The 72,089-nt window shown below is 23.6% G+C and overlaps 6 protein-coding genes across 6 annotated transcripts in view; 3 read left to right on the top strand and 3 right to left on the bottom strand.

Moving 5' to 3' along the window:
* The first annotated feature begins 16,945 nt into the window (after window positions 1–16,945).
* On the top strand, window positions 16,946–26,255 carry LOC128965501 (rho GTPase-activating protein 45-like). Its single transcript, XM_054312211.1, has 5 exons — window positions 16,946–17,099; window positions 20,369–20,733; window positions 24,186–24,503; window positions 25,171–25,428; window positions 26,124–26,255. The coding sequence occupies exons 1-5, from the start codon at window positions 16,946–16,948 to the stop codon at window positions 26,253–26,255; spliced, it is 1,227 nt and encodes a 408-aa protein (XP_054168186.1).
* A 2,211-nt stretch (window positions 26,256–28,466) lies between these two features.
* LOC128963572 (serine palmitoyltransferase 2-like) lies at window positions 28,467–31,836 on the bottom strand. Its single transcript, XM_054310460.1, has 4 exons — window positions 30,553–31,836; window positions 30,040–30,492; window positions 29,212–29,347; window positions 28,467–28,828 (listed from the first exon to the last, which is right to left on the bottom strand). Exons 1-4 carry the CDS (start codon window positions 31,472–31,474, stop codon window positions 28,612–28,614), a joined length of 1,728 nt encoding a protein of 575 aa, XP_054166435.1. The 5' UTR covers window positions 31,475–31,836; the 3' UTR covers window positions 28,467–28,611.
* A 31,055-nt stretch (window positions 31,837–62,891) lies between these two features.
* Window positions 62,892–64,677, bottom strand: LOC128965512 (uncharacterized). Its single transcript, XM_054312222.1, has 8 exons — window positions 64,563–64,677; window positions 64,318–64,487; window positions 64,053–64,205; window positions 63,812–63,942; window positions 63,600–63,702; window positions 63,363–63,497; window positions 63,177–63,262; window positions 62,892–63,081 (listed from the first exon to the last, which is right to left on the bottom strand). Exons 1-8 carry the CDS (start codon window positions 64,675–64,677, stop codon window positions 62,892–62,894), a joined length of 1,083 nt encoding a protein of 360 aa, XP_054168197.1.
* Window positions 64,678–65,607: 930 nt separating this feature from the next.
* Window positions 65,608–69,268, bottom strand: LOC128965523 (tubulin-specific chaperone D-like). Its single transcript, XM_054312233.1, has 3 exons — window positions 69,060–69,268; window positions 67,674–68,984; window positions 65,608–67,601 (listed from the first exon to the last, which is right to left on the bottom strand). Exons 1-3 carry the CDS (start codon window positions 69,139–69,141, stop codon window positions 65,608–65,610), a joined length of 3,387 nt encoding a protein of 1,128 aa, XP_054168208.1. The 5' UTR covers window positions 69,142–69,268.
* A 292-nt stretch (window positions 69,269–69,560) lies between these two features.
* On the top strand, window positions 69,561–70,659 carry LOC128951177 (dolichol-phosphate mannosyltransferase subunit 1-like). Its single transcript, XM_054296783.1, has 3 exons — window positions 69,561–69,787; window positions 69,891–70,101; window positions 70,195–70,659. Exons 1-3 carry the CDS (start codon window positions 69,687–69,689, stop codon window positions 70,603–70,605), a joined length of 723 nt encoding a protein of 240 aa, XP_054152758.1. The 5' UTR covers window positions 69,561–69,686; the 3' UTR covers window positions 70,606–70,659.
* A 234-nt stretch (window positions 70,660–70,893) lies between these two features.
* LOC128965534 (uncharacterized) overlaps window positions 70,894–72,089 on the top strand; it is a 1,531-nt gene continuing 335 nt past the window's right edge. The window contains exons 1-3 of the mRNA XM_054312243.1: window positions 70,894–70,945; window positions 71,016–71,773; window positions 71,978–72,089. The exon at window positions 71,978–72,089 is cut by the window's right edge and continues 63 nt beyond it. Coding sequence (XP_054168218.1) covers window positions 70,926–70,945; window positions 71,016–71,773; window positions 71,978–72,089 — 890 coding nt within the window. The 5' untranslated portion in view covers window positions 70,894–70,925. The remainder of the gene's footprint in view (window positions 70,946–71,015; window positions 71,774–71,977) is intronic.

Consider the following 72,089-nt stretch of genomic DNA (forward strand, 5'->3'; position numbering starts at 1 on the left):
TATATACCGTATATTATAATATGTATGCCATAAATATCAACACTTTTATTTAGTCAAGTGTTTGAAGTTTTGGTGTTAAAAATGTATTTTAGTTTTTTTTGCTGTCGATTGAAAAAAATAATAATTTATAATAAAAGAGTAAACTTGTATGGATTTCTTATTAAATTTAGATTTTTTTTCTTATTATTATTAAAAACAACAAMAAAAATATTTATAAAATAAAAACATCAAAGTTTTCAACGCAAATTTATTGGCACTCATATAAATCTATGCCAAACCATGGCATCGATGATTAATTTATCAGCTATTAGTCAAATAGAAAACATGACTTATAGTAATTAAATTTAGCTATTTTTTTAAGTATAATAAATCTATAGCCAATCAATGTTTATAAATAAATATGTATAAAAAAATATGATATATACTGTACATCAATATACTGTACATCAATATACTGTATATATATAATATTTATGAAATTTTTTGGTAAATTAAGTAAAAATACCATATCTTCACAGTGAAAATATTAATATATATTTATTAAAAACCCCATAATTTGTGTCAAAATAACGTCAGTTTTTTCCTCAATAATTATTAAGACAGCAGTAAGTAATGTAATAAATGAATGTTTTTTTTCTTATGGATAATAAAGTTATCAATGATTTTGTTGTATATGTTTTTTTTTAAAAGAGTCAGTGATTTATGAATTTTCAAATCCGACACTCAAACTGTCATAACTAGAGTAATATAATATATATCATAATTATTAATTATTTAGAAATAATAATAATAATAATAGTTATATTTAATTGTTAAATAACATATGACAATGAATTTAACAAAAGTTTAATAGTTTAAATGATTATACAGTATTTATAACAATAAGTAAGATATATTATTAAAATATATATAGAATATTATATATATATATATATGATTTAATAATAAACTTATTATATTTATATGAAAAGTAAGCATGATTTTTGTAACTAAATGTTTTACTACTATTATAATTTGCATATTAATCAATTTCAATTGTATAGTCAAAAAAAATTAATGTTGTTTTTTTATATGAATGTAATGTCAAAATATTGTATGTTGAAGTGACTATAAATTTTAATTTTTTCACAAAACATTTTATCGCATCAAAAAATAGTCATTTAATCATTTTCCGCTTTTTTGATATAAATTTATCAAAAAAAAAAATAAAAAAAATAAAACTACTATTTTTATGAATTCAAATGAATTCGTTGAGAATTTTTTTATTTGAAAAACAGAAATAATAAAAACACCAAAAATATTATATATACTGTATATATAGATTTGTGTGCCTTTCGTTTCACAAAAACAATTATTACTGTCAGATGTCATGCATTTGATATATGGCTTCACTGAGAAAATTGTTGTCTTCACTCAAAAACACTAGAGTTGGCGTAGACTTACCATTAACTCCCTGTTCTCACACATGTATCCCGTTTTTTTGTTGTTGTTGGTTACGTAAATGTCTTGCATATAGCCTTATAAACAGCAATACTAGAATTAGAAATCAAATTATATATATAGAAAAACACATAAATAATAATTAATTGATTTTTTATATGTAAAGATAAATTATATATAATTTGTATATAAAAAACTATTGACTATTTGTGAAAATTTTTTAAATTGGGATTTAAATCGGTTAACAAACATACCAACAACAAAAAATAACACAAGTCTAGTAATACAAGCCATTGAATACTACAGTATATATATATTCAATATATGTTTTCAAACAAAATTCATAATACAGTAAAATAATAATAAAAAAAAGTTTTGATATAAATGTATGAAAAATATTTTGAATAAATTTGCATATCTTTCAAATCAAACACTTATGTGTGTACTGTATATAAATATATAGACAAAAAAATAAAAATAAGAAAAATATTTCTCCATTTTCTAAAATTTATGACAATAATAATAATATTATAATTTGTATTATCAAAAAAATATTTAAGATTACTGTATCTAATATTTTAGTATTAATAAAAACGAGACAAAATGTATAAATTTTTACTTAAAAATGTCTGTATGTTTTTTTTGATAATATATAATTGTATATTATATTTAAATAAATTATAATAGTTTGAAAATTTATGAAAATATATTAAAAAATACCATTATATATAATTTAAATTTTCATAATTAAGTTATTATTTTTTAAGAGATACACATATTTTATAAATATTAAATATAAATTTTTATTTTTTATTTTTAGAATTGATTTCTACGATAATTTAATTTTAAGTTTGATATTATAATTTAAAATTTCTAAACAAATAACGATTTTTTTGTTTGTATATAAAATTTTCAATCATTATTCATATTTATCATCGCATTGTATTTTATAGCTATTAAACTAACAACTATTATATTATGTGTTATATTATACGGTATACTGTAATGTCAAGTGTAATGTTTGCTCAAAGAAAATCAAATTAACAAAAGAATTTGTCTTATGTTTAACACAAAAAAAATATTATTATTGTTATTTCATTATTAGCTTAAACTAAATTTACAACAATACAAGTATAAAAAGCATTGAATATATTATATATTAAAATTCAATTACAAATTCTTAGTTAAACACAACAAATATCAAGAGATTGAAAGAGAGAGAGAAAGAGAGAGAGAGAGAGAGAGATAGAGAGAGAGAGAGAGAGAGAGAGAGAGAGAGAGAGAGAGAGAGAGAGAGAGATGTATCTCTATTTTATATCAATAATATATATATATGTATGTATAACACATCAATGCTTTTTATGTGTCAAAAATCGATATTTAACTCAACAATACAATAATAAAAAAACAAACTTTGCGTTTTGATTTTTGTTGTATAAATTTATTAAACAAAATATTATACAGTATTGTCGTCGAGTTGATTCAAATTATTTTTTGAAATTTTTATTTTGATAAAATATTTATTTTTTGGGAGCAACTATTTGCTTCTATTTATAGTTTTTTTAGTTTTTTTTTTAAAATAAAAAGTTAAAGCAATGCATATACAACACTAAACAATATTTATAAAGAAAATATTGTATCAAATCGTTAAGTTAAATGATGTTTTTATTGATCGTTTCGGATCGCATATCAGTTTAGCAAATCGATGAGAAAATATTTTTTCATATATATATATATATATATATATATCTATATCTATAATATATAGATACTGTATATAATTTTTAATATAACGTATTTATTATATCATTTTATAGATATATACAACATATAGTATATAGATGTATACTATCTATACAATATAAAAACATGTACAGTATATACTGTATATATATGATATCTATAAATTTTTAGGAATAGATTGCTTTTTAACGTGAATACTTTATCTATTAGACCCTATGATATCATATTTATTATTATTATTATATGTGTACTTACATATAGTGGACACACACAGAATTTATATTAGTCTGAAAAATGTATATAAATTGTGTTTACTATGTGTATGTTAGATATGAAAACCAAAAATTTCAAAAAATATATAATTTTTCTGTGGATGATAGTACTGTACATTTTTTTGGTAAAAAAATATCTTTATTTTTTTTATTAAATTGAAATATATGAACGCAATTAGCCATCAAATAGATAGTAACTAAATGGGACAACTTTACTGTACTGTATGTAATGTGATATACACTGTATATCATTTTGTTTATGTCTTATCCATAGGTGATATTATTATTATTATTATTATTAGTTTTATGAAAATAAAAATTGACTTGTACAATTAATTAAATTTTTTATATTATATATATATATAGATTTTTATTAGCTTATTTAAAAGTAACTAAATTATTTTTTTTTGTTATGTGTATAACACTGATAGGCTATAAAAACGACTGCACTAATTATAGCTATAAATATAATAAACTATAATAATAAACGATAATAATAATAATGACAGACACATACCATAACCCGGGGGTAATAATTGACAGCTCATGTCATTAGTAAAACTATATAACTAACTATATTGTAATGCATTGTATGTGTGTGTGTTTGTCGGCAGTTAAAACTTATTAGCTATCAGATCATGAAGTGGCAGTCAATTCCCATAATATCATAATATTAATATTATAATCATAATATAAGACACATATGATATAGCATACTCATAATGATAATAATAATTTTCAAACTTATACATTTTTTATTTTGTTAGTAAAACTTATTTTGAAATTCAATACACAACAAAATATCGTTTGAAAAGTTTTTTAGACTACAGTATAATGCATTTAATGATAATAATCATTAGAAACAAATGTTATATTTCTTAAAGTTAATGATTATTAGTTAGTAAATGAATGAGTGAGCCGTTGAGTGAGTATGGGTGAGAAAGAGAGAAAGAGAGAGAGAGAGAGAGAGAGAGAGAGAGAGTCAGTGAAGTGCCAAAAAATATTATAGTAAAAATATAATGTGTATTGTTATACATGTGATAAAACAGCAAAAGTTTTTTATTGATAACACGATGCCATCAAAAGTCATTAATACATCATTTAAGTAGCGATAGGAGTGCATAGTGTTATCCATTATATTATATAAAAAAATAAGATATTGTCTATTGTGTTGTTATTTGGTTATAATTTATGGTAAATATATTGCTATATCGACAACACTGTATTAAATCTCTGTAATCATTATATATATAACTCATGGATAGTGACCGACATTATCATCAGAAAACATCGCTTAAAATAAATTGCCAAACATTTACATCACATGCAAATTAATTTTATACACATTTATAAATATATATATATATTTGTAACAAGACTTTTATATATATACATAAAAACATAATAATCATAAAAAATCGACAAATTATTTATATGTATTAAAGAGTTCATATACTGTATATACATTATGAGAGAGAGAGAGAGAGAGAGAGAGAGAGAGAGAGAGAGAGAGAGAGAGAGAGAGAGACCACCCAATGAATGGTGTGAACCGAGAGTTAGTAAAAAACAATTTTCAAATAAACTTTTTTTGTATACAATATATTTTTATTGCTGTTTTTTATTTTTGCTATTTAATGTGTTGAATATGCATTTTTTGTTATATTTATATATATATAGTATTTTCTAAAATGTAGTTATTTTTTCACTCAAAAGATATAAACGTGAGATTAATAGAAATATTTATTGTGTTTTTTTTGTTGTTGCTATTTATCTATTTGCGATACGCTTTAATCGTGAAAATCTATGGCATTAATTAAATTGTTTGCCAGACATTTTTTTTGGCCATAATTTAAAACTTATTTTTATTATTTTTTGATGATAATATATATATATATTGTACTGTATATTAATGTGTGTGTGTTTGGGATGATGTAAAAGTTTTTTTTAATACAGCATATATAACCATTTATATATTTTTATTACTCATTTTAAATATGCATAATAATAAATATTGTATAAATGTAGTTATAATATGATATGATATGATATAGTACAATAAAAAAATCATAATGATGTTAATAATCATAAGTTATCGGTAAATTAGAAAATATTATATTACATACATATATTTGTTAGTATTATTATTATTATTATTTAATAAAAATTTATAAATTTTAATATTTTTTTAATGTAACATATAATAAAACGTGTTTATAAATACATGTATTTTTATTTGTATTAATCAATTTGAAAATTAACTATTTGGGAAAAAATTCAATTACTAGATAATATTATTAAAGTATATAGTAATGGATATTTCATTTTCCATATAAAATTTTTGTTGATACACTATGATTATTTTTAAAAATTTATTAATTAGTTGAAATATATCAATGTCAATTTTTAGTTGGATAGCATTATATTTATACTTTATATATTTAAAAGCCAATAATGAACCGGGACATATGTTTGATACACGTGTGTGTGTGTGTGTGTGTGTGTGTGTGTGTGTGTGTGTGTGTGTGTGTAGATATAGTTTTTTGATAAATGTTATGTTATTGCCATATCGGCGCCAAACTAGTTGTTTGTTATTTAATTGGTAGACTAAAACCCAATTTGGTTGTACTGTATATAATATATAATAATAAGATCTACTCAATTGAGACCAAAAAATACCTTTAACTATTGGACTGACAATTGAATGGATCTAATAATTAGTTAAATATACAGTATATATTGTTTATGTGTATTATTTAAATATAAAATCTTGAGTAATTATGTATTTGCAATTTATAAAACATTACACGGTTGAATAAATTATTAAATTGTTTTTAAAAATGATAATTTTTTTGTATAAATATATACTGTATATAATTTATGCAGTCATTATTTTGTCAAAAAAATATTTTTGTTAATATACAGTAAAAATTTATTTATTATTTATTATTATTTTTTTAATTTAGAAATGTTACTGCAATAGCTATTAGTATGCAATGAATATAATTTTAATAGTTCAGATAAATATTAAATATTTTTTTATTATTATTAATTAATTCAATGTTAAAAGTGGTAAACATTTGCAGACAAATACCGTATCTTTTTTTTATTATATTAAGAAAATATTAGCTTAAATTCTCGAAATTTTTTAGGACAAAAAAAATATATAAAAAAATATAATATAAATGGTTTGAAACCTACATAACAATAACTAATAATAATAACTACAACAATAATAAGATATGAAAAAACTATTATTTCCCACATATGATATTTATTACTGTAAATTGCAGAGAAAATATAATAAATATTGATATAAATCTATAGTTGTATTTTTTTGTTGCTAAAGATAAAATAGATTGAAGTTTATATAATAATAATAATAATAATAATACTAAAAAATATTGTTTTAAAATACTATTCCAATATCTCTTTGGTTTATACTTATCCATTGTAACAAAGATTTTATATTATAGTTATATCCTATTGTATTGTATAATATTATTATTACATGTATGACCAATAGTTGTGTAATATTATGAAACTCTAGTATAAAAATACATTTTAGGATTTATGTTATTATTATTATTATTTTGCGAGTCAACACACACACACTCACTCACTACTAGTGAAAAGATAGCCTTTAATTTAAAAGAAAAGCCAAAAATCTTATTTTCAAAAACACTTTACTTTTAGTTGATTTCTGAAAAGTATCTGATAAAAGATATATATATGATATATAATAATGAAAAATAATAAAAATTATTTTTATTTTGTTTTTTCTCATAAACCTTATCTCCAGATTTTTTTTTTTTATATATATATATATTCTTTCACAACATTCATATTCAACGTGTCATTGATATCACTCACTCAGTTGTGGGGGAAAAAAGTATTTCAAATATTTTAAGCACAAATATACAGTATTTATAGAATTATATATAAGTATTATATATACTATTATATGATAAGTTTTATATAGTGATAAAAATTGCTAATTAATTCGCTTTTTATTACATGTGTTTTATATATATATATATATTTGGTAATGTGAAAAACTTTAAAAATAGATAATTATATTATTTTTACTGTTTTTATATGTTATATATAACTAGTAATACCTAACATAAAATTAGCAATAATAATAAATAACAAATAAATTATAGTTTTATGTACTTTAATTGATAATTGATAATGTGCACAGTTGGATATTATGATATTAACTTTATGAACTTTTTAAAATGTTAAGTTAGAAAATTAAATATATATAGACCTCCCAATCTAGCTTGATGATTGCAATAATTAATAAAATAAACTAGATTATTCAATTGATAAGTTTATATATTTGCTCAATTTATTATAGTATTAATGTTTTTTAAGCGGTAATATTATTTCCCAATTAAATATTGCATTACTATTAAATGATAAACAAAAATTTTATCACATAATACTATATAAGACAAATTAAACATTGACATGTTAATATAATAAAATTATATAAAATTATATATATATATATATATATATTTATATTATATAATTTCATCAACATAAAATAATCAAAAATATCAGGTATTTAAGTTGGTAGTGGCTAAATATAATTTTAACAGTATTATTTTCAAAAAATACAATTTTGTTAGTTTTACTATTTTGAATTTATTTGAGAAAAACAATTAATTAATAAAATGTCTACATTTGGTAATTACGGATCAAATCTTGGTGGCAAGTCAGTGACGTCCACACAAATAGGATCGGGTGCTCCACTGTATGGGTCGACCATAGGCCGGGTAGACTCGTTTGGCAATGTAGTGTCCACTCAAATCGGTCCAAACGCTCCACTATATGGCACAACCATTGGACGCGTGGATTCATTGGGCAATGTTGTCTCAACACAGATCGGATCCAATGCACCCATGTTTGGTACGAGCATTGGTAGGGTTAACCCGTTTTGAACATATTTAAAGTATTACAGTGTTTTAAATCAGTATTTGTTTATAAACTTTATTTACTAAAAAAAATCTATTAAAATTTTAAAAATTTAAAATAAAAATACTGTATGATTATTATTATTTAAATTTAATATTCACAATAATTCAAAAACTAAATTAAAATATATTTAATTATTTTTTATAAAAATAAATTTGGTTTATATATTTAATTATGTGCTTTATTTAACATGTTTGATAGTATTTTATTTTTGTAAAAAATGTATAAGAATATAAAATATTAGTTATTATTTTATTTGAAATATAGTTTTTTATATATGTGTTGAAGTAAAAAATACATTTAATAAAATTAAAATATTTATTAAAACAAGTGATAATTTTGTAGAATAATATCACTAAAAAAATAAAATAGTTAAAAAAAAGTTCATATATTTTGTAAATACAAATAATTATTATTTTAGATGAAAGTATTAATATTAAATTAGTTATTAGTTAAATACTTAAATTTAATGCAAATAATATTAAAACAAAAAATTAATTTATAAAAAAATTTAATAGTTGATTTTAAAGTAGAAAATGTTTTTAAATATACATTGCATTATCAAAATTTTATTAAAATAAATATTTATTTAAATATTATCCTGTTTACATTAAATATATTTTAGTTATCTATTAATGACATTAATTTTTTATAAATACTTGTAAATTATTTTTAATTAATATACGAATAATATTAAAATTTAATTTGTAAGTATTTATTAAAAAAACAAATGTGTCATTAATATTATAGATAACAAAAATATATTTAATATAAAAATGATAACATTTAATACAATTAATTATTTTTTTTAGATATAACAATTAATATTAAATTAGTAATTAAATTAATTTCTTATAAATTTTAATGTAACTAATATTAAAACAAAAATTAAGTTTTATTTAAAATTTCTAGTTATTTTTTTAAATGGTTTAAAAATGCATTGCATTCTCAAATATTTTTAGTAAAATAAATATTTAATTAAATATTATCATGTTTATATTAAATATATTTTTGTTATCTATTATATTAATAACTCATTTGATATTTTTTTGCTGATAAATACTTATAAATTTAACACTTTTTATTTAAAAAAAAATTAGATAAATAATTTGCACACAAAAATTTTGTTGTACATTAAATTTAATATTTATTATTGCATCACTATTATATATAATGAATAATTTCATTATTATTTAATAAAAAAAATTAATATATAATATTTCATCAACATTAAATATATTAAACATGTGACGTTACAACAACAAAAATTATCATCAATTTCATAGAGTATATAAAGACTGACTGACTGACTGTGTATATCGACTAAATAATATACTAGTTTATATATATATATATACTGTATATATCATATATAATATCATTTAAATATATTTGTGCTAAATATGCGATCATATATTAGGGAAGGTGGTTGTACAGATTATCCACCTATCAAAAAACCATCAATTGAAATTAAGATAGTTATTAGGATCCCATTTAATTAATATATAATATCTTTAATAAAAAACACAATTTCATATATGTAATATTATTTCGTTTATAATTAATTGCTAATATATTTAACTTAATGGCTCACATATTGTTTCAATGGTTACCCAATGATGTCCAACAACAAAGAGATCATCGGATCAGTCATTGGACGGATGGACTCATCGGACACTGTTGTGTCTTTCAACGGGCAGAACATTTCGGATAATCCGCTTCTATGGGTCAACTATTAGTAGGAATTAACTTCCAGTAATTAATTATATAATTAAATATATATATTATGAATATAATGTCTTAAGATATTAATCTGTAAAAAAAATTTTATTAAAATTATTTTTGAAAAATTATTAGTTGATAAATTAATTTTAAAAATAATTTAAAATGTATATTTTCTCTTATTAACAAAAAAATAAATTTCTTTTAATTTAATATTATGATTTTTAATATACATATACTTATTGTTTATTATTATAAATGTTTTCTACTAACTTGTAAGTATTATCTTTATTTATGATTTACATTATTATTATTATTGAATATTATACTGTTAAACATAAATACCATAAAAATATAAATTACAGTATAATATTAATAATTGTAAACAACATATGGTTGGCAACATATTGTAATTTAACTTTTATAAATAATATATACACTCTAATAATTATAGTATAACTATTATTATTAAAATTTACTAAAGAAAAGTCAATAGACATATAATTATTGTAAGACTTGATGCCATTCTCTCTTTCTTTCTCTTACTCTCTCTCTCTCCCCATCACTGGCCGACCCCCACCCGCACCACTACTTTCCCCGACAGTGACTCAATCCACCCCAACAATATTACATATACCGTATATATATATATATATACTGTATTTTGATCAAGGCTAATTTATTATTAATAGCAATATAATTGAATTTTGATCGCTTTAAGAGTTGGTCACGCAATTAATGTGAAATTATAGTCATATATTATTATAAATTGTTTTATATGTAGTAATGGCTTATATATAATATATTTTATGTCTGTGTCGACTATATATATATATATATATATATATATATATATATATATATATATTGTACAGTACTATACAGATAATGTATACGTGAAATGTTTATGATGTTACTCATGAAAAGTGAAAGCCTAACCAATTGGCTATTATCTTACTATCCACGAGTCAGTACAACATACAGTACTACTACTACTACTATTGATATTTATACTGATGTATAAATATAAGCGCACTGTGAGTATGTATGCCATCCCTTACCAGATGCACAGGTCAGCACTGGGGTCTCACATATTAATCTTTTAGTAACAAACAATATATCAAATATTATTTGGTTTTTTCTTTCTTTTATTATTTTTATATAACTGCTCTCTTATTCTCTCTCTCTCTCTCTCTCTCTCTCTCTCTCTCTCTCTCTCTCTCTCTCTCTCTCTCTCTCTCTGATATGGCAACTGACCTCTATATACTGTGCTATACTATTACCTACAAAAAAGCATATATGAAGACAAATGTATATAACTATTTGGCATTACTTTACATCAAAAATAATAATAATGTCAGATTGAATAAGTAAGTGAGAGTGAGTGAGTGAGTGAGTGAGTGAGTGAGTGAGTGAGTGAGTGAGAGAGAAAGAGAGAGAGAGAGAGAGAGAGAGAGAGAGAGAGAAAGTCAATATGAAAAATAGCTTATTATTAGATGCAATTCAAGACACAATATCTCCATTTTCAATGTTGTATAGTATGGCTAATATTGACTACCATTGCTCTCAACACTTACCCAATAATACTGTGCATAATATACAATATTATCAGTTCACTACACTATACTATACTATTTGGTACTCAATAGTTCAATAACTAATACTTATTACCAAACTATTGATAGATGAGAGAGGAAATAGAGAAATAAGTTATATATATATATATATTGTAAGTCCAGGTGAACGACTGTCTGAGTGGTGTTGGCGTGTGGCTTATGGAGAGGGGCACCGACAGCTGTGTGTGTTTTTTTGTGGATACAAAACTACACACAAAGTACACCACACGACCAGCTCGTGGCCCAACAATAATACTAATAATAATAATATATAACATTTGATTCATAATTTCATGAAAAGCAATGAATTTATATATATATTATTAATTTGATTCAAATCCCCCAAAAAGTTCATGTCCTTTTGCAACAACAAAAAAAATACTTTAATACATATAAATATTTTAAACACTTTGTTTGAATAGTACTGTACTGTACAGTGTATAGCAATGTCTGGTGTGTCCCTCACGACTCTTGCTTTACATTATATTTCATTGTATTTTCTAGGGTTTAGACAACAATCATCATCTGCCCGTCCATGTGTTTGGTTGGCACCACTCTCTCTCTCTCTCTCTCTCTCTCTCTCTCTCTCTCTCTCACACACACACACACACACACACACCACATGTCTATAGTGCTGGTGTTAATGGTTAGTACCACTAATTTCCAAAAATAAAAAATACCTGTGCTATCCAACAACTACAACAAAAATGTTGTGTTTGTTTGTTAGTTTCACATTTGATGTACCGTTAATATCAGGGTGTGATTAACAGCAATAATAATAATATTACTAATACAGGTACTAATAATAATAATAATAATAAGTTGTGGGTTAAGGGTGTATAAGTTTCAACAACAAAAATACAAAATTTTAGATTTTTTTTAAAAATTTTTGTTTGGTATTTATTTACTAATTTTATTTCAACCTGTAATTGTAGATCACGTGTAAAAACTTTTTTGTCGATCAAACCTTAAACGTGATCATAATTTTTATTTTTTATTTTTTTTAAAATCATGAAAAATATTTTAAAATAATCATGGTTATTATATATATATAGTATAAAAAAATAAAAATAATTTTTGCTAATATTACTTGTTTTAAATCTATGAATATAAATACATTTATTATTAACCTTTTATATACATATACTGTGCATTAATTTATCTGATAATATTACAAATCAACTCTTAAAAAGCTATTAATGTTCAGTACATTTACAACAACAACAATAAAAACAATACGCAAAAAAAAGATATTTAAAAATACCATCAATTGCTGCACCCACCTAATTGTTTGACATCCACCCACACCTCCTCCACATAATTATATTTATTATGCAATATTTTTGTGGCTACTCCTTGTCATAGACTACTAATGAAACAATGAATTAGATTTGTTTTATTTATAGATACAGTGTATATATACAACAATGAAAAAAATACATTTTTAGTAATTTACAAATTGCTAAATGTATTTTATTTTAATTTTATTTTTTTCAGTTTATCAAATAGTAAAAAATAGTCATTGGCTTAATTAATCATATAATTCAATAATAATTGTTTTTAATTACAAAAATATTTAATAATAAAATAATTTACAATACAAATAGCTTGTGATTTAATAGATTTCTTATTCTAGTTTTTTAATTATATTATTAAAATACACGAAATTATAAATAACAAAAAAGTAAATTTATTTGTTAGTGATTAACAATTGAAATAATTAAATAGATATTTATAGTTTAATATTTAAGTTTTATTATTTCTAGTTATATAATAGCCAAGTACCGTTAATTAATTATATGTAATATTTAAAAAATTTCTAAAAAATTACACATAAGATATTTTTATTTATATATAACTTTTGATTTATTTATTATAAAACTGATAATTAATTTTTGATAATTTTGTTTAATCTCTAATTATAACTCCTCGAGTAATACTATACCGATAATCCTTAATCATAAATATTTTTATTTTAATAATACTTTATTAATTTTTATGTATCTAAAAAAACATAAATATTAGTTAACTTAAAATAAATGTTGCAATTTAGTAAATTTTATATTTAAATATGATTTTTATTTTTATTTTAAATCCCCAATTATTTTTATAATCCACGTATGAAAACATTTCAATTTCAATGAGTTTAGTTTATAATAGTAGAAAAATATATTAATATTATGTATAATATGCTATCTTTTTGTGTGTGTGTGTTTTGTTTTGATAAATCAAGTATTTATTGTCAATCAGTTTTTTATTTATTTTTATATGTCATGTATTTTTTCTTATGATCGAAACATAAATAACTTACAATAGTATTATCTATTATTATCTAATGTCAATTTAAAATATATATTAAAATATATTTTTCTCTTTATTTATATAAAAAATATCCATTGATTTATTTATTCAAATAATAAAGAGAGAGAGAGAGAGAGAGAGAGAGAGAGAGAAATCGGCTCTTATTTATTAAGTTTACATTTATGTAATATAATCTTAATGTATGAAAAAATATTTAACAAAAAAAACCAGTGAAACACCCACACAATATCTCCAATCGATTCAAAAAAATTTTTTATTAATTCTATCTACTATTTAATGAATTAAACTACAGTAGAGCTAAACTATTACAACAAAAGTACTGTTTTTCATTACATTAGTGGCGGAACCTACCTTTAAGGTATATATTGTATATAAAGTACAATATAATACTATTGGTTTGGTTAGATTGAATTGGATTTTTACATCAAAAATTGATATCTATTTTTAGCAGCAATTTTAACAAAACTCGTGTCTATCACTATCTCTCTCTCTTTCTCTCTCTCTCTCTCTCTCTCTCTCTCTCTCTCTCAAACACAAACACATACTCACTAAATATTTTTCAGTGAATTTTAATATTATTTTTCATTTTTCCATATATATCCACAGGTTATGTAATTTATTAAAAGTTAAGTATTTATCAAATATATATAATTTATATATTAAGCAAATTTAAAAAATCAACATTAATAATTATACAAAATTTATAATTACATATTATTACAAAAAATGAACAAATATAATTTGTTAATTTATTTTCATATATTATAATAAATACAACACAATATTTCGTAATTTTCTATAAATATTTTGCATCAAACAAAAAATCAATATATTTATGGGTTTAGTAATTTTAGTGAACTATTATTTATATTATAAAAATATTGTCTTTTATGTGCTTTTTAATACATAAATTTTATATGTATTTTTCTATTAGGCAATTACGCCTCCATGCGAACAGGTATCAAAAAAAGGTAATAGAAATTGTTTGTTTGTTTATTTATTTATATAACTACTATTTATATAATATATGTTTATTGATTTTAGTAGATAAAGTCAAGAATATAATTAGAAATCTTAGAGAATATTCTGTAGATTTGATATTTACTACTATATATATATCCATTATATATATATATATATTTCTAAATGAATTTATTTTTTTTTAAATTATATATTTATTTGACTGTATTTTATTGTAAACAATATACAGTTTATGTGTTGTGTGTGTGTGTTATAATTATTTTAATTTTCAATATTATCAGATTATTCATATAATGAGTGTATTTAGTAAAACTTATTGTTTGCTTAGGTATGAGAGTGATATACATATGTTTAAATCACTTGTCTGTGAACAATATTAATGACAGCAACAGATACTCTAGATATACCTAAAATTACTATAATGTGTTAATGTTGTTGTTGTTGTTGTTGTTGTTGTTGTTGTTGTTGGTGATCTTGTATTTACCTACATGTGCCAAACACATACACATAGATCGGTGATGTCATGTTTGGAGTCAACTCAAATCCAACTAACATTTGATTCATTCATTAACATTAATTCAATACTTGTTGAATATAATATACTTATATATATTATAAATAAAAAGATTTAAAACAATTAAATAATAAAAATAATAGTATTTTTATTTTATTAAAGTTTTTTATATGAATCTATTAAAATTTATTATCTTTTTAAAAATACTAATCTCAGACTTATTTTGTTGTTTTTGTTATAAATGTATTAATAGTGTAGTATATACTGTACTTTGTATGTAATAAAAAATAAATTCTTTAATTTCAACATCAAAGCCTCAAAATATTATTAAGTAATGCTTTTAAAGTGAATTTTGTTAATAAAAGCTTATTTAACTTAACTTTTGTGATATTAACATTGAAATTAGTAAATGACATTACATTGACTTTTTAATACCGAAGTGTATATAGAAATTATATTAATATAAATATATATAAGTATATATTGTTATCAACCGTTAGATGGATTTTTATATGGATTTATATAAGAAGTAAATAAGATGATAGACAGACACAGATTGTAAATACATTACACACAAGAATATTCTGTATATATTTTATATATATATATATATATATATATATTTATATATATTTATTTAGTACGTATAGATTCACTAAATATTCTGCACCTGTATGAATGTACATCTAATATAAAAGTATATATATATAAAAATATAGGTATATCTGTTTTATTTCTATGTATGCGTAATAGACAAATACACTGTCGCTTTATCTCTGTCTATCTAACACACACATACATCTAACCTACAGTATAATAGTGTATCACATTTTCACTCATCTCTCTCTCTCTCTCTCTCTCTCTCTCTCTCTCTCTTATATATATATGTTATATAAAATTAGTTTTATTGTCAAACCTGAGTGGTCTGAGAGTGAGTGAAGTGAGTTAGCGATGGTGTGTATGTGTGTGTGTGAGTGAGTAAGTGAGAGAGAGATTAGGAGAGTTATGTAATTCACACTTATTATAACAGAATATTCTGTAATAAAAAAATAATAATAATAATAATAATGAAAACGTTATTATTTTTTCCATAGCTATTTTGGTCGTACAATAAGTCAATGTTATAATACGTTTCTCATATTACTTGAGTTGTTTTATGAGTAATTTCTTAGTTGACAATCATTTGAAAATCAATTGGATATGAAAATATTAAGTGATTTCCTAATATATATATACAGTATATATTATTATATATAATAAAGTGTTTTTAGTTTTATCACATTATATTAACTGTACTGTATATATATTTGTGTTAAAGCATTGGCAAAATAATAATAATAATAATAAAAATGATGAACACTCGGATCAAAGATATATTTCAATTTAGCAAACAAAGAGACTTAAGGACTAATGATAGACGACTGGCCTTACAAAGACAGCACAAGTGTCTGGAGCGCACACATAGTAATCCAGTTCCCAATGATCATCGGCCCAAAAAGTGTGAATGTATGTATTATTTACTATATATTCTATGTATTTAGTGTATCGTATAAACTCTTTATAAGTTATATACTGTCAACCAGTATATACAGTACAGTATAATGCTGTATAAACTAATGTATTTAATTTTATACAATACCTTTTACATTGAGCTCATGTTTGACACGATTGTATTTACTTTATTTGTTATTGTGATGTATTGATTTTATAATTGAATTAATTACAAGCACTAAATACAGTAAAGTAATGTATATAATTTATATACAGTTTTATAGTTTACAAATTTTATATCGTATAGATTTATTTTTTTAAAAAATTATTTTATGTAAAGTATGTTAAACTTAACAGTTATTTGTTGATTGATTACTCGCTATAATGGATTTACATTATATCAGTAATATTTAAGTTAAAATAATTATAATTACATTTTTATTCAATAAATATTAATAAATTTTAGATAAGTTAAATTTTTAGTACAAACAATTCAGAATATTAATATTAATCTAATAATTGATTTACGTTTACATAATTAATAAATATAGTAATTAAATAAAATTAAATTTTTTATGTAAAATTTAATAGATGTAATACAATACTATACTAAATTATTTTGTTTTTTAATTAATTAATTTTTAATAATAAACAAACAACTTTAATATACTATACTTTAGCATAAAAATAATTGTTAAATTTTTTTTATTATATTCAGTAAAATCTATTGTATACTTAAGTTATTTTCAAATATTTATTAGGATTCAAATGTATGATAGATAAAAATATTTTTTATTTTTATAATATAACAAATAATAATATCAAAATACAATTTTTCAATTTTACTCTAAAAATGAAAAAACAAATTTTTAAATCAAATTCAATAAAATAATAAATTGTTTTATCAATAAAATTTAATATTATCAATAAATCTATAATATAGATTCTATATATATATTATGAAAAACTTATATAAATTTATTTTTTTTATATTTTGAAAATTAAATCAATTTAGTTCAATATTTGAATTTATTGTAAACATAAATTGATGTTTAATGTTATTATTATAACATTTTTAACGATATTAAATGTTTTTACAGATTTTAAAAATTTATTTTTACATTACAAAATACAATATCAAAACTATATTTTGCATTAACTATCTATAAGCTACAATAAATATTATATTAAAAATTTATAAACAAAAATAATATCTTATTGTATTGTTACTTTAATATTATAGTATATTAAATAGTGTACACTATTATCATTATTATTATTAATAGTGTTATAATAAATATTTAAACATTTATACTCGTATTAAACAATTCAATAAAATAATTGAATTTATTTCTAAATTACAGTATTTCTTTGAATTGAGTCATTTAGTTATTGTTATCAAAAGAGTCTATTGTTAACAAACGAAAAATAATAGTCTATACTATTATATAATACAATATACCGGTAATAAAGCACCGGATATTATGCCACTGGAAACTAATTTCCGATTTAAAATTGTTAGAAATTATTTATTTTTTTTATAGAAGCAATATATACAATATATTTTTGCTTTTAATAACAGTGTTTTGATAACATTTTTTTGTATCTGTGTAAATAATTAGTGAATTTCTATTAAGTAAAATATAAAAATTTGTTTGTATAAAATTTAGGATATTTGTCAATTGAGTTAATATTTTATATTGTTTATATTGTTATTGTATAGTATATACATTATAAATATTGTAATTCAATGTACTGCATATATGCATATTTATAAAGTCAACAAAACATTGTTAAACAAAAATATTTACTAAAAATGAAAATAGTTTACATAAATCTTGTCATTTATGTAAATATAAGTTATACTATAAAATATTTTCTTTATATAAAAAAAATTAAATGAAATAGTTTCTAATTATTATATAATATAATTCTAAAAGTTTTCCAATTAAATTATAGTTAATTTTTTGAAAAATTTGACAGTTTTAAAATGTTAAATATTTTATTGCAATTTAATTTTTATTTTAAAGTTATGTCATCTAAATTATTAAATAAAATTTGAATAATTATCAAATAGCAGCTCAATTTATTTATAATAATTTTTTAAAAATATGACATATGACAATGTTTAAAAATTTATTAATAATAATTATAGTAACAAATGTCACAAATTAAATTCATTGTTCAAAATTATTATGAATATATTAATAAACTTAATACTGAAAGTTATACATTTATTTTTACTATTATAGTAAGTAAATGTAAAAATATTTATATAAAAAACATGATTCATATAAAAGTTTACTATTTTTTTGTGATTGACATCAAGGAAAATAATTTATTAGCTTTATTTACACTAGAAATTATTTAAATAGATACAATTAAAATATAATTTATACTAAATATTATGGTTTTTAACTACATTAACTACATATTTAAACTAAAAAAAATTTGTTATATTGTAATACCGTATTTTAGTTTAAAAAATATAGTCAAATATTAATATTTACCTATTTTATTAATTCATGACATTTGACATTTACATAGATTTTTATTTTATAAAAATAAGATTAGAAATTAATTATTTACATAATAAAAGTCATAAAAATCTGTGATTTCTTAACATTTACATATATTTTAAGTGTATGTATGTATGTTTGTGTGTATGTATATATGTGTGTGTATGTATGTATGTGTGTGTATGTATGTGTGTGTATGTATGTGTGTTTGTTTGTGTGTGTGTTTGTGTGTATGTGTGTGTGTTTCTGTGTTTCTGTGTGTATGTTTGTGTGTGTGTTTGTGTGTGTGTTTGTGTGTGTGTTTGTGTGTGTATGTTTGTGTGTGTGTTTGTGTGTATGTGTGTGTGTATTTCTGTGTTTGTGTGTGTATGTTTGTGTGTGTGTTTGTGTGTGTGTGTTTGTGTGTGTATGTTTGTGTGTGTTTGTGTGTATGTGTGTGTGTATTTCTGTGTTTGTGTGTGTATGTTTGTGTGTGTGTTTCTGTGTGTGTTTGTGTGTGTGTTTGTGTGTGTATGTTTGTGTGTGTATGTTTGTGTGTGTGTTTGTGTGTGTGTTTGTGTGTGTGTTTGTGTGTGTATGTTTGTGTGTGTTTGTGTGTGTATGTTTGTGTGTGTTTGTGTGTGTATGTTTGTGTGTGTGTTTGTGTGTATGTATGTTTTTGTGTGTGTGTGTGTGTGTGTGTGTTTGTGTGTGTGTTTGTGTGTTTGTGTTTGTATAGTTATACACAAATATATAATTTATTACTAATTAACTTGAATTTATTAGTTAGGAGGACATCATCTGAAGGAAACCGGATTACTGTACCAACGATTAGCATAACTGGTCCGCGATTTGAAAGCTGTACCGACTCGGAGAGCAGTTCCTCCCGTTTCGGTGTCTTAGACGACGATGTTTTCTGTTGTGCTATCAATACGAAAGACCGTTCGGCTAATTATCTCGAAAAAAATCTATTGAATACAACTCTACTGAAAGAGACGTTCAATAATCAACAGTCAGAGCTCCAGCACATCAACAATCAGACTACCAGTCCATTAGAGTCGCACGATATGAGACGGCTATTGAAGATTAAGATTGAAAAGTGTATTATCTGTGAACAGGCCGTCTATTTTTGGGGAATTCAATGCCTTAAAGTTTGTACAATTATTGAGACAATAATTTTTTCTGCTATTTATAATAATAAATTTAAAAATTTGATTAATATAAAAATATAGTTATTTATTTAATTATTTTTTTTAGTTATTTTATTTATTTATAATATATAACTATTATTCTAAATTTTTTGAATTTTTAAAATAATTTAATTAAATTTTGATTAAATGAAATGAAATAAAAAAAAGTTTAATAATCTAATATTAGAAAGTATTATAATAGCATTTTTAAAAACCGTATTTAATATAATAGTAAATACATGAGAATTTATAATATAAAAACATGTTTTTGAACAAAAAAAATATATATAAAAAACAAAAATTCTAAAAATACTTGCAATAAATAGACACAAAAAAACTAAATATTTTAATTTTAAATTTATTATAAACTAGATATTTTTGAAAAATATTTTTTAATATTTAGTATAGTATAAGTTAAAAAGCATTTTAGATTTAATATATTCATAAAAAATAAGTACATTTCTTTGAAATATGAATTTATTTTATATATATATCTTTATATAGACTTTTTTTATTTGGAGTAATATTACAAACTCGAAAATATATAACTTATGTTAACTTAATATTTAGTTTTAAATGTCAATTTGCTTTAAATATAATCAGATATTTTTATAAAGAAAAGTTATTATCATTATTAAACAAAATTCAATTTTCATATTTTTTTAAAATTGACAAATATTTTATTAGTTTTCTAAATTAAAAATATTTTTAGACAATGATAATAATAATAATAGTAATAATAATAATAATAATAATACAGTAAAACAAAACAAATAAACAATTTATGTTAGGAAATAATAACAAAAATAAAATCCTATAAATGTTTTTCAATTATGTTTGCCTACATTTCCTTTCCATAAATATATCAGTGTAAACATACACTTAAAATAAAAATAAAAATTTAACATATCATGTATTTTAATGGTTGATTAACTATAATTTATATTCAACATTGAAGAGTATCATTGAACACATATATCATCCTCGAGTTAGAAATGTTGTAAAAATGAGTTTCAATTTTATTTATTTATTTTTTTTTGTTAACAAAATAATCATGTACTTTGAAATATATATATATATTAAAAATATTTGAATAATAATAATAATAATGATAATAATACTGATATTATAATATTGTATTATAAACAATATTATGAATGGTTTTAAAATTCATGATAATAATTCTCTCTCTCTCTCTCTCTCTCTCTCTTATATATATATAGTAATGTGTTTTATATTTTTAGACAAATTAGTTATACGGACGACAAAACATGTCAAATGCATGCAATCAGTTTTGTTTTAGTTTACTTATTATTAATATTATAATTTTCTGTTTTACATAAAACTTATAATAATAATAATAAATACATGTCATTAAATAAATAGTTAAAAAACTTTTTCACTAAATGTTTCACATATATTATCGTCTATATATATATATATATATATAATATTGTTATTTATCAATTTACTGTACCGTATATAAACTATACTTGTATATATTTACTTAGATTTACTGAATAATTGTTATTATGTGTATATATCACATACAGTATAATCTTTAATAATAAAACATAATTTAAGTGCACATTATGTATAATTTAGAAATATTAAGATTATATTTTATGTAATAAATACATAGACTGTATTTTTTTTGTTACTATTATTTAATCTAAATTTTCAGAGATTACACATGAAAATAGATTTAAATTATTTTAGATTTTTTGTTTTGCAATACTAAAGTAAATTTAATTATAATAATATTTATTATAATCTTTTAGTAGGTTACTATAAGTTAGAGTTTATATAATAACAACAAAATAATAATAATATAGACTATAACTGATACAGTAGTACTGTACATTATTATTATTAATATTTATGACTAAATAGTTTATTTGAAAATATCTATAAAAAATATATATATATTAGGTTAGTCTAATAAATATAATATTAAGTTTTACTCAATATTTTTTTATATATGGAAATATATTTATGTATTGATATATAATCTTATTTAGTATACAGTATATAATCTAAATAGTAATATAATAATTACAATTTTATTTTTAGCAAACTTAAGGACTAAGAGATTACTATTTCGTGTAGTAATAAAATAAACAACAAAATTAAATCACAAAAACCTTTTAGCGTTATAATTGTAAATAATTTAAATGTCGTTTTCTTAAGTGTCAACAGTTTGGATACAGTTTTTTTATTATTATTATTTTTTATTCACTATACACTAAATACACAGTAAAACCAGTATATATATATATCAAACGGTACTCTCAAGTTAATAGACTTAGCGATCAAAATATTTGTGTTAAAATAAATTGTTTATCTCATACTTTCCATTGGAGCACTTGGAGACCCATTTATTTAGCAATAGTTAGTTTTTTTGCTTACAGAAAAAAATCCTTAAAAAAAGTTATTTTAATAATGTGTTTTATTTTTAGTCTACTACTATATACTGTATACTAATTTTGTTATTATTATTATTACTATCATTGTCCGATATTTTATGAAAATCATTTAAGTTAAAATTAACGGCAACATTGACTTTAATACCCGGTACTTATGTGATATCAGGTGATAATTCACTATACAGTATATATATATATATATATATTGGTATTTATTTTTAAGGACAATCTATTGTTAAATATTTGTATAACAAATTTACTCTATACTAAATTTGCAAATTAATTTTCAAGCTAAATAAATTGGATCATTATTTTTTTATTATAATTATATCCATGTAAATTTACTAATTAAAATAGTTTAGTATACTTAAGTATTTTTTATTATTATTTTGTCAACTTTAGCATTTCTTTAGTATTTAATTAAATTTTTATTTTATTTTTTAAACATAATAATAAAATAATTTTATATAAATTTATTGTTTTGTTTTTTTAGTAGTACAAAATTAAAATATCAACTACCATTATATAAATAATATGTTATTGTATTGCATTGTATCGTATTATTACTACAATTATTATTTTTATTATATAGTTGACAACTAAATTAATTAATTTTATATTTTATAATTATATAGCATATGGCACTATATATATACAGACTCTGAAATAATTGAAATAATAATAATCATTATAATTATAAAATATTCATAATGTCTAACATTAAGTCTCTTTAATTATAATAATTATTACAACTCATCACTTGTTTATAGGGATTAGTTTTTTTAAATATATGTTATTAACTATTGTACTAAACATACACTTAAATTGAAATAGTAATTTACTTTAATAGTAGTAGTAGTAATAATAATATATAACAAGCAATAAAATACAGTTTAAAAATTTAATTCATTTTTTATAACATTTAAATAATTAATTGATTTAGTAATTATAATGAAAATAAATTATTATTATATATTTTGTTTAAAGTGTGGTCTTGTAGGTCACCGAAAGTGTATGCGATGTCTGGTCATCCGGTGTCCACCTAAAGGTAGTCTACCGACTAAAGTGCCGTTGTTTGGCATCAATCTGGACGAGTGTGTGGGTGTACCACAAGTAATGCATACCTGTATTAGTGAACTGGAGAGACGGCCGTTCAGTAAATTAAAAGGCATTTACCGATCAAATGGTAACAGCAGTCGTGTGGCACAGATATGCGCCAGTTTTCAGTGCGGACCACAGCTTATTGATCTCAGATATAGTAGTTATAACGACATCACAGATGTGCTCAAAATTTATTTGAATAAAGTATGTCCTCATAAGCTAACTATCTGTTTATGTGACTATAAATTTTATATACAATACATCTATTCTATAATATTATACAATATATACAATATTTATATATAAATTTATAAACTGGTCTCAACTAATAATTTTCACATACAATAGGATAGTCTATATGTTTGAACAGAACCAGGAATTGGATGCAAAAGTAAACAGAGTTTACAAAATACACAATATTTTTCTCTCTCTATATMTCTCTCTCTCTCTCTCTCTCACTCACTCACTCACTCACTCACTCACTCACTCACTCTCACTTTAATTTAATTCACTGACAATATATCAGTAATATATATATATAAATCCTAACACAAAATATATAAAGTATATAATGCATGTATTCATAATTTAACAAAAAAGTATATTTTGTTTTATGATTTTCACACAAAATAAATGATATTTTAGTTGTCATATTTTATACATAAATTTATATATATATATAAATCACTCCATTCTTTATTAATATACATATATTTTCTAACATCGAGTTTAACTATACAAACATATATCATATTTATTTAAATATTATGTCTAAATCTATTGTACATTAATATTGACTTAATATTTGATGTTTATATATATTTATTTATATGTGTCTATCATTTTCTGTTAATATCTCCCTGTGCTTTAGCTGCCAAAACCACTGGTGCCCCCGGAGCTACAGTTAGAGCTAATACGTATAGCCAAGGAGTGGCCCCAAAGGAAGGTTCCCTATACTAAGTCCGGTGTCATAATCATAATATTTGAATTGAGAGAAGTGGTCAACCAATTGCCGTCAAACCATTTCATTGTCTTATCATATTTGATGCATCACTTGAAGAGATTAACATTGCATAAGAGGGAAGTGGAGATCAACGAGTCGACACTTGCCGTACAGTTTATATCAGTCGTATTCAAACAAACGTATTGCATCTAAATATATATATATTTATATATAAATATGATATTATTATTTATAATATTATTAAAAATAGAAAATTACAGAATTTTTTTTTAAAAATTATAAAAATATGTGTTAAATAGAAATAAATTTGCTGATAATAAGTCATATTTTTTCAATTAATATAAGTAACATATTAGAGAATATTTTGGTTATTAATTTTTGTGTTGCAAATAATCATAACTTACTGTACAATATATATCTATATATAATATGAAATGAAATAATAGTATAGAAATTAATATGTCTAGCAACTAGAAAAAAAATAATTAATTGCAATATTAAATTACATATTAAATTATCTTAAGGCTTTTTTTATTTGATGTTATATTATAATTATGTATTTTTTATATAATAAAATAATAAAACAATATGACGTCAAAAAATATAATATAATTGACATAACATAAAACATAATAGCATTTTACTAGTACTACCACCTAAACACATCACATGTTGCAAAAAAAATATATTGATATACAGTATTATATAATATAACATAATACTAATACTGTATATAACTTATTATATTATATAAATTACATCACATATTACAGAATTTGCTTTTAATATTGTATAAAAACCCTATTTATATAATATAATTGATTGACTTTAATATTATTAATGAATATTCTGGTGTTTAGGGAGTCGTCAAACATAGACACGACGTTTACTTCGGTACAGAAGATCCGGTCGATGGAGTTAATGATCACAAACGCTACCGAAGTGTTTGGTCCGCAGCCGAGCGTCAGATTGCAATTGTCGGGAAAATTTAGCCTTAAATAGAAAATAATAAAATAATGTCAAAATAAAACCAAAAAACAAAACAAAACTACTAAAACAATAACAACAACAAAATATTACAGATATATATTAATATAAATAAAACTAAACAAAAACTAAACAAAAAACATTGATTAATGAATGATAAGCTTCTTATATATATATAAATATATTTTTCCCGGGCATACAAATAATACTCTAAATACAGTATTTGGACAAAACATTTTCATTAATACTATTACAGTACTATACTGTAGATTCTGTAGAGTAATGTATATATATTTTATAGAAAACAAAAAAAATATTAATAATAATATGACATATATGTAATATTTCCAAATAAAATAGATAATAACTATCAAATATTTATATAAATAAAATAATATATTTTTTGATACATTAGTATGCTATTATTAGTTTTTAAGATAATTGAAAAGTTTTTTTTTCTGGAAAAATACAAGAAAATTTATTTAAATATTCTCAATAATTTTTTTATCTAAAAAAGAGTCCCAATTATAATCTATGACTTCCTATTAAATATTCAAATATTGTATTATAATAAATTTTTGTAATACTATATAAGTTTTTACTAAATTTTATTTATAGCCACAATTTTGGATCAAAATAATATCAAAATTTATTTTTGGAAAAAAGGTTATCAATTTTGCTTTATATCAATTTTTTATCAATTTACAAAAATGTATCATTAAATTGTTAAACAACTTCTTATTTTAAACCTTTATTGTTTGTAATAAATTTAATATATCGTATATACAATAATTTATTTATTATATAAACATAGACTTATGTTACTAATTATTGACATGTTTGCTTGTAATATGTAAAAGTATTATTCATAATTGTATAATAATCTTAAATAACTATTTTTACCAATAATTTAATGCCATTTATCTTGATCAATTTGAATGAAACATTGAAAATATTATTATTGTTCATATATTAAAAAAACAAAAAATAATTTTACACTTAACATAATTTAAATTGTATAAAAATTTATTGATAAACAAAAATTTCTATCTATATATTTATCTGATAAATGAAAAAATATTACAATAATTGTTGATTAATTAAACAAATACCGTAATTTATATATTATATTTATATATTTTAAATAAATGATTTTCATTATTGATTTATAATAATAATAATAATAAACATATTTATTAACTATTAGTTTTAGTGCAAATCATAATAGTTTTATTTATAATAAGTAAATACTGTAATATCAATAAAAATTGATCAATTACTGGAATATACTGATTATACAATATAGCTATAACTAAACAAATTGTCTTATTTATTAAATAAATATTTATCATACATTTTCAATATAATTATTTATCTAAATATTTAATCTAGCTAATTTCAGTTTATTCAATCTCTCTCTCTCTCTCCCTCTTTAAAAATATTTACTTGATTGATAATTTTTTACAGATTATTAAATATAAATATATATATATATTGTATTTAAAACATTTATTTATATCTTAAACATTAAAAAACAAACAAAAATCATTAACTTTTTAAGCTAACAAATTTAGTAAATTTGGCCAAATTATGATCAATATGTTTTAATTAATCAAAAAAAAAACATAATAAATTCAAATCTAATATTTTTAATGAATTTAAATTCATATCTATCACTATATAAATATAAATTAATCAACTTAAATAACTTTAATAAATTGGCTTTAAAATAGATTTTTATAAACTAATGGCAATTAATTTCATTAATAATTTATCATATAATGCACTGTTATTTCAATTTGTAATTATCAACCACTATATGTGATAATGTTTTTATATCATTAATTATTCTTATCATTAACCAAACTTAAAAATAGCTTATTTGACATCAAAAATCTATAATTTTAAATTTAAAACGTCATATTATTATATGAACAAATATTATTATTTAAAAATCATTATATTATACATTATTAATTACGGTAAGCAATTGATTTCTTAAAACAACAAAACAAATCTAATTATTTAATAAAAACTATTTGTTCATAGATGACAAAAATTGAGTGCATTATATATTTATAGTCATTATTTGTATAAAAAAAAATAAATTCATTTATCCCTATTAAATAATTTGTAACATTATAATAACAATAATTTAAATTTAAATAAAAACAAAATAATATATATATTTATAATTACAAAAAAATTAATGATTCTGACACTAATTAATGTTATATTTCAAAATAATAATTTTGTTGGCATAAAAGCAATTAATTTGCTTTAAATATTTTTTTGCGATACCGTATAAATTGAGATAAAAAAAATAATTTTTTTTTTAAGATTCAACTCAAACATTGAAAATCAATAAATAATCTCTGATTTGTTCAAAGGACGCGATGAATATTTGATTTCAAGTTTGTCTCCGATTTCGTCCATAACTTCCAGTGCTTTATCTAACATTTCCTTTGTATGTGAAGCCGACACACAAAAGCGCACCCGTCCGCTGGTCAACGATGTGGCCGGAAAACCGGCGCCGATAAAACCCAGACGTTTCTTGTATGCCAAACGGATGACAGCACTGTTTAATAATGATAAGAGAAAAAACAATTAAATTAGAAAATACAACAATAGACAATAATATACTACTATATTATCAATAAATACTGACAATTATTGCATAATAACAGTGAAATATATATCGCATACAAGTATCACAATTACAATAAATTGTAATATGATATTAAATTTATTATTATTGTATAGTACTGTATAATTAAGTTTTTATCGTCCATAAAACATTTACATTTTTATTTAATGTATAGTATTAAAAAAAATTCATCATAAAAAATCGATAATTATTTTCATTATTAATAATATTAAATAGTGTCTTCAGGTATCACACACTGATAAAATGTTGACAAATATTTATTTTTTTTTTAAATTGCAAAACAAAAAACTTACGGTATTTTAGGGCAAAAGCATAGCATGAGAGGAACGACAGGTGAATCGTTGTTACCATATATAATGAAACCCAATTGATTGAGCTTTTGGCGAAAATATTGTGTATTTCTTGCCAGTTGTTTGATCCGTTTTTCTCCTAAATATAATACAATAATTATAAGTAAAACATTTATAGCAAAACATATATATATATATAATAAAACATTTAATGATTGATAAATGTTTATATATAAATACAATATATACAATATTAACGGTACATAATGTCGTTATAACTATTTAAATATTAATATATACATACAATGTAGAAGTATAGTACTATATAAAGACATTGTCTCATAAATTTGATTTATTAAATGGATTTTCAATTTGATTGGCAAATAATAAACAGTCATTTTTCATGACATATAGTAATAACAAAAAAAATCTAAACGAAGTCTTTATTTTAAGAGCAACCTATTAGACAACAAAATTGTCAATTCGTGGTTAATATTTATTAAAGTAAAGAAGCGACTCTGGAATTGACACATAACTATTGAGGACACACCCGATAGCATGATATATATATATATATATATATATATATATAGACGACAATTAAATCAATTCTCTTTCTCTCTCTCTCTCTCTCTCTCTCTCTTGGATTAAGAGTAAACATTTAAAAGGTGTGTCTAATGACTTGACAGTAAAAAAAATAAAATTAGATAACTTTGTTATTGAGGTCAACCGTTATTACTTGCAATAAAATCAAACACATAAATAATATAAGCGATAGAATAGATAGATTTATATATAAAATATACTTTAGTAGACAATCTAAACACTAACCATCATCGGTGCCGTCTTCTCCCATTAAACACGACATCACTCCAGATATTTGTGTGGCGATCACTGGAGAAATGGCATTTGCATAACAGTCGCCATAGGAATGAGTTCTAATGTAATCGATGGCTGATTTTTTGCCGGCAATATAACCGCCGGCGGCACCAAAACTCTTGGTAAATGTTCCCATAAGTAAGTCAATGTCGTTGGGATCACAACCGTAGTAATCACAGACACCCTTTCCATTTGGTCCGATAGCACCGATACTATGAGCTTCGTCCAAATACACGTAACAGTTATACTTCTTTTTGATCCGGATCAGTTCAGGCAGATCAACAATAGAGCCCTCCATCGAATAGATACCCTCTGTAAGAATCAGTATGCGTTTCCAGGGCCGGTGAGTTCGGGGCTGACCAGCAACTATATATCCGCGTATTTTGCGCTCTAAGTCAGCCATATCTGAGATAAAAAAAATGTCATTAAAATTAAAACTTAAAATACAATTTGATGGGAACTAACTATTGTGACGGAAAGTACGGACGGTTGAACCGGTAAGCCGTGCGCCCAATATAATGGATGCGTGATTTAGTTCATCACTTAATATCAGTGATCCCTTTCCCGCTATCGTCTGTATGTTCGTTGCGTTTGTAGCGAAACCCATACCAAATATCACACAGTCTTCGACACCCAAATAGCGGGCCGTTTGCTCTTCGAGTCGTTGAACAACATCAGTAGTTCCCAATTCCTGTCGAGTACTGCATTGGGCAACACCGTAGTGGTCGAGACATTCGCCAACTTTGCGATGAATTGGTCCACTGGTCTCTGCAAAGCCCAGATAGTTGTACGAACCCATATTGATGGCGGTTGTTGTGGTACCCGGATAGGTGAACGTCCAGTTATAGTTGTCAGTGTTTCGGTCAATGATGGTAATGGTAGAGCCGGGCACCGAACAGATGGGCTTATTCCACGAGTCGCATATACGGCGATAGATATTTCGGGTGTAGAAACTCTCGAAACTCTGGTAGAGTTTTACGTAGCCGTCGCGGTTGGATTCGACGGCCGCCGGATTACGTTCGAGACCCGATTGGCGAAGAAAATCGCGTAAATATCCGAACATTATGAGCACAACATACGAGAAATAGCAGAGTAAGACTATATGAAAGGGCGCGTCTTCGTTAATGTGTCGGCCCTTAGAGTTGACTGTCCGACCCTTATCGCCGATCGACACTTTGTCGGCGATGGATGCCGTCGATTGTTGTTGTGACCTAATTGCTGTGCCAGACGACAAATGATAACCGTTAGTCAAATGTTGACCATTGGCGATGACGGCGGCCTTCGGTTTGTTGTCCAAACCGGTATCCATTGTTGTGGTCATTGTTGTAGTAGTTGTTGGCCACGACAAAGACGACGTACCGTTGCGGTGATCCGTCTCTTGTCTCATGACTTAGTGGTGATGATGTCCGATGTGTTTGTCCGTCCAATTGGTCAGTCGGTCGGTCAGATGGTCGATGTCTATAGTCATACACAGAGTAGTGGCCACTGATGTCTCTCTCTCTCTCTGTCTCTGTGTTTGTATGTCTTGACTGCAGTAAACCAGTTGTCAATACAAACAATGATTGCATAAAATAATTATAAAAATGAGATCCAAAATAAACAACAAAAATAACAATCAATTCAATGAATAATTATTTACTGAATCACTGTTTCATTGAATCAATTGAATGAAAAAAATGTAATGAAATGAATGACTAAAAGAAATAATAATAAAAAATAATGCATTCATTCAATGCTTGTTTCAAATGATTGTATCGTTGCGTACGTCACGTGACCTCATATGTCATCATAACATCATTGCCAATGAGTTTGTCTGTTATAGTGCCGCGACTTAGACAGTGTGTGTGTAGACGTAAGTGTAGTATCTTTTTATTCAATAAGAAAACCAAACCGAAAAAATCTAAGTCTACTGTAAATAATTAAAAAATATTTAATTTATTTATGTTAATAAAAACTAAAATTTTCTATATGCATATTTGTGTATTTTTAGTGGATTTATTTTATTTTTTTGAAAAAAGTTAAATAACAGAAAAATTAGTTTTTAAAACTCAAAAAAAATCGTATACTTTGGAACCGAAACCGTTCACCCGATTGTTCAGTACTCTAATAGAGATCATATAATTTATAATATCATATAATAATCAGTGTATTTGATATCTAGTGTAGAATTATTGCAATATTGTAGTGAAAAATAGTGTCAAACAAATAAACCGTTTTTTTATTTTATTTTATTTGAGATTAATTAAGTAAATAAAGTTATATTACAAACAAAATATGAAAACCTATAAAAAAATATGAAAATCATATTTTGGAAACAATTTTACCATGATCAATATTTGTAAAAAATTCTAATACATCAATTTATTTTCAAATAATTATTGCATTAAAATATGATTATTATTATACCAATAATTAAAACTATTAATAAATAAATATTTTATGTTTTGTTATTTTTTAATAAACGAATTTTTTTTACTTAATTTACAATAATTGTAAAAAAATGTTTAGCCTATTGAATGAAAATAATTAAATAAAATATTAATCATAAATAGATTTTATTTTTAAATTTTATAAAATATAAAAATAATAATAAAGTTGGTTTTTTATGTATAATAATAAATTTTATATAATGATATTATTAATATTTTATTTGAATAACTTAATTAATTATTTTTATAAAGTGACATCTATAGATTTAAAGATTTAATATTTTACTATTTTTTAATTATTAGTTTAATTTAACTGTAGTTAATGTAATGTTAAAATTTTATATAAGTAATAATAATAATAATAATTAACTAAATAATTTTTATAATGTACACTAGTTCCTATTATTTTATTAAAATATCATTAATATTATATGAGTCATTTAAGTATAAACATTAAATGCATATGTTAAATTTTTTAAATATTACACTAATTGTTTTAATTTAAATTAAACTTAGATAAATTGTGAATTTTTATCACTATGTTATTCATTTATAATATTTATTTTATTTTTTTAATTAATGATTAGTAACAATTTTGCATTTTTGATAAATACTGATTATTAAACATTATATATACACATAAATTTCTAACTAAAAGTACATAAATTTATTTTTCACTTAATCAATATGATAGTTGCTAAAGTAATATTTATGGTAAAAATATAAATTGCATATAATATAGTATATATAATACAATAAATTAAAATTTTAGACTTAGATAAAGTTAGTATTAAATTTATAATTAACAAGTGTTATGCATTTTTTGTAATGAAATCAATTATTTTAATTGTTTATATACCGTATTTGTTTTAATTTTTAAAATTAATTAAACAGTAATCAAAACATCCAATACAATATTCATCAGCACATAAATAATTGCTAAGTATTCAAATTTTGAAATATATATTTTGTATATAAATTATTTTTATAAAATATTATTGTAAGCAAAATTTATTATTTCAATAGATAATAAACCTTTACATTGTTTTTTATTAGTAATTTTCTAACCTAATAAAAATACATATAACATGTATATACCGTATAAAAACAATATTTGTATATAAGTTATAATTATTACAAATGTATATTTAGATTTAGAATCTAAATTTTAGATAGTATTGTAAAAAATAATAATAATATCTATTAGCATAATATTCAAAAATGTATAATACATTATAAAAAAATTAATATATAGTAAAAAAAATTTAATTAAAACTGTTAATATTTTATGTATTATTGAAATCATAATATAAGTAAATATAGGTAAATTTATTTGTAATATTTTACTTATTCATATTTAATAATATTATATTCAAAATATTAATTATCGTATATAATGTTTTATAATATACTTTAATTAAAACTAAAATTAAGTTAAATAATTAGTATTCAATTAATAATTATTAATATAAACATTACATAAATATGTAAATATTACAATTAATAAAATAATAAAAATAAGTACTCATAAGCTTAAACTATTAACTATTATTTGAAAATTTAATTATGTTTTAAGTAGAATTTTATTTTTAAATATTTAAAATATTAAAACTAACTCATAATGTATATATTAATGTTTTTATTAATAATTTTTTAAATTTAAAATACAGATATTTTTAAAATATAATTTTATTGGAAAACAAAAATGGAAAAAATTAAGAAACAAAAAATTAATGAAAAAACAATGACCACAACAATCGCGACCAGAGATTCATTTGATCGCTTCGGCGATGATTTGGCCGAACTATTGATGAGTTATCTTAATATTGAAGATAAACTCCGCAATCAATTGGTAGCCAAACAATGGCGAAGACTTGTGTTTAACAAACAAACAGATCTTATAATTGATAATAAACTCAATGATTGCTATAAACTGAAGACAATTGTCACGAAGTTTCCAAACATTACAAGAATCACATTCAGTTCGGTTATCACAGACAATCACTTGGATCTACTCATTAATTATTGTCTAAAACTAACACATTTTAACATTTACTTCAATTTATTAAATAATGAAATGTGGGATAAATTTTACCATACATTTGGTCCACAATTAGTTTCATTTGCAGCTTATAATAATAATATATGTAAAACGTTTTCTAGATATTTACAACAAAATGGTTCACAAATTGATTATAAATTAAAAATGTTTAAATGTTTTGATATTTCAATGCTATTCAATGATAATAATGAATGTGTTTTACCGAAAAAAATCAATACATTTGAAACATATTTAACTAATCGTTTAATACCATTGTTTGCTAAGTTTTCGGAACAATATCATCGAAATATTAGATCAATTAAATTAAAACTCGACGGAAATTTCGATTCTTCAACATTTAATTTACTAATCAATTCATTGTCACAAATGACTGAATTAAAACATTTTAGCTCTTATGGCGACAAAAGTACTGATCTATATATTTTTGATGGGATTACACAAATTAATTATATGTGTAAATTGATGGACAAATTGGCTGATAATTGCTACAAATTAAAGTCGTTTGAATATAATTTTGAAACATTCAATTTTAATGATGAAATGATGGAAATAATAGTACGAATGAAACAATTGAAACAATTAAAAATTGTTTACGGAAGTGATATATTTTTACATACTATAACTATAACGAGTAGTATATTAAAACCATTGAAACAATTAACACATTTAACAATACAAAAGTTTCGATCTTATGATTATGATTATGATCATTTCGACACTGTCTATTTTGGTGATGACTTTTTTGCTGATATTGACCAACACTTACCGAGATTGCAATATCTGGACATTGAATTTGTGGACATTACGAGTGACACACATAACTGTTTAATACAATTACCACATCTGAGAACTGTTAAGTATACAGCATATCGTATTGATGGCAATGATATATATTTTTCTAATTTAAGTGGAAATAAAGTGTTTTTTGATAATATTTATTATAATATATTTTTTGAGATTGATTGATGATCCAATTATAGTTTTGATAGTGATAATTAATTAAATTATCTAAATTAATATTAATTTATAAGCCAAACGTTTAAATAACAAAACAATTTATATTGAAGTTTATAATTTTATTGCAACTTATAATATTTTAGGAAACATTAATAAATAATTTTAAAAATTTTTGATATTATTATATTAATATTGGATCCCAGAATAGAGCTTAATAGCTTAATTTAAAAATACTAGGCTACTTTTATTATATATTGTATTATAAATTATTTTATCATGCTCTAAAATACTAATATTAATTAATTATTTGCTTACTGATTAGACAAAATTGTTTTCATTTAAATTTATCATTCAATTCATTCAATTTGTAATGAAAATTAAAACTAATTTTGATTTAAAAATATGATTTTGTAATCAATTGACTAAATGTAAAATTATTAATTTTAACATAAAATGATATTAATTAAAAAATTGCCATATTATATTATATGTGTATTATAAAAATAGTTTTTTTTAAATAAATAATTTTAAATAATCAATAATTAGTTGGGATTATCTATTTAATATAAACTATTATATAAACTAATTGATAATATTTTTGTTAATATTTACAAATAGTGTATTCATTATATTTTTATATTAGTATAATACAGTATTAATATATCAATAAATTTATTTTATTACATAATTTTTTTATAGTAAAATAAGATTTTAATCAATTGTAAATTAAAGTCATTAGAAAATATTTTGTGAAATGTAATGTTTGCTAATTACTGATATCGAGATAATGTTGGATACAATCGTACGGATGAAACAATTGAAACGATTGACAATTACTGATATCGACTATCATTTACTATTAACCAGTAGTTTATTACAACCATTGAAACAAAAACAAAAGACTTCCACTTCATTGGCAATAAGTATTTTGAAGACATTGACCAACACTTACCGCGACTCAAAAATCTTGACATTGATTTAGTAGACATTATTTTTTTTAACATAACTGTCATAACTGTTTAATACAATTACCACATCTAACTATTGTTGAATATTGATGGAAATCAAATAGAAAATACTCATCTAATAATTAGTGATAAAATTAAATTTATAAATTATAGCTAGTAATTAGTATATAAATATAATTTTGTATTAATTTGTTGTATTAATTAATAGTATATTTAAATTTTATGCATACATATCAAATAAGACAATTATTAAATGACAATTAAACAAATAAATATATTAATCTTAATTTATAATTTTATTAAATCTTAGGATAATAAATAATTTGATAGTTTTAACTAAAGCTATAATTGTTAAATTATATTAAAGCAAAAAATAAAATAAAAGTTAATTACATGAAAGTTTGGAAAAATCTATGTTTTTTTAAACTTTTATATTGTATTAAATAATTAGTTGCTATTAATCATTAATATTTGTCTCTTTACTCATAAATTCAATAAATTATTATTATTATAAACTATTAAAAATGAACATAAATTACTACAAGTTTATATGAATACATTCTATACTATAGAATCTATAGTATAGTATACTTAATATTAAAAATTTTTATTTATAATTTTTTAAATAATAAGCTAATTGAATAGTTTATATATTTTAAAGTAAATTTTGGTTTTATTTCACAATGTATAACACTATATAAATGTCACACTAAAAGAGATTAAATAATGATAAAAATAATATTAAACTTTAATGCATTAAATAAAAGTTAATTTGTTTGAAATTTTATTTATAAAACTTGAGTTTATTGGATACTCTATTAGTTATAAACTCATAACTTATCTATTGAACAGAAATTCACATTTCGTTTAAGCAATTCATTTAAATATTTAACAATTATATTAAAATAAATTTATTTTATATTAAACACAAACACATGTTTGTATCTGAAAAGTGATAGCAAAAGATTGTAAACATCAGTGAAGACAATGACCACAACAGTCGCTAACAGAGATTCATTTGATCGCTTCGGTAACGATTTGGTGGAAGTATTAGTGAGTTATCTTTTGATTGAAGATAAACTCCGATATCAATTGGTATCCAAACAATGGCGAAGACTTGTGTTTAACAAACAAACAGATCTTATTATTGATAATGAACTCAATAATTGCATTAAACTGAAGACAATTCTCAAGAAGTTTTCAGACATTAAAAGAGTGGTATTCTTGTCTGTTATCACTGATGACCACTTGGATCTACTCATTAACTATTGTCCAAAATTAACAAATGTATATTTTGATAATTTTCATGAAAATTGTCTCATCTTAAGTAAAGTAATGATTAACAAATTTTATGATAAATTTGGTACACAATTGTTAACATTTAGATCAGATTTCAATGAATTATTGATTCCGTTTGTTAAATATCTTCAAACTATTGATAAAGAAATTGATAGAAAATTAATGTATATTTCACTCAATGATAATGACATTCAATTGATATTCAATGATAACATTGATTGTGTTTTACCGGAAACAATCCATACAATTGAAACATATTTGACCGATATTTCAATGCCATTGTTTGTTAAGTTTTCTCAAGAATATCACAGAAATATCAAATCAATTGATTTACATCTAAAAGGATATTTGGATGACATATCATTTGATTCATTTACGATTTCATTGTCACAAATGACTGAATTAAAACATTTGTCACTATTTGTCGATGAAGACGACTTATGCTTTCACGACAATCCCGATGCCAACTATATGGTGAATCTATTGAATGAATTGGCCAACAATTGTCTCAAATTGAAGTCATTGGAGATTGTATTAGAACCGGACATATATGACATCTCCGACGGAAAGTCAATGTTGGACGCAATCGTACGGATGAAACAATTAAGACGATTGTCAATCACTGGTCTGGACTGTGATTTGATTACCAGTTATTCATTGCAATCATTGAAACTATTGAAACATTTGACACTATTTGGTGTGGAATATGATGTTATTGGCGACAAGTTTTTCGCAGACATTGACCAACATTTACCACGACTTGAATATCTATTTCTTGAATTTGTTGCCATCACTAGTGCCGGACACAACTGTTTACTACAATTACCACATCTGAAAAATGTTAACTTTATTGAGTATAGTATTGACAATAATGAAGTCATTGATGGCACTATTATTACCAAAGTAGTCGATGATAAAGTTAGACATATAAAGTTTGGTCCATAAACTTGTCTTTTAGATAAACATTTTGATTAACTGTATTGCAATTGTGATTATTATTATTATTTTATAAGATTTATTAATTATTAAATAAGATTAAGTAATTTTTACAAATTTATATTTAAGTAAAGATTGTATATTTTTGTTAACCTAAAAATAAGATAATTATATAATTTACGTTAATTTATAGCAACTGTTTTAAAGTCAGATAATTAATATTTTTGATTATTTGAATTTATATTATTATAATAATTAAAAAAATATTTGATTTTACATTATATTACAATAGATTTTTTATTTATCATTTATTTAATAGGGTGTTATTTTGTATAAACAAGTATAACATATGAATATACTGATATTTAAAATATTATATTGTAATTATTTTTTATCATATTTTATTTCTAATTAAAATTAAAAGTGAATAAAATATGTATATCTAAACATCTAAACAAGTGTACTAATAATTTTTAAAATTTATTCAATAATATAGAATTAATATTTTTTTGTTATATAATATTATAGAAATTTCTAAAATGTTTCAATTTTACTTTATATTTAATTTTAGCAATAATTGTTTATTTAAACAATTATTTTTTTAGTCAACTTTGTTAATACATTATTATTTTGTATAAACAAATATAGCATATGAATATACAATTTAATGATATATTAATTATTAAAATATTTCAATTTATTTTTGATATTTATTTTATTACTAATTAAAAAATAATAAAATATGCATTTATTAAGTGAAAAATTTATATTATAATATTATATAATAATCTAAAATAAACTATAATCATTTTGTATTTTTAAATATTGATAAACAGATTTTAAAAACAATATCAAATCAATTATATAATTTTTATTTCTAAATAAATTGATTTTACTAATAAGTAATTATAAATTAATAAATTATTATAAAAATTAATGCAGACTCAAGTCTTTGTCTACATTTTTTATGTCATCAATAGTGCCAGTGATGGCCAGTTTAAGCCGTGATGTGGACCGCAATAGTCGTGACAACCAATGCATCAAATATGGACTGATATATGAGTTAATGCGACCATAATTTCTATACGTTATAACTGCTATTATCGGTAATGTTATGCCAACTAATATCATCACTGAACTCATATAAGGCATTATTGCTATTATTATAATTATAAAAAAACTAAATAAAATATTTATTATTTTAAAATATAACTTTTTGAACATACTTAATAACCATACAATTATTGGAAAAATATTTTTTCACATTTGATATTCAATATACTGTATATACAGTACAAATATACTCAAAAATAGACGATTTTTATAATATTAGACTTAACGTTATTTAAAATGTAATTATTAAATGCAAATAGAGTTACAATTTGCAGTTAAGTATTTATAAATTAATGTAATACTGTATTATCTTATAAAAAAAATTATTTTGTATATTTAACTGTAAGTAATTTTAAACCTTGAAATAATAAATCAATTGCATCATTGAATACTATCATTAATAAAATAAACATCACTTCAATAATGTTTATCTAAAATAGCTATAATTAGCTAACATTTTACTTATTAAGTATTTACTATAAATAAATACTATATTAAACATTAAAATTTTCTAATGATGCAAATATACAACTTTAAGATTATTAAAATATTTATATATGAAATAAATTTTAAAAACTTTTAACTAATATTAGTATTCAAAGTGTAGCAAAACTTTATTAACTTTATTAAACAAATTATTATTTTTATTTATCTAATTTTTTATATTAAATTATGGCTCTTGTTATGCATACAAACGGTTTAATTGAGGCTATATGTGCCGGTATCGGACATTTGGGTCAACTGTTAACAACTGGACAGACAATATTGTCGACTATCGGTGCATTTATATCGTCGCACCCGTTTCTGGTGACCGGACTAACCATTGTATTACTAATTGTCTATTTACCCGATATATTGAACAGTATTGCCAATTGGATAATGAGATTAAGGCTATCGTGGGATAGACTCGGAAAGAGTGTACAAATGAGTGTCGAAGAGTTGGCTAAATATCTCGGTTTGTAAACTAATCGACAATTTTTAAGATTAATTAAATTCTTAATATTGTTAATAAAAAAATTAATATTATATTATGTTAATATTGTATAACTTTTATAAATTGTTATTTTACAAATTATAATATTATATATAATATAAATTATAAATAAACAAATAATCAATTTTTCAAACAATTTGATCTTACTAATAAATAATAACAAATTGATAAATCATTAGATAATAAATTCACTTTCAATTTTTGCAAATTTGTTAAAGAAAATTATATTTTGTATTATTTGTATTATAATGTAATTATGATGTATTATTATATAATATTTTTCATAATTTTAAAAATTATATTATACTGTATAACTTATTTTATATCCTTATTATTTTAACTATTAATTTTTTTAAAAGATCAAATTGTTTGTAAAATAATAATAAAAATGATAAATTGAGTTCAGTCAACACCAACGGGAAGGAAGTTCCCTAATAAAATCTTTCGTATTTTACCAAAAAATTTATTATTACTTATAATTCTACCCTTTATTGTTAGAAAGAGAGAATATAATATTTTATATTATTTCAATAAATTGGACAATTAATTAAATATTTCCCAAATAACAGAGAAAATAAGGAACTTTTAGAAAATAAAACTAGGTAAGAAATTTTATCTAACCCTATAAATAATATACTGGTATTAATATATTGGCAATAATATTCATTACTATAATAAATGCCAAAACATGTAGTTATAAATCATCTTATATTTCTATATTGAAAATAAAATTAACAAAAATTATTGTTTATCTCATAGAATATAACAACTATAACTATATTCTATTATAGTTAAAATATATTCATATAAATGTGTATCAAATTATTTGATATATATTAATATATATATATATATATTTAGACAACAATTGAGTTATCATTAAATTGTTTAAGTGTTTGATTGAATAATAGTTTGCATTTATTTGAAGACATTATATTGAATACAAACTTAACACTCATTTTGGACACAAAAAAACAAGTGTAAGAAACTGAAGATGAATGAAGACAATTGTTGCAAATTAAAGTCACTGAAGGATTGTTTTGAGTACCGAATTAAATGTTATCAATGATGTCGAGGCAGTGTTTGAGACAATCGTACGGATGAAACAATTGAAACGATTGACGTTTACTGATATCGACTATCATTTACTATTAACCAGTAGTTTATTAAAACCATTGAAACAATTGAAACACATTTTTCGATTCATTCGTTACGAAGAAAAAACATAATTACAAAGTTATTGGCGACAAGTTTTGTTCAAACATTTATCGACACTTACAGCGACTACATTGATCTGTACATTGATTTTATGGACATTACAAGTGCTGGACATAATTGTTTAATACAATTATCACATCTATGAAAATCTTTAAGTATATCGAGTATCTGATTGATGGCAATGAATATATCAATAATATTACCGGTAATACAAACTACAAGAAAATTGATTACACAAAAATATTTATCGTATAATAGTTATAGCTTTAGTGATACAATGATAAAGTATATAATGATTGGTATATTGATGATACTGATGATGATTAAAGTCATATCATAACTAAAATGTTGATCTCAATAAACAATTACCATAAAAGACAAAAACTATTATTGTATAACAATTTACCAATAGTTTTAATAACTAAATTTTTACAAATTACAATATTTAAGCTTTTAGTATCTAAAGATATTTAAAAAATATACCTGTAATTTGTTTTTTTTTTAAATTATATGTATCTTATACTGTATTATAAAACATAATTATAAATTTTTCTATTAATTTTTGATATATTAATTTTGTTTTTCAATCATCACTATTGTTTTACTTCTGTATAGTTTGAATACAATTTTAAAATTTAATTTGTTAGCAATTAATTTAATATATAAATAATAATTTTCTTTAAAAAAAGTTACAGTATTTACAAATGAGTTTAATTTATAAATAATCAAATATACAGTTATGACTTCAGAATAATCAATATTGTAAAATTGATTTTAAAAATTTATATTTTAATTTATTATTATTATTATTATTATTATTCATTTCTAATTAATATTTTATTGTAATTAAAATATTTATTACTAAATTAAAGTGGGAAAAATGTTTAAAATAAAAAAAACTTGATAAAATAAAAAAAGAATTAATTATTGTTAACTTATTTTAAACATTATAATAATACTACTACTTTAAAAATAAATTTTAAAAATAATATACTGTATTACTGATGTATTTCATAATCTAATTAAGTAAATATTAAATAATTTATCACATAATTTTCACAAAAAAAAATAATTTATCTATAGTTAAAATTATATGTTGTTATAAAAATTATTTAAGCTAGCAATTGATTAATAATAAACATTGATAATTATTTAGCATTTTTATCTATTAATTCAAATATATTAATTGAATTAGTTTTTTCATGATAATTCATATTAATAATACATAATTTAAATATACATAAATATTATTATTTATTTATTATTTTATTTACTAATTTAATTAGAAATAAAATTGTAATTTATGTAAATAATGTTTTTTTATATATAAATATATGATAAATTGATTAATTCATTCAATATTGATAAAATATTGCACTATTTATAACATTATTAAAGTATAATGTTGATAAAATATAATTTATTTATATATATATATATAAAATAAATTCAAAATATTTTTTTAGTTTATCAGTAATTTGGTGAGTCATTTTATTTTTTTAAAAAAATTATTTATATTTTAAATAAAGATATTAAATTGTCAACTATATGTTTAGGCAATAACTTAATATTTTAAAAACATACACTTTTTATTATTTTTTCAGATATGCCATATTATAATTTTTTTAGAGTTTAGTTTATAACAATAAAAAAACTATAATTTTTTGTTGTATAGTATTAAAATATATGTATATTAGTGTTTATTTTTTGACTAATTGGCTATTAATTTAGTTACAAATATATATAGTTAGCCATAGATTGTATTTTATGATTAGTGTATTTCCGAAATGGGAGTCAAAAGATTGCTTTAAGAGATTGTTAAACAAACTTTTATAAACAGTATAATGTTTTTTAAAGTATTATATGTGTAAAAGTTTTATTAAATATTAAATAAAACTACTATTTAAACATAATCAATAATATGATAAATAGTTTAAATTAAATAATATCAATATTAAACAATTTATTTCTGATTTATTATTATATAAACATGTTTTTAATGTTAACTTTTAGTATTCAAATAATTTTTTCTCAATTATTTGATAGTGTTATCACAACACAACAACATTTTGATCACAATACTAATTATACTTTTAATAATTATTATAATATTAGTGATAATAATAATTTTACTGATAATTACACTGAAATAAATGATAATAATATTGATTATCATTTTGAAGATACTAATCAATTAAATAAGTAATCATTTTTTCTATAAATCTATTTTATAAGTTATTAACTAAAATATTATTTATATATTTTTTAATTTTTAATTATAAAATAAATTATGTAATTATAGTTTCTATTGTAAAAAAATATTTATTAAGTAGTATAAAATAAAACTAATATTTAAATTAATAAACAATACTATTAAATATAATATTTATTTAATATTTTTAAATTGGTTATTGAATAGTGATATAACGGTATTATTTACCACACATTACAATATCATCGAAGTGGCCATCGATGACAACTTTACACATCAATTGTTCACACGAACAGTAAAGAGTGATTTGTCTGATCCAACTGAACTTCATTACAGTCTTTACGGCAATTATCTCGTCTACGAAACTATTGGCCACTTGTATATACAACCTATTGAAGTCAACAAACCACAAGTTTATGACTTTGGATCCAATGAACACCCGATACCGAACTCTTTGAGACCGAACTCTAAGTTAACCATTGATTGGATTCACGACTTGTTCTATTGGATTAAAGATAATAAACAGATTCTGGTGGCAAACATCACCCAATTGAACAAACCTAGAGTAGTGGCCAACAAGTTGTATGACTATATTACATGTTTGGAAGTGAATCCGATAGACTCACTGGTAGTATGGATCGAGTTTGACGTCGAGTTTGGCGATTATCTTCTCTACCGGTCGTCACCGGACGGATCAAATAGAGAACAGTTGTATAGATTTGATTCACACATCAAATCAATTGATTTTGATTACGAAAATCGACGGCTCTATTGTCTGACGGCTTTCGGCTTAAATTCGCTTCAATACGACGGCACCGATAGACAAGTGATGGCACCGCAAGAGTGGTCGAAGTCTATCTTCCAGTTCGAGATATATCGTAATTATATCTATTGGATTGAATACAATGGCAATCAATTGTTTAGATCCGATTTAAGCCGAAGTGATGGTCATAATCATCAACATCATCGGCAGGAAGTCATCCATTTTAATCATACAATTAACAGGTTTAGTATAGTCGGCGAAGGCCGTCAGCCATCGGGTATGAATCGCTGTTTCAAAGCTAACTGTCGGGACCTATGTCTGCCAGTATCGCATCATCACTACCGATGTCTGTGTCAGTCACCCGATTGTACCGACAATCAAGAGATACAAACAGTCGTTCTGTCCGCTGATGAAGACTATTATATCAGTAAAACAACAGTAAGTAGTCATCACTTTGACGATGAAAAAGAAGGAGACCATCAATACCATGATTTCGATCACTTATTTGAATCGACAAAAAATAATAATAATAATAATGAAAATATAAGTAATAATATTGCAATTTTCGACATAGAAGTTAAACCCATTATTGATAAAAATAATAACAATGAAAAAGATAATAAGTCTATCAATGATTTTAAACCATCGATGAATGATATACTGAATTCAAATGTCAATCAAACACTAAGTGATAAAGTCTTAACAAAAGATGAATCAATTGGTGGCCACAATGATAGCGATAACAACAACAATAACAAAAAAGACAACAATGTCGACAACAAAAACATTACCGCTATAATTGGGATCAACTCATCGACAACACCCGAGTTAAGTACTAAGAAATACTCTAATATGGACACCACTATAGTTGCCGATGAGAGCCCAGAGTTTCGGGTATTTGACGATTGGATACACAAATCGATGTATAAACCATTAGGCATTGGATCGGCTATTCTGATCGCTGGTCTGCTAATCGGTGCAATTATAGCGGCCATTGTCATCAGGATATACAATAAATCGGACAGGTATGCTATATATTATATATATAATAAATCGGTATTTATTTATTATAGATAAAAAAAAATATTTATATCTAATATTTCTTAATGTTTTTCAATTTATATTATTAGTACAAATGTTTATAGTATTAAACGAGAGGACAGTAATCATGAATCAATGAAATGGGAAAAATCGGTGAGATTTCATAAATCCGATCAAAACATATATTTCGGTAAATTTCTCGTCAAAGATGAATATTATTAATATAACTATTATTACTGTATTTACATATAAATTAAAATACAGTATTTCTTTTGTATATTTTATTATTTATATTTCTCAATAAAGAAAGTTAAAAATAAATATAAATAATTTAAAAGTTATTATTTTGTGTAAAAAATAGTAGGAATAGTCAACAAGTTTTTTTTAAAAATTATATCATAAATTATTTTTTTTAATATATATATTTTTAATGTCTAGCTTTAGTAATGCTAAACATTTTACTTAAGTTTTCAAAATCTACTGTAAAATAAATTTATATCCATTTAAAACTATATAAGTTTTTCCCCCTTTAGCTAACACTTAACTGCATAACAAAAAGTTTTTAATGTAATGTATTAGTGGACCAAAAAAATATATATAATTTGATAAAACTAAAAAATTATTTTACATTATTAATTTTAATGTTTATATTTTTTTAAATATTATATATTTGTAAATCATAATCAATGATAGATATAAAAATAAAATAAAAATTGTTTAATAATTTGTTTTAAAACTTTTTAATGAATTACAAAATAACTGTACATAAGTTGCATGTTTTATAGCATAGCAATTGTGACATCTATTTTATTATTATTGTGTAATTATTTATATTATAAGTTATAAATATATTATAGTTAATGAAAACTATAATTATTTTAGATTATGAATTCAAATATTTATTTAATAAACTTTTATATGTTTCATAACATTCAAGTGTGACATCTATTGCATTGAAATTAACATTCATTTAAAAAAGCGATTCATTTAAATGTATAAACAATACAAACATTTGTTTATATATTTAGACAACAATTGAGTTATCATTGAATTGTTTTAAACATTTTATTCAATAATAGTTTGCAATTAAAACAATTGTGAAAACAAGTCATTGAAGACATTAGTATTCAATACAAACTTAACACTGATTTTGGACACAAAAAACAATGACATCACTCAAGAAACTAAAGTACAATACAGTGGCCGAAGATATTGTGAACATAACAACAACAGTCGCGACCAGAGATTCATTTGATCGCTTCGGCGATGATTTGGCCGAACTATTGATGAGTTATCTCAATATTGAAGACAAACTCCGCAATCAATTGGTAGCCAAACAATGGCTAAGACTTGTTTATAATAAACAAACAGATCTTATAATTGATGAACAAATTGAAGACATGGATAAAGTTAAGACAATTTTGATTAAGTGTCCAAATATTACAAGAGTTGAGTTCAATAATTATAAACTATTATTAACTGAAGATTATTTGGATCTACTAATCAATTGGTGTCCAAAATTAAGACACATTTCATTTAATGTAAAATATGATTCATTCAGCGACAATAAAATGTGGTCAAAGTTTTACCAGACATTTGGTCCAAAATTGCTTACATTTATGGCTAACTTTTACGATTCATTAGTCAAACCATTAGCTAATTATTTACAACAAAATAATAGTTCAGAAATTGATTACAAATTAAATAAAGTTTTACTAAATCGTAATAACATTTCAATAATATTTAATGATAATAATGATTGTGTTTTACCCAAAACTATCAAAACATTTCAAACACATTTAACTAACAAAACAATGCCATTGTTTGCTAAGTTTTCGGCACAATATCCTAGAAATATCAAATCAATTGATTTACATTTAATAGGATCTATGGATAGGTTTTTATTTGATTTATTGAGCAAATCATTGTCACAATTGACTGAATTAATACATTTTTCATGTTTTATTGATGAAGATTTTGATATTTTTATTAGTGAAGACTTCAATGATACTAATTATATGGCAAAAGTTTTGAACGAATTGGCCAAAAATTGCCTGAAATTAAAGTCATTGAAAATTGTTTTGGGATATAAAATGATTGATATAACAAATGCCGAAACAATGTTGAAGACAATCTTACGGATGAAACAATTGAAACGATTGGCAATTACTGGTCTCGACAACAATACATACATAACAAGTAGTTTATTACAACCATTGAAACAGTTAACACATTTGTCGATTCACTCGTTTGGTTTGCATGTTATGGACGACGAGTTTGTTGATGACATTAACCAACACTTACCACGACTGCAATATCTATCCGTTGAAAATGTTGACATCAAGAGTGCCAAACATAACTGTTTAATACAATTACCACAACTGACAACTGTTAAGTATATTGACTATCGTATTGATGGCAATGAAATGGATTTTAATCGCTTACCTGTAAACGACAATAAAGTTAAATTTATACAAGAGATATTAGATGACACTGATGATGATGATGATAGCAATGGTGATAGTGATGATAGTAGTGATGATGATGATAATGCTAACTTAGATTGTTTCTTACATTGATTTATAAAAAATATATTATCATTTCAAGTGTAATAAGTTTATATCATTTGTTATTATTTTTAACTACTTTACTAAAATATATATTAATTATATTTTTATTAATAGAGTTACCTTGATATATTTATTTAGATATATGAGTTTTAGTTTATATATTTTATTTGTACATAAATTTTAAATAAATAGTCATTTTTAAAAATTAAATAACCGGTAATATTAATTTTAAATATTTATTAAATTGCTATTAAACAGTATTATATATTAACTTTTTACTATAACCCATATAATTTAACATTTATGATATTTACTCATTTATGTTAATTATATAAATATTTGAATATTAATTATTTCTAGTTATTAATTGATAGTCAAAATAAATTATGTATTTTTATTAACAATAATTGAATAATTATTTTGGTTTGTAGGCCGAAATTAAATAAAATAATTTTAAATATTTATAAAATAAAGTTATACATTATATAAAATGATAAAAATTACAAGTATTAATACTTTTATATGAGTTTATTTTTAAATAAATTAACTAAAAAAAAAAACAGTAAAAATCGCTGAGATTTCACAATTTCAATGAAAACATATTTTTTGGTAAATTTTTTGTCAAAAATAAATATTGAAAAAGATTAATAAGTTATTAATAATAACTATTAATAAATCGTAGAGTAGTTTGCATTTTATTTGCTGACTATTATTAGTAATCTCGAGTGATATTTAGTATTTAGAAATATATTAACTAAAATAAATAATTAATTATCAAATATTGTATTCAAAAATTTACTTTAGGAGTGATTCACATATTACTTTTGCACCTTTTAAGAAATCTAGACAACCTCCCTCCCCTATGTTCGCAAGTAGTCATTTAAAAAATTACGTTGGCATGCCCCTAACCGCTACCCCCCCCCCACCACCACCACAAGGCATAAAATATTAACTAAATGCGAACGTTCTTATAGTCTCTACCCCTCCCCCTCGTTCGAAAAAGTTCACTTTGACCAACCCCCTCCCCTTAAATGCGAACGTAATATGTTAACCATCCCTTACTTTGTCATAAGATTAAGTTATAGCATGTGATTACTATTGTATTTAAGTTTCATTTTAAATGTGTAATAAAAAAAATAATTTGTTAATAAAGATATTTAAACAACAATTTAGTTATTATTAAATTGTTTGAAGTATTTGATTGTATAATAGTTTGCATTAAAAACAGTGAAAACAAGTCATTGAAGACAATTATTGTAAGAAACTGAAGATGAATGAAGACTTAATGACCAGAGATTCATTTGATCGCTTCGGCGATGATTTGGCCGAACTATTGATGAGTTATCTGAACATTGAAGACAAACTCCGATATGAATTGGTGTCCAAACAATGGCAAAGTCTTGTGTTTAACAAACAAACGGATCTTATTATTGACGAACAACAAGAAGATTTCGATAATAGGTTTAAAGCAATTTTGATAAAATGTCCAAACATTACATGAGTTGAAATCATTGATAGTATTGACACTTATTTCAATACTGATTATTTGGATCTACTAATCAATTATTGTCCAAAGTTAACACATATCTACTTTTATATTGAATATATATCTTTCGGTGACAATGAGATTTGGAAGTTTTACCATAGATTTGGTCCACAATTGGTAACATTTATGGCTGGCCTTTCTAACCGATTGATGGTTGCATTTAATAATTATTTTCAACAAAATAGTTCACAAATTGTTAGCAAATTAAGAAAAGTTATACTAAATCGTAACAACATTTCATTTCTTTTCAATGATAATATTGAATGTGTTTTACCGAAAACAGTCAATTCATTTGAAGCACATTTAACTAACCAAACAATGCCATTGTTTGTCAACATTTCGGCACAATATCATCGAAATATTAAATCACTTTCTTTGCATTTAATGGGATCTATTGATAACTTGTTGTTTGATTTATTAGCCAAATCGGTGTCACAATTGACTGAATTAATACATTTTTCATGTTTTATTGACGATAATATAGTAATTGATAACAACTTTACTCTCACTAATTATATGGTGATAGTATTGAACGGATTGGCTAACAATTGTCGCAAATTAAAGTCACTGACTATTAATTTGGGAATTAAAATGTCTGTTTTGACTGATGGACAGATAGTGTTGGACACAATTGTACGGTTGAAACAATTAAAACGATTGTCAATCACTGGTATAGACTATAATCTATTATTGGCCATTAGTTTATTACATCAATTGAAACAATTGACACATTTGAAAATTCACACCTTATGCAACAAAGTCATTGGCGACGACTTTTTCGGTGATATTAACCAACATTTACCGCGACTACAATATCTGGACATTGAATTTGTGGACATTACGAGTGCCACACATAACTGTTTAATACAATTACCACATCTGAGAACTGTTAAGTATATTAACTATCGTATTGATGGCAATCATATTGATACTACTAATGACATTAAGTTTAATAAAATTGATTATATTAAAGACATTTCAAATTATATTGATAGTGATGACTATGTTTGGCCATATGATTATTATAATGTCAGTAATGATGATCTCTGGTCATCTGATGATTACTATGATAGTGATTATTAAAATTATGGCTATTTATTTCATTGATTATTGCTTAATGCAATCATTTTTTTTAATTGGAAGTTTTAATTGATTAAAAAAATAAATAATTATACTGTCAAAGCAATTATTGTATTATATAAATGTTAATTAAATTATAAAAGACAATCATACAGTAAAGCTCCGGATGTTTAATTAATTAATTATAAATTAATTTTAGATAAATAAAAAAATATTATAAAATTAAAACATTTTATTGATCAATAAGATATATATTTATCTAATTTTTAATAAAAAATTTGTTTCACTTATACTTTATGAATTAAATTATAAATAAATAGTATCTAAAATAATATTTATATAAATTGTAAATTTTTCTTTTATTTTTTCATGTACCGTAATTGCTAATGTATTGTATAATAAATATAACAATTATTAGATTATTTTAATTATTAAAATTAATAGTATAGGTTTTATTTGATAATTTATTAAATAATAAAACAAATAATTTTATATCCAACATATATAAAATTAATAACAATCATAATTAGTGACGATTTTAATATAAATTGATATTTTTATTTGATTAATACATAACAGGTTGTAATAAATCATTAAAAAATTAATCCAAATTGTCTACATTTTTGATGTCATCAATAGTGCCAGTGATGGCCAGTTTAAGCCGTGATGTGGACCGCAATAGTCGTGACAACCAATGCATCAAATATGGACTGATATATGAGTTAATGCGACCATAATTTCTATACGTTATAACTGCTATTATCGGTAATGTTATGCCAACTAATATCATCACTGAACTCATATAAGGCATTATTGCTATTATTATAATTAAAATTTTAAAACAATTTATTATTAATACTACTTTTATTATTTACTTGACTTGCTTACCTTATAATAATTTTTTTTACAAATACTGTATTTAACTTATATGAAAGTAACTATTTACTATAAGTATTATTTTCAAGTGTTATATAAGATAACTTACTGTTCAATGGTATTCAATAATGCAATTTACATTCATCTATGATATCAACATTAAATATTTCTATATTAATTCTATGGATATTTTAATGTTATTTTTTATATATTGATAATTTTTATCACATATACTATAAAATATTAATACTATTGAATAGCATCACACATATACAGCATTTCACTATTAAATATTTAATATAATTATAAAAAATAGAAATATCGTAATGATAAAATTTATGTATTAATTTAATAATATATATATGAAATGTTATAAAACTTAGTTAACATTACATTTGCAGTACTATTTAAGAAAGTACAGTATTAAATAATAAACAATATAAATTTAGATATTTATATTGTATATGTTTATTAATATATAAATTTATATACTCTATATAAACTTTTGTTCATTTACTTTAAAATACTAAATTATGGCACTTGTTGTACATATAAACGGTTTGATTGAGTCTATATGTGCCGGTATCGGACATTTGGGTCAACTATTAACAACTGGACAGACAATATTGTCAACTATCGGTGCATTTATAGCGTCGCACCCGTTACTGGTGGCCGGACTAACCATTGGATTACTGATTGTCTATTTACCCAATATATTGGACAGTATTGCCAATTGGATAATGAGATTAAGGCTATCGTGGGATAGACTCGGACAGAGTGTACAAATGAGTGTCGAAGAGTTGGCTTTATATCTCGGTTTGTAAAACCAATCGACAATTTTTTTTGGATTAAATAAAATATTTTTCTTATTCTAAAAATATATTTTGTATATTTTTTTATAATATCTGTTTGTTAAACAAACAAAATTGAAAAAATTAAAAAATTTTAATACTTTATATAAAAAACCTGATTTTTAAATATATAAATTAACATTATATAAATTTTTATATTTTTTTGTAAATCATAATTATTAAATAAAAAATGAATTACAATTGATGATTAATTTACTTGTAGTTTGAAAAGTTAAATTGTACCGGTATAATTAATATTTAACTTTTATTTTATGGCTATTTATTTAATTAAAATACTAAACATGAATAAAAATAGTGTATTTTTATGTTTCTAAGTGTATAACAAGTGTAACAATTTTTACTGTCACTTTTAAATACAATTATTACCAATAATACAATTAGTATTAGAAAATAATAATTAATCACAAATTTCTATAATTTTATAAATTAGCAAAATAGATGATATTAAATGTAATAATTATGAGTGAATATTTTAATTGTATTAACAGTAATTAAGTCTAAAATAACAGTATTACATTATAATAGATTGTCCTAGTTCAGTTTGCAAAAAGTTTTATGAAAATGTTATACTGTGACTGTCAGGTGCTGATCATGATAATGATCATGGTCAATTTATTATCAACTAACCCATGTTATAAAACTAGTCAATTTACATATAGGGGCTTCAAAATATATGACATACTACCCATGTTTATGTACTGTAATTTATTTATTGTGCAAAAACACACTGGCACATTTTATTCTAATATACCAGACTAATTATTTATAATATACATACTATATGTATAATTAATTTATATATTTTAAATATATATATATATAAGTTTATTTTAATAGTTTAATTATACTGTATTAATAGTATTTATTAATTAGTATTATACTAGTAATATAATATATTAATATAAACTTTTTTTTTAAATAAATAAATCATTCAAACTTTTAGTAATTTATTTTGAAAAATACAATAAATTAGTAACAAAATAGAGACAATAAAAGTTGATTTATTTAATATTAAAATTATTTAATGAACAAATTTTTTCTATATTTCTTTTATATGAATTTATATGACTAATATTATATTCATATATGTATTGAAAAGTGTTTGTGAAAGTTATATCTTATAACTTATAGTCAAATGATTGTAGACAACAGTGAAAATAATTTGGATAAAAATAATACAAAAATAAAGTAAGAGATTGAAGAAGAATACTGAAGACAAAGAGTCAGTGATGACCACAACAACAACAGTCGCTAATAAAGATTCATTTGATCGCTTCGGCGATGATTTGGCCCAACTATTGATGAGTTATCTTAACATTGAAGACAAACTCAATTATCATTTGGTGTCCAAACAGTGGCAAAAACTAGTGTTTAACAAACAAACGGATCTTATAATTGATAATAAACTTAATAACTTTTATCAATTGAAAAGAATTTTCACAAAGTTTCCAAACATTACAAGAGTGACATTCTGGTCGATTATCACTGACAATAACTTGGATCTACTCATCAATTATTGTCCAAACTTAACACATCTAACCATTGATAATGGTTTCAAAAAAATTGAAAAATCTAATTATAATCGCTTGAATCAAAATGATTTCCTAAGTAAAGAAATGATTGACAATTTTTTCAACAAATTTGGTCCACAATTGATAACATTTAGTTCAGATAATAACGAATTGTTCACATCGTATGTAAAATATTTTTATTCAATTGATAAACAAATTGATACAAAATTAACGAGTATTAGAGGTAATAGTTGTTATATGTCATTGATATTCAATGATAATAATGAATGTGTTTTACCGAAAACACTCAATACATTTGTTACATATTTGAACCAAAAATCAATGCCATTGTTTGCTATGTTTTCGGCACAATATCATCGAAATATCAAATCACTTGATTTACATCTAACGGAAAATTTCGATATCTTATCATTTGATTCATTGACTAAATCATTGTCACTAATGACTGAATTAATACATTTGTCGCTTACTGATGATTATTATGATAATTATATGCTGAATGTATTGAATGAATTGGCCATCAATTGTCTCAAATTAAAGCGATTGGATATTGAATTAATAAATACTGTTAATAAAAGTATTAGTAACGGAAAACAAGTATTGGAGACAATCGTACGGTTGAAACAATTAAAACGATTGACAATCACTGGTTTGGACTATAGTTTAATAACCAGTTATTCATTAAAATCATTGAAACAATTGACACATTTGTCGATACATACGGATAAAAACTATATTATGGGCGACGAGTTTTTTGCAGACATTGACCAACACTTACCGCGACTTCAATATCTATTTATCGAAGCTATAGATATTACAAGTGCTGGACATAACTGTTTACTACAATTACCACACCTGAGGAATGTTAGGTTTTATAGCTATCATTTCGATAGATACCCGTTTGATGTCTATAATTTGACTATTAATTGTGTAATCGGCAATAAAGTCAGATTTATAAAGTTTCGTAAATAACAAATATTTGAATTAATATAATGAATTTACTAATAAAGAAATTATTGATTATTATGATTATAAAATTACTAATTAATTGATAGTAATTACTGAATGAAGTAAAGATTAATTATTAAATTTAAAATAAACTAATTTTATTATTTAATAAAAATTTCGCAAATTTATCAAAAAATATATATGTTTTTGAGAGTTGATTTAAGAATTGATTATTTTAAAAAAATAAAATATTAATTCTCATTGAAAAAGTAAAAATTGTTTGCGAATATGTTTATTATATGTTTAATTATAATTATTAATATTAAAATATTTTAATTATATATATATATATATTGTTATTAATTAATGAATAGAAAATGTAATTGAGAGAGAAAAGTCAAAAACAACCCATAACTATTTAGACTCATTTATAAAAGGCCCAAATTTACAGTAAACATTAATAATGTAAATAAAACAAAATATAACTTTATTATCAATTATTTATTTATAAAAAAATACAAATTTAATTTTCATCACTATCAGATGTATATTCATTATTAAAATTACAATTAATTTCTTTAAAATAATTTAAATAAAAATTTTGATTATCAATATCTAAATATTTTAATAGACTTAATATGTCATTATATTTTTCTTTAGATATACCAGTATTTTTTATTATTAAATTAGTATCAATATTTGATAATTTAATTTTATCTAAATTTGATTTAACTAAATTTGTTTTAACTAAATTTTCATCAAAATAATTATCATATAATAATATATCTCCATTTGGATAAAATATAAATTTACAAAATTTAGATATATGTATTTTAGATCTCTTTTCACAAAAAAAAATTATTCAAAAAACTATTAATATTATATACTTCAGATTCTATTGTTTTAAAATTACTATCTTTAATTAAATTAATATACTCAATAGGATTTTGAATAATTTTATTTTTACATTTTTTACTTATTATACCAAAATTACTATCACACCTACAAAAACTATGACCTTTTACTGGATATAAATGTGTCAAAATAATATTAAATTTAATTGAAATATAAGAGCAAAATTTTACCATGCACCAATTCTTATTTTGTGCACAAGTATTATCTGATAAAAATACAATATCCTTATTTTTAATAAAATCTCTATTTAATAAATTTAAAACTCTAAAAATATTAGAAGTAACACTATTAGCATTTTTAGGATATTTACCTTCTATGTTATAAATAATATAAGAGTCATAATTATAAATATGTATATTAAATATATAAAACCATAAAAGTCTCTTATAAAAAACATCTGAAATAGTTAAATAAGGCAATGGCTTATTTTGCCCATAATCAAATTCTATAACTATATAATTTAAATTATTTTTAATATAACTATCTTTTAAATTTCTATATTTTAAATCTGAAGATTTGTGATTTTCATAACTTATCTCTGTAATTAAACTATTATTATTATTTTTATTAATATACTCAAAACAAAAATCACACTGATCAGTTTTAGGTTTTTTAAATTTGATATTATAATTATTTTTAAAAAAATTAGTAAATAATGTTTTGCTTATATTTTCTTGATTTTTTGTTTTTATATAATTTAAATATAGTCTATATAATTTTGTTATAGATAAATCATTATTATAAAAATATAATTTTTTACTATTAGTATAATGTGATGGTATAATAGGAAATAAATTAATAAAGTTATTAAAAATATTTTTTTCATGTTTTTTATGAATACCTCTTAAATCAATTAAATTATTATTATTATTTATTTTAGTTTGTAATAATCTAATTCTAGATTTGCTTATATTTAATAAATTTAATATAAAATCTAAACATACTGTTATTTCAAAGTTATACTCATTTTTAATTGAATAACACCAAATATTTTTTCGCGGTGAATTTGGATTATTGTTTTGTTTTTTAATCATTTCTTTAAGCATATAATTTTGTTTTTCGTAATCCATTAAATTCCAATACCTTTAATAATAAAATATAAATAAAAAAATTAATTAATTAATAATAAAAAAAATAATAATGATAAAAACAAAAATAATAATAATAATAATAAATTATCTAAATTATAATATTAAAAAACTAATATTAAAAACAAAAATAATATAAAAATAAAAATAATAATAATAATAAAATATAATAATAATGTTAAAAACAATAACAATAATAATAATATAAATTATAATATTAAAAAAATTAATATAAATAATATAAAAGTAATAATATAAATAATAATAATAATAATAATAATTATAATAATACCTATTAAATACAAATTTTTGTTGATTTTCATTAAATTTTTCAAAACATTTAAATCTTTGGCAGCATTTTTGAATTAATTTAAAATTTATTTTTCCAATAACTTTTCCAGTACTTGAAGTATATTTATTTCCCTTATAATATATATAAAAAAATAATAGTAAATAATTATTATAAGCAAATTATTATATTAGTTTTTAATTTACACTTACCGATTGGCGTTTTAGTTTGTTTTCATTTTTTTTGTGACAAATTGGATTTTTTTGCCTATTTTTAGATTTATTTCTTTTTTCTTTTTCATTTTCAATGAAATTAACTAATTGTTCTCGATTAGTTATTTCATTTAAATGTTTAATGTTATTAACATTAAATGAAGTATTCATAATATAACAAAACACATAATAAAAAAATTGAATCATTTTAAACATTTAATTAATAACTTAATATAATAATAAATTTAATTAATTTTAATTTAGTTTTGTTTATAATTGTTTTTTATTTTATTTAATAGTTTATTTATACTTTTGAATGAAATATTAATAAAAATGTGTTATAAATTTTGAATTAAACTATTTGTAAAAATATTTGAAATCAAGTGATAGAGATTAAGAAAGTTTTTCAGTTGTTTAAGGATTAGTACTATTTTTGATAAGAGTCATGAGTTTATGGGCTGTTTTTGATTTTACTCTCTCAATTATCTACTAAATTAAATTAATTGAAATTTATTAATTAAATTAAAACAAGTAAAAAATTATTTGCTAATCTTTTTAGTATATGTTTAATTATTAAACATTAATTATTATTATTTTTAATTATTAAAAATATTTATTTAATTAATTTTATTATTATTGTGTGATTATTAATATTATAAGTTATAAATATATAGTTAATGAAAACTATAATTATTTTAGATTATGAATTCAAATATTTATTTAATAAACTTTTATATGTTTCATAACATTCAAGTGTGACATCTATTGCATTGAAATTAACATTCATTTAAAAAAGCGATTCATTTAAATGTATAAACAATACAAACATTTGTTTATATATTTAGACAACAATTGAGTTATCATTGAATTGTTTAAACATTTTATTCAATAATAGTTTGCAATTAAAAACAGTGACAACAAGTCATTGAAGACATTAGTATTCAATACAAACTTAACACTGATTTTGGACACAAAAACAATGACAACACTCAAGAAACTAAAGTACAATACAGTGGCCGAAGATATTGTGAACATAACAACAACAGTCGCGACCAGAGATTCATTTGATCGCTTCGGCGATGATTTGGCCGAACTATTGATGAGTTATCTCAACATTGAAGACAAACTCCGCAATCAATTGGTAGCCAAACAATGGCTAAGACTTGTGTTTAACAAACAAACAGATCTTATAATTGATGATAAACTCAATGACTGCTATAAACTGAAGACAATTGTCACGAAATGCCCAAACATTAGAAAAGTTTTTATATCATCAGAAGTCACTGACAATCAATTGGATCTAATCATCAATTATTGTCAAAAATTAAAACATCTAACCATTGATAATGATTTTAATTCAAATAATGAAATGATTGGCAAATTTTTCAACAAATTTGGTCCACAATTGATAACATTTAAGTCTGATTTCAGACCATTGCTGTCATTGTTTGTCAAATATTTTCATACAATTGATGAACAAATTGATACAAAATTAACGACTTTTACATTCAATGAAAATAACTTTTCAAAACTATTCAATGATAATAATGATTGTGTTTTACCGAAAACAATCAATAGATTTCAAACACATTTAATACCAAATTCAATGCCATTGTTTGATAAGTTTTCGGCACAATATCACCGAAATATCAAATCACTTGATTTAAAACTTTGTGGAGATTATGATATTTCAACATTTGATTCATTGACGAAATCATTGTCACAAATGACTGAATTAATACATTTGTCGATATCTATCGATGAAAATAATAACTTATTTATTGGTGAAAACTTTACGGATACTAATTATTTGGCTAAAATACTCAACGGATTGGCCAACAATTGTCGCAAATTAAAGTCACTGAACATTGTTTTGGGATATGAAATGTCTGTTATCACTAATGCCGAGGCAGTGATGGACACAATTGTACGGATGAAACAATTGAAACGATTGTCAATCAATGGTCTGGCATTTGATGTTTTTAGTAATTGTTGGCTAAAATCATTGAAACAATTGACACATTTGTCGATTAACTTGAATGGCTTCTTCATTGTTGGCGACAATTTTTTTGCTGACATTGACAAACATTTACCGCGACTTCAATATTTGGACATTGAAAACGTCAACATCACTAAGTCCACACATAACTGTTTAATACAATTACGGCACTTAAGGACAGTTAAGTATAGTCTATATCGTATTGATGGCCATAAAATCAATATTACAATCGTAAACGGCAGGAATGTTAAGTTTATATGTAAATTATCGGCTAATAATTATTATTTACCATACTATGATGATAATGGTGATAATGAAGATCTATTGGACTATAATGATAATGTCGATAGTGATGATGATGATGACCTGTTCCTATGTGATGGTAATGATGACAATGATGATGACCTATTGCCGTTTGATGGTAATGGTGACAGTGATGATGACCTATTGCCGTTTGATGGTAATGGTGACAGTGATGATGACCTATTGCCGTTTGATGGTAATGGTGATAGTGACGATGACCTGGTGATGCTTGGTTTTAATGATGATGACTTTGATGTTATTTATACTGGTAATTGATTAAGTAATTTTTTCAATAGTTAAAAAAAAATAATTGTATAAAATTTCAATTATAATTTTACGATAATTTGTTGCAAATTACAATATTTTAGAGCCTATTTGAAGTTATTTAAATATATACATATAAAATATATATAGTATATAATATACTTTAATAAAAATTAATAATTAGATTTAAAGTTTTAAATTTTGTATATTACTTTAACCATAATTGTAATTTATTATTAGTAGAATTGTGTTATACTGTATCTCTATATTTTGAATTAAATTCAATTAAATATTTTGTTTAATTAAAAACTTTTTTGTTAATAATACCGGTAATCAATATTTATATTTCTTGATAAAATAGTTTTATATTTAATATTAATCAGTATATAATATTGAATTATATTAATATTAATATTAATTTATATATATATATATATTATTATATACTATATTAATTCATTATTAATAATAATAAAATTTAGTTTAAAACTTAATATACAGTATATATACATGTATATATGTATGTGTATATGTATACATGTATACAATGTATATATATAACTTATTATACTTATATATAAATTATAATTTATTAATGAATTAATATTTTTTATACAAAATAATGTATAAATATTAAACAAAATTGCATTCATATGTGACGTCTATATTATATTGAAGTTATTTAAATGTCTAATCAATTATTGATTTAATATTTGATATTTGTTTACATCAAACACGTGTTTGCATTTGAAAAGTAACAGCAAGTGATTGTAGATAACAGTGAAGACAATGAACACAACAATCGCGACCAGAGATTCATTTGATCGCTTCGGCGATGATTTGGCCGAACTATTGATGAGTTATCTCAACATTGAAGACAAAGTCCGATATGAATTGGTGTCCAAACAATGGCGAAGACTTGTGTTTAATAAAAAAACAGATCTTATAATTAATTATCACAAGACTGATACCAATCAGATGAAAGCAATTCTGATTAAATGTCCAAACATTACAAGAGTTGAGTTTTTTAGTGATCGTAGAGAATATTTAGACGAAGATTGTTTGGATCTACTCATCAATTACTGTCCAAATCTGAAACATCTGAACTTTTTAACACCATTTCATTACATTAACAATACTAATGAAATGTGGGACAAGTTTTACCAGACATTTGGTCCAAAATTGATAACATTTACCACAAATTTCGAGGATATGATGACACAGTTTGTTAGATATTTGCAACAAAATAGTTCACAAATTAGTTTAAAACTAAAAGATTTTCAATGTTTCGACATTTCATTGGTTTTCAATAATAATAATAATAATAATGAATGTGTTTTACCGAAAACAATCAATAGATATGCAATTTGTTTGAACACTAAATCAATTGAATTGTTTTCAAAGTTTTCGACACAATATCATCCAATTATCCAATCACTTGATGTACATCTAAGTGGATATTTCGATGTCTTATCATTTGATTCATTGACCAAATCATTGACACAAATGACTGAATTAATACATTTGTCGCTATTTGTTGGAAAACACGGCTATCTATTCAGTGATGTAACCAATTATATGACACAATTACTGTCCGGTTTGGCCATCAATTGTCGCAAATTGAAATCATTGTTAATTAGTTTAGTAACTGAAATGTCGTCTATAAGTGATATCCAGATAATGTTGGATACAATCGTAAGGATGAAACAATTGAAACGATTGACAATTACTGATATCGACTATCATTTACTATTAACCAGTAGTTTATTAAAACCATTGAAACAATTAACACATTTGACTATTCATTCATTGAGAAAAAATTTCTATTACAACAACATTAATGGCGACAATTTTTTTGCGGACATTGACCGACACTTACCGCGACTACAATATCTGGACATTGATTTTGTGGACATTACAAGTGAAGCGCATAACTGTTTAAGACAATTACCACATTTGCGAACTGTTAAGTATATTGAGTATCGTATTGATGGCATTAAAGTTAATTATAAATTAAATGATACTAAAGTTAAATATATAAAGAGATTATTATTGTGAATCAATTTTTTTTGTATTTATGTAAAGAAAGATTTGATATAATAGTAACTTATATTAATCAGTAATAATAATAGAAATATTATATAGTTTTTTTTTAGTTTTTACAACATATACTACTTTATTTACTACAGTAATAATAACTAAAAGTTTTTCAAAATAAATACTAAATTATATTAAATAACAAACATATAGTAATTTTTATTTATTATAAATTATTTTTACTAACTATTTATAATTTATAACTCGATTTAAATCGATAATTACTTTCCCCGTAACAAAAACTCTGTAAATGCTTGTCTATCGGTGCGATATCGGGTCAGTTCAACGCCTTCCCAGTGATGGACATCCAGTTTGTCGAATATATTAATCATAATCTCTTTGAGAACCGCTTTCTCTTTATCTGTCAAACCATTGATCATAACATCTAAATTAGCATTCAATGCTTTTTCACTATTGATTTAAGATTTTTTAAATAAAAAAATAATAATAATTAAAAGATAAATTTATTTAAAACAAATAAACAAAATTTAATGACTACTACTAACTCTTCCATTCCTATTAAATGTGTATCGATTTCGTTGTGTTGTAACGCATAATAAACCGATAGTTTTGCTATATTCACACCTCTTTCCTTAATATTTAAGATAATTACAATAAATAAATAAATATTATTACCTAATAAGTTGATGACATAATAATAATATAGATTTATAATGAAAATATAAACATACGTTACAATACTTAATAGCTTGTGAACAGGCCTCCCGTAGTTGTACGGGTGCCGCGTGCCAATAGGGAACAATGTTAGTGGGAACCAGTAATCCCATTCCCAGTAGAGCCGCATTTATTATTCCCAAACCTTTTGACTAAAAAAAATAATAATATCGCATTTAAAATTATATATTAATAATATTTTTCTTATATCATATATATAAATCATATTAATTGTTTTGTCGGTAATTAATTGCCTTAAATGCCGGTATATATTGCAGTAATGACTGATCAAATGGTGTGATTCGACAATAGGATAGCACAACATCCAGTTTAATATAACTTTTATCTATTATTTCTCTTTAAAAAATAAAATCATAGATTTAAAAATTATTATTTTTAAATATTACAATATATCTATTGATTTAATATTTTTTTAATAAAAAAATCTATAGTTATTAACACACACTTTAATGTATGCAATGGATAGCCGGTGATACCGATATGCCTGACTTTGCCCTCACGTCTCAATCGGTCGAGTGCTGGCAGTGTTTCATTGATAACTATATCAATAGTATCACAATATTCAACATCGTGTACCTTAAGGGATCAATTATAAAAACAGGATTATTATTATTATTATTATTAAGTTATTATTGAATATTATCAATCGCTAGATTTGTATACAACAACAAAAAATAATATTTTACATGAATTAAGTCCAAGTAATCGACACCAAGTTTTTTGAGACTCAATTCAACCGATTTGACGGCCCAATCGGCCGAATAGTCAAAAGTGCAGTCAGCTTTGCGGCCAACTTTTGTGGCCAAATAGTAGGCATTTCGGGGTATATTTTCTAAGGCCTACCGGTAAATAAATAAAATCATTTACATGAAAATAGATATAACCGATAATAATAAAATACAGTATTATTATTATTATTATTACATTATTAATAATTATCTTTTAACAAACCTTTCCTAAAACAAGTTCCGCTTTACCGCAGCCATAGAAAGGCGATGTGTCGATGAAATTAATGCCCGATCGGACAGTTTGTTGTATAGACTGAACGACCGACTCGTAGCCGCCGAGTAATTGTTGGCCGTCTTCGCTAAATAATAGATCTTTGCTTACATGAGCACCACCTGTCCTTATGATAGCATCAAATTGAAAATAAATAATTATAAATTAATTTATAATTATATTGATATATTTGATACCTAAGCTCAATTTGGACACAAACATATCAGTTGCTCCCAAACGCCTGTATTCTAACTGTTGACATGTTTTCTTGTCTGTCCACTCGGGTATGTATGTCGGCGGTAATGAAGTCATATTTGTTTAACAAATAAATTTGAATTAAAATTTCTAATTTAATTTTTTTAAGTAATAATTAATTAATTAACAATATTATATAATATTAATACAAGTTTTCAACTAAAATAAAAAATAAATATAATTTAACACTGTTTCTAATTAAAAAAATATTATCATAAATATAAGATTAAAATTTGATATTTGTATTTAATTAATACATATACTTGTTAATATTTTTTTTAAATCTTATATTTAATAAAATATTAAATAAAATTTAGTTTAAAAATATTAATCAGACGTTTTAAAATATTTGTTTACAAAAACTTGATTTTCGCAATTTTGATTAGATAAACAAATTCAATATTATGTAGTTGTATAATATATTGAATGTCACATTTAATAAGTGATATTATATTAAAAAAAGTTTAATTAATTGCAAAATGTGAATAATTGAAAAAAATTATAGTTAGAAATAAATATATAACTTGTCATAATTTATTTTATAATTTGAAAATATATATTTAAAAAAAAATATTTAAGAATAAAAAGTTTTATAAAAATATTAGATAATTCTATTACAATTAATTAATTACAATATAATTATTATAGTACTTTTGAATAACATTTTATAATTATTAATTTTTTATAAAATATTTTATATTATAAATGTAACTAAACTTTTCATTGATTAGATTACTCAACTAATTTTATCAATCTCAAATCATTTAATGCATTTATTTTGTAGCAGTGTAAAATAATTATGTAATGTTTTAAATTAATCATAAATTATTTTTAAAAAAAATAAAATATTATTTATTATATTACATAGTTAATTAAAGTTTATAAACCTTTTAATTATATTGTTAGTTAAATAATTAATTAATTGTAATAGAATTTATTATAAACATATGATAATTCATAAAGTCTTTAAATAAAAAAAATATAATTTTATTTTGCATTATTGACAGGACGTCTAGGTTTGGCAATCGACAGTTCATCACATATACGATCCCTAATAGACCGCAAATTATCCAAAGACTGCATCCAATCTGTTTCGGTCAACAAATTGACGGCTTCTTCGCTAATGTCGTCAACGATCAGTAAAGCGACGTACAATTGATTGGCTGTTTGGACACGAATTCTTGGAAAAGCGTGACATAAAAATATCACCAAATAAGACATCGACTGTTTGAACGATTCGTCGTTTTGAAGAGCCGCACAAAATACGTCGATAGCGGCCACCAGTTTCTGACAGTCTTTTACCCGACGGACACAATTCCAAGTAATTGTCAACAATTTGGTCCGTAATTCATCGGATGTCTGATACGATGTCAACAAAAAATGAGCTAATTTTATACAACACAGCGACAGGTTGTCGACGCTTAGGTTTTCTTCGTACAGATCGAGAAACACTTTAAATACCGATTCATTCAATGACTTTAATTCGTGTTTCAAAACATTTCGGACGTAAAGTTCGTTAGGATTGGCCACACATTTGACCAAACCTTTCCACGCGCTATAAGTAAATGTGTCGACATTTAATAGCTGTACAAACGGTTTCCATTCATCTACCCGTTCATCGCCAGAGCTCTCAAAAAATGTTTGAATCAGTTGTCTATCAATTTGATTGATATCTCTGTTTAAAACAATCTCTTTGAATGCATTAGTGGCTAAGTTTCTCTCCTTTTTCCAGAGACTCAAGCACTGGGAAGTCAATAACTTCAAGATTTCAATAATTTGCTGGTCTGTCATCTCATTAATAAATAAAAGCGACGCTTCGATAGCTGCAAACCGGACATTACCTCCGACATCACCCTTTTGATCCTTAGTTCGGTCGTCTAATGCACGACAAAGACATTCAACAATTTGCAGTTTCTTTTGTTCACTAATTGGTAAGTATTTCTGTGACATTGTAACTAAAGTCAATACTTCAGAGGCACGCGAACCGCACATAAAGTCATCGGATTTGATGTGAGAAACAATTGTATCGAAACACTGGTCATAGTATTGTACATCAATAACATCGGTAGTCATTAGTCGCAAACATTCCGATACACCAATTCTTGCACTCTCTTTGACTGACATCAAGTGATTTGTTAATAAATCCAAAAATTTTTTCAACAATTCGGGTCTATTAAGCAAATAGTTTTGACAGAATATGGGAACAGCTGTGACGGCATCTTTGCGTGTCTTAACATCTTCGCTGTCAATCGAGTGCTGTAATACATCAATCCATACGTCGAAAACCTTTTGATCGCCATTTATCGGTAGCAAAACTGACGAACATTTTTCAATTAAGACACTGAGCGCTTGTTTCATGAATTCGCCGCCAATTCCTCGCAACAGATTCTTCTCCGTCAAAGTAATAGCAATTGACTCCATTTGGCCGATAAATTCGGCATTAATTTTATCAGCGATAACACAGTGGCTAATGATGTGAGCGATGGATAATATAGATCCGTGTCTTGAATTCAAATCTAATGATGTACTCATTGATAGCAAACGCGGAAAATGTTTGTTCATATCAATGACAGTCGACAGTCTGCCCAATGATTGGGCCGCTATTTCTCGTATATCTCTGTCCCAGTGATGACATTTGTTGACCAATTGTTCGACAAGAAAATCTCCAAACTCTGGTTTTTCGGCCAATTTTAAGGCAATGCTTAGATAACAGTGACTTCTTATGGATAGAGAATGAAAGTCTGTTAACACCAGAACTTCTAATCCGTGCGGAAACACTTGGGTTCGTCCGACCAGCTCTTGAATTGTCGCCGAAGCCGCTCTTCGGCAGTTAATTTCTCGATCAAAACACACGACACAAACCAATGTTGGCCCTAATTTTTTAACATATTGTTGAATCACTTGAGAGTCATAGGCGCGAGATAGTGACCAACAAACATAACACGCGGCGTCTCTAACATTGGATCCAATGCTAAATGAACCTAATTATCACAAATATTAAATATTGTATATATAAACCTTTTTTAAAATAAAAATACAATTTATTTACAAACCTTTGACTTCATCAAAAAGTAGTGCTCTTTGAACGACATCAACAATATCTGACAATTGATCCGGTAGTATAAGACCTCGTCGGGACAATTCAGCCAAAGCCATACAACAGCCGTGCCATGAGTTGTCCGACTCTTTCCATTCGCACAGTTGCAGCACATGTGACACCACTTCAGTTGCTAACTCTTTGGGCAAACGGTTCGTAAGTCTCGCCAAATATTTGGCGGCAGAATAGCGAACAATAGTGTTCTTGTCGTGCAATGAGTTCAACAACGAGTCTATTATCACTTCTATCTGTTCAGGAATATCACTGAAATCGGAGTCATCTTCATTGTCATCAATGGTATCGCCCTTCTCGTCAACCTTAACTTTCGGTTGCTTTTCATCTCCAATTTGAATCGTAATGTTATCGGTCAACACCCGATAGCCACGTTTGTACCGCCATTTGGCTATACGGGGTGTCAACAATGACAAAGTGGAGCGACCAATCAATTTGACTTTCCATTTGGCCATCAATAGATCGCCACTTGTGTCCAATTTGACACCGATTTCGATGACTCGTTCAGCAAATTGTCTAATATTCTTTCGGTCGGCTATTTTGAAGAGAACTGCAACAGACATTAGATAACCAAAGTTTGTGGAAATATGTGGCAAACAATCGGTCACAAAACGACTCATGTATTGATCAACAATATCGGGTCGCGACAAGAAATTTGCCGCCAAAATGGCAGCCGAATCGCGAGATTTGTCAGTCTTTTCGAGATAATTATCGATCAATGCATAGACTCTGTCGCTAACAGTTAATTGATTTGGATTATCATCGGATGAATTACTGTCAAATTTTCTCAAATGAAATGGTGTTTTCACGGCCATCGACAGCCACAACAGTATGGCTGCCCGTGTAGGCCACGAATTAGTGTCTTCTGGCGACTGTCGTTCGCACCAATCGATCAGTTTCGGTAGCCAAACAACTTCAGTAGGAAAGTAACGGCCAATAGTTTTCGGACCGATACAGGCGACGAGTCGCTGAACAAAACGAAAACATGTGTGAAATACGGGTCCATTGAATTGGGTATCAGTCGTGACAGCAATGATTGAATCCAAGAATTGTTTGACATGTGATTCAATGAGTTTCGGATTTGTCTGCCATTTGTCGATCAGATATATAAACCGTTCGTTCAAATGCTCGACACGCGACTCGACATTGACTTTACTATCGCCGGACAAGTGGCCAGAAAGCGATGACAACTCTCCAATCAATTTCATACATTCGCGAGAGTCTTCTTCAAACGTGTCCATCGAATAGACCAAGTCTTGGGATCAGTTAATTAACATTAAAAAAATACAATCATTTCATCTGTAAAGTCAACGGCAGTTGTAGTTCTTACCGGTATTGTCTTCATCGTTGTCATTGTCTTTATTGGCGTTAAATTGATTTTCATTCGACATTTCCATCGATGACATGTCCATCAATTGGTTATATCAATCAAATGGTTAATCAATTATCATTAAATCAATTGTTTGTCAAAACATGTGTTCAATAGAAAACAAATAACAAAACAAAAAGTTTTTTTTATTATTATTGCTGTCAAACATAATCACTGTTTTTATATAACAACGCATGCGCTGTAAGTATAAATAAAGTTATATAAATATGAATACAGTCTATACTTGGTTTAAGATATTTTACATGAAAATAATATTATAAAAAAAACAATAATAATTAAATTATTGATTTAATTTACAAATTAATAGGTAAAATTAAAATTAATTATTTCAGCATTTAATTTAGTTATTTGTAATAATTTTTTAGTTAAAAAAATATTGAATTTTTAGTTATTATTTTTTATTTATATCTAATCATTGACTGTAGTTATAATGTTATGACAACATTGAATATAATGATTACACGTGTATTGAAATCATTATTACTGTCAACACATTTGTATTGTTGTTGTTGTTGTTGACGACACTATCGGATGATTATCTCTCGGATGTGTTGACCACTGACCAGAATGTCCAGTAATATTCAATACAGTATACTATTGCCCACATATAATGAACGTCAAAATTTGCCGATAATTGTTTGGCTAATCAATAAATATCTCGAGGAATGGTATGATATTTCCTATATATAAAAATCTGATGAAATGTCATCTAATTATTAACTAATTAATTGATTGTCTGTTTGTCTGCTAATTATGATTATTAACAAACAGTGGCTACAAATATGAGATCATTATCATTGACGATAACTCGCCCGACGGTACTCTAGAGGCGGCCAAACAATTGCAGAGAATCTACGGCGACGATCGCATTGTGTTGAGACCGCGCGAAAAGAAGTTAGGTCTGGGAACGGCTTATTTGCATGGATTACAACACTCGAGAGGACAGTTTGTCATAATCATGGACTCGGATCTATCGCATCACGTAAGTGACCAACTATTGTGATAGCCTTTTCAAGTTTTATCGAAATTAGTTATTGAAAATGTTTTATAATGATATTTGGTGTTAATATTTTAGCCAAAGTTCATACCAAAGTTTATCGAGAAACAGTTGGCTACTGGTGCCGATGTGGTCACTGGCACCCGATACGCGGGCGATGGCGGTGTATACGGTTGGGACTTTCGACGCAAACTGATCTCTCGCGGTGCCAACTATTTGACTCAAGTACTCCTAAGGCCCGGCGTTTCCGATTTGACCGGCAGTTTTCGGCTTTACAAACGCCAAGCGCTGGAAAAACTTGTCGAAAGTTGTGTCAGCAAAGGCTACGTATTTCAGATGGAAATGATGGTCAGGGCTAACAGTCTGGGCTATCGGATCAGCGAAGTGCCCATCAGTTTTGTTGACCGCGTTTACGGTGAGTCCAAAATGGGTGCGATGGAGATCATCGGATTTGCTAAGGGTTTGCTCTACTTGTTTGCCACCGTTTGATAACAAAAAATTAATTTAATAAAAATATATAATAAACAGTAATATAATTTGTAAAATTCATAAATTATACGAAATAAATTTTTTATATTTAATATAACTTTTTTAATGTATGGTAATCACAGATATTTTTTTAAATTGTAAAAAATCAACAATAAATATACATATATAAAAATAATAATTATTACAACGATTGTAAGTATTTTCTGTGATTTATTTATTCAATAATTCTCGTGAAAACTAACGAAAATAGACTATAATTATTAGCAATTGTTTAAAAAATAAGTTTAAAATGTCAGTCAGTCATCAAATCAATTGAGATAATGAAATTAAATATTAATAGGTTTTGTATGATTATCATAGAAAATAATATTAATATAATATAAATATATTATATTCTTAAAAATATACAGATTATCATCTCTTTCGGTGACTTTAATACTATCAACCATTTTGTATGAAAAACGGAAACGACAACCACAACAACGGCCGTTGATGTCATTCAATGCAAATGTTAACCGTATCCTCAAAACTGTTTATATGGATACACCGACACCAATGCAAGCCGTTGTGTCGGTAAAGATGGCTAATTACAATTATCCCACAGATTTTCTGGGCGAAGGAACGGGAGTTGTGGTCAACAATCAATTCAATTTTATTGTCACCAATTATCATGTGGTCGCCGGCAATAGCAAAGCAATGATCAAATTTTACGACACATACGATGCAGATCTCATCGAAGGCCAACGGTTTGGTTCAAGTGTTGGACAGGTTATGGGTGATGTTGTCTACGTTGAACCACAGCTTGATTTATCGCTTATTAAGCTCCGAGAGGTCAAATCCAATCGACTAACACAATTGATTCCGGCAACACGTGAACCGATTATTGGCGAACCGGTTGCACTGATGGGAAATGCTGACAACTTTTTTATCTCATGGGATGGATTTGTTATGACATACAATCACTCCAATAATATGAATTGTAGTGATTATTACATAATGGCATTCAGTCTCGATCCGAGCAAATTGTTTGTATATCACACCTGTACGTCAACCTCTGGTTTTTCTGGCAGTCCGCTTCTCAATAGCGAACTCAATATATCGGGCGTACATTTCGGACAAAATTATGTACCACTTTATCGTGTGGCTACTACTAGTCTAAATTTAATAGGTTAGTTACATAATTTAAACATTTTTTTTCATCTCTCTTTAACACATACACACACATACACACACATACACACACATACACATACACATACACATACACATACACATACACATACACATACACATACACATACACATACACATACACATACACATACACACATTGATGTTTTGCACATACACACATTAATTATATATCAATTAGACTTTGGTCTCAGAGGATACAAGTATTTCCTGTCACAAAACAATACGACAAATAAAAATATACGCGAAATGAAGTATACAATTGAAAACATTTATACATTGGGTGTTATCAT

The sequence above is a fragment of the Oppia nitens genome, unplaced genomic scaffold, assembly GCF_028296485.1.
Source record: "Oppia nitens isolate AA-2021 unplaced genomic scaffold, nextdenovo-longstitch-racon4-pilon3 scaffold10_pilon_pilon_pilon, whole genome shotgun sequence".
Lineage (NCBI taxonomy): Eukaryota > Metazoa > Arthropoda > Arachnida > Sarcoptiformes > Oppiidae > Oppia > Oppia nitens.

Coding starts and splice junctions, on each gene's coding strand:
- LOC128965523 (XM_054312233.1), bottom strand. CDS start 69,141: ATGGACATGTCATCGATGGAAATGTCGAATGAAAATCAATTTAACGCC. Junction 68,985..69,059: donor CAACGATGAAGACAATACCG/GTAAGAACTACA, acceptor ACTGATCCCAAG/ACTTGGTCTATTCGATGGAC. Junction 67,602..67,673: donor ACTTTTTGATGAAGTCAAAG/GTTTGTAAATAA, acceptor TGTGATAATTAG/GTTCATTTAGCATTGGATCC.
- LOC128963572 (XM_054310460.1), bottom strand. CDS start 31,474: ATGAGACAAGAGACGGATCACCGCAACGGTACGTCGTCTTTGTCGTGG. Junction 29,348..30,039: donor AGAAGACGGCACCGATGATG/GTTAGTGTTTAG, acceptor TATTATATTTAG/GAGAAAAACGGATCAAACAA. Junction 28,829..29,211: donor TGCTTTTGCCCTAAAATACC/GTAAGTTTTTTG, acceptor ATTATTAAACAG/TGCTGTCATCCGTTTGGCAT.
- LOC128965501 (XM_054312211.1), top strand. CDS start 16,946: ATGAACACTCGGATCAAAGATATATTTCAATTTAGCAAACAAAGAGAC. Junction 17,100..20,368: donor TCGGCCCAAAAAGTGTGAAT/GTATGTATTATT, acceptor TGAATTTATTAG/TTAGGAGGACATCATCTGAA. Junction 25,429..26,123: donor CCGTACAGTTTATATCAGTC/GTATTCAAACAA, acceptor TCTGGTGTTTAG/GGAGTCGTCAAACATAGACA.
- LOC128965512 (XM_054312222.1), bottom strand. CDS start 64,677: ATGACTTCATTACCGCCGACATACATACCCGAGTGGACAGACAAGAAA. Junction 64,488..64,562: donor TGTGTCCAAATTGAGCTTAG/GTATCAAATATA, acceptor TCATAAGGACAG/GTGGTGCTCATGTAAGCAAA. Junction 63,263..63,362: donor AAGCTATTAAGTATTGTAAC/GTATGTTTATAT, acceptor TTAAATATTAAG/GAAAGAGGTGTGAATATAGC.
- LOC128951177 (XM_054296783.1), top strand. CDS start 69,687: ATGTCCAGTAATATTCAATACAGTATACTATTGCCCACATATAATGAA. Junction 69,788..69,890: donor AATAAATATCTCGAGGAATG/GTATGATATTTC, acceptor ATTAACAAACAG/TGGCTACAAATATGAGATCA. Junction 70,102..70,194: donor ACTCGGATCTATCGCATCAC/GTAAGTGACCAA, acceptor TTAATATTTTAG/CCAAAGTTCATACCAAAGTT.